The sequence below is a fragment of the Pinus tabuliformis genome, chromosome 4_2 (genome assembly GCF_031772625.1).
Source record: "Pinus tabuliformis cultivar Carrire ecotype Pingquan chromosome 4_2, CPIR1, whole genome shotgun sequence".
NCBI lineage: Eukaryota > Viridiplantae > Streptophyta > Pinopsida > Pinales > Pinaceae > Pinus > Pinus tabuliformis.
The window spans coordinates 468006877-468078965 of NC_142304.1; the positions used below are offsets into that span (position 1 = coordinate 468006877).

Here is a 72089-nt window from a genome sequence, read left to right on the forward strand (position 1 = left end):
AATCTAAGGGACCGGTGACCCTTGGACGATCAATTTTCATAGATGACATCTTAAAGAAAGTCAAATCTTAGCCATCAGTAGGTCCTAGAAACGTTGCTTCCAGACAACCTACTGTCTCCCTTCGAGCCACAGGCTCACCATCTGTAGCCTATGCTGAGGTCCACAACAAAATAGTGGGAACTGAGCAGAGTTTTCAAGAGATTGAAAATTCGCACCCAATTTCCTCACAAGAAGGGAATTCTTGTAATATTCATGAAGGAGGAGGAGAAACAGGGGAAACAAAGGAACCAAGATCCCCTCAGGTAGTAATTAAACAAGGAACACTTAGTATCCCAGATCGACGGAGTGTTGTTAAGATCATTCCCACCCCTTATAATCATCCTAGGAATAACTCTCTAGAGATCCTGGAAGGGCATTGGCACATATTTGATCAAATGGCCAACAACCCACAAACACCGCAAACCTCTACATTGTAGTATCCCATCGTTGACACAGCGGTCAACGCACCCATGAAAGCCATCCCTCTCCAAAATATTCCTACCTTTCATGGATTAACATCAGAGGATCCAAATGCATTTCTGTTTGAATTTGATGTATTATGTTGGGGTTATGATTATACCACCGACCCCCAAAAACTAAAACTATTTCCTTCCACACTGAAAGGAGCAGCCTTGCATTGGTTTATGGGATTAGGTGGTGGCACAATAAATGATTGGGAACAATTGAAAACTGCTTTCATAAAAATATATCAGGACTATTGTAGATCTAGGGAATTGAAAGATGAAATATTCCATATGGTAGCAAGACCCATTGAAACATTAGAAGAATATGTGGAACGATTTCAATATAACCTCGAGCGGTATCCCTATGCAACTCTGCCTTTACCTAATAATGTGCTAAAACTACACTGATTAAAGGGATGAAATAACAATGGATAGAAACATTAAATATTATGGGAAAAGGTGATATATATCAAGAAAAACATGTTGACATTATTAAATTGTGTATCAGGTCCTCAAGAGGCAATACAAGATTGAAAACAAAATAACTCGACATGACCACTAGGGACAACAAAATATCTGGTGGAGGTATAACTTGTGCAGAAATTGGCAACCTGTTAGAGGATTTCAAAACAGATATTTTGGGAACTCTGACAGTGCAATTAGACATTATGCAAGCCAAACAAAAGCAGGTGGAAGCAGAACAAAACTTGGTGATATTCTGTCCTAGATGCAGGAAGAAGCATAGTCACAAAGAATGCCCGCTGGATATGGTGCAAACCTGTGCCATATGTAAGGAAGATCACGCTACAGAAAGCTGCCCATCACTCCTAGGGCTAAAACTAGTCTATAAGGAGGCAGAGGAAGAAACAAAACTAGTCTAACTACTAAATCAGCATCGAAAATGGCAACCACAACAAACAGGTGCACCAACTGATCCATCTTCTTTCTTTCAAACTTTGCAATATAATTCACAACAATACCCAAGAGCCATGTGGCAGAATCAACCACCTTTTTCCAATTAGTCACAACAACCATTCCCTCTGCCACCGTGGCCCATCTAATCAAATCAAAATAACAATTGGCCAAATTCCTCTTACTTCCCACCGTTTTGGCAGAATAATGCATATCAATCCCAATGGCCACCCTCGACTTCACAGAACCAGAACTGGCAATCAAGCTGGCAAATACCTACAAATCAGCTAGCAAGAATAATCCCCCTACCTCAACCCACACTACCATCACCCTACACATTGCAACAGAACCCTCAAACCAACCTACGACTGCATCTCCCAGCCCAACCCAACCCGAACCCCAACAATAGACCGGTTCAATTTGTGCAAATTATTGAAGGACTAGAGCCAAAAACCGAGTTAAGGGAGTGCAATGAGCTTCAATTAAGATCTGGGCGGATAATAGAATTAGAGGGGGATAAAAATAAACAAATTGAAGATCAGTTACCTGTAGAACAAGCACCACAAGTGGAGAACATGGTTAAACAGAAAACTCACGATCAAACGATCACCTCTTCTCCACCATTCCTAGAAAGATTAATCATACCCCACCCAATAGAATACCCCAATTTTGATCTTCTGGGAGAATTGAAAAATTTGTGTATAAAAATACCACTCCTCCAGGCTATTTAGGACATTCTGATTTATGCAAAAACTATTAAGGAATTGTGTATGAAAAAGCCAAAGAGGAAAATAAAAACAACCCCAACTATCCATGTAGTCGGTACCTTATCTAATTTACTATCAGGCAGAGAAACACCTGTAAAATATGAGGACCCAAGAAATCCTATAGTCATTGTGCAAATAAATGGATGCTCCTTCCCCAATGCATTAGTTGATTTAGGAGCAACAATCAATATTCTTACAACCACAACTTGTCAAAAGCTTGGCATTACATCCTTGGACCCAACCACGACCTTGTTGGAACTGGCTGACCAATCGGTAGTCAAACCAGAAGGCACATTACAAGATGTAATGGTGTCAGTAGACTCCTGGGAATACCCTGCAGACTTTCTAATCATCAATCCTAGAAACCGACTCGATGGAAATCCCCTAATTCTAGGTAGACCTTGGCTAGCAACCACGGATGCTTACATAAGCTGTCGAACAGACAACATGACTATAGAAAGAGGAAGAAATGTGAAGAATTTAGCCTTATATCCTCCAACTCAGCCAAGTTTAAAAATAATCAAAAGCAGAAAACAACTTGTATCATATCTAACTGAAAAAATTAGATCACTGCTAACCATAGAAGATGCTCTCGAATTTAAGGATCAAACAGAAGATGACATCATTAACACTTACATTAACCAACCAGATATCGTATCCCATCTAAAATGTCACATGATCGAAGCAGCCCTCGATAACGAAATAGAAGAAGATCCCTTAAAAGATATTAACGATCAATCAATACCAACAACTTATGTTTATAATAGCAAAACCATAGAAATTGAGCCAGGGAAAACTTTGAATATTAACAAAAATCTGACTGCTGACCAAGAGAAGAAGCTTGTTCAACTCCTAAGAAAATATAAAGAGGCCTTTGCATGGGATTACCGGACATGAAAGGAATTGATCCCCAATTATGCATGCACCACATTTATATAGAGAAAGATCTAGAGTAGGCTAGGGTAGGCTGGAGTAAGCTAGAGTAGGTGAGGATAGAGTAGGCTAGGATAGACTAGGTTAGGCTAGAGTAGGCTATAGTAGAGTAGGATAAAGTATGCTAGAGTAGGCTAGGCTAGACTAAGCTAAGCTAGAGTAGAGTAAGCTAAAGTAGGATAGGCTAGAGTAGGGTAGGCAAGAGTAGGATAGAGTATGTTAGGCTAGGTTAGGCTAAGCTAGAGTAGTTTAGGCTAGGATAGGTTAGGCTAGAGTAAGTTAGGCTAGGCTATAGTAGGCTAAAGTAGGCTAGGCTAGAGTACGTTAGGCTAGGCTAGATTAGGTTAGGCTATATTAAGCTAGAGTATGTTAGGCTAGATTAGGCTAGAGTAGAGTAGGGTGGGTTAGGCTACGTTAGGTTAAGCTAGAGTAGGTTGGAGTAGGTTAGAGTAGGCTAGAATAGAGTAGGCTAGGTTAGGCTAGTCTAGAGTAGGTTAGGTTAGAGTAGGCTAGAATAGGTTAGGCTAGAGTAGGCTAGGCTAGGCTAGGATAGAGTAGGCTAGGCTAAAGTAGGTTAGGCTAGAGTAGGTTATGCTAGGGTAGGGTAGGGTAGGGTAGGTTAGGCTAGGTAAGGCTAGGTTAGAGTAGGCTATAGTAGGTTAGGCGAGGCTAGGTTAGGCTAGGTTATGCTAGGCTAGAGTAGGTTAGGCAAGATTTGGTTAGGTTAGGCTAGCTTAGGCTAGGCGAGGCTAGAGTAGGCTAGGCTACGCTAGGTTAGGCCAGAGTAAGCTAGGCTAGGCTAGGAAAGGCTAGTCTAGGTTAAAGTAGGCTAGGCTAGGCTAGGTTAGGCTAGGACAGAATAAGCTGGGCTAGGCTAAGAAGGGCTAGGCTAGGCTAAAGTAAGCTAAGCTAGGCTAGAGTAGGCTAGGCTTGGCTAGAGTAGGCTAGGCTAGGCTAGGCTAAAGTAGGGTAGGTTAGGTTCGGTTAGGGTAGGCTACAACAGGTTAGGGGGGAGTAGGTTAGGCTAGAGTAGGCTAAAGTAGGCTAGGCTAGTGTACGTTAGTCTAGGCCAGATTAAGCTAGGCTAGAGTAGGTTAGACTAAGTTAGGCTAGAGTATGTTAGGCTAAGTTAGGCTAAATTAGGTTAGTCTAGAGTAGATTAGGGTGGGTTAGGCTAGAGTAGGTTGGAGTAGGCTAGAGTAGGCTAGAATGGGGTACATTAGGTTAGAGTGGGATAGAGTAGATTAGGCTAGAATATGATAGGTTAGAGTAGGCTAGGCTAGGCTAGGTTAGGCTAGACTATGATAGGTTAGGCTTGGTTAGGTTATGTTAGAGTAGGCTATGCTAGGCTAGAGTAGGCTAGGCTAGGATATGATAAGGTAGGCTAGGCTAAAGAAGGATAAGCTAGAATAGGCTAGGCTAGGCTAGGATAGTGTAGGCTAGGCTAGGCTAGGTTAGGATAGGTTAGGGTATGTTAGACTAGTCTAGATTAGGTTATGTGAGAGTAGGTTAGGATACATTATTCTACGCTAGAGTAGGCTAGAGTAGGTTAGTCCAGAGTAGGCTAAGCTAGGCTAGATTAGGCTTGGCTTCATTTGGCTAAGCTATGGTAGGTTAGGCTAGGCTAGAGTAGGTTAGGCTAGGTTAGGTTAAAGTAGGTTTGTCTATGTTAGGCTAGGTTAGAGTGGATTAGGGTAGGTTAGAGGAGGTTAGGCTAGGCTTCAGTAGGTTGGAGTAAGAAAAAGTAGGCCAAGCTAGAGTAGGTTAGGTTAGGCTAGAGTGGCTAGGATAGAGTAGGTTAGCTTAGAGTAGGCTATAGTAAGATAGGCTAGAGTGGGCTATGATAGGTTAGGTTAGGTTAGGCTAAGCTAGGCTATGTTAGGCTAGGTTGGGTTAGGCAAGGCTAGGTAAGGTTAGGTTAGGTTAGGCTAGGGTAGGCTAGATTAGGCCAGGTTAGGCTAGGCTAGGTTAGACTAGAGTAGGGTAGGGTAGGGTAGAGTAGACTAGGCTAGCTTAGAATAGGTTGGGCTAGGCTAGAGAAGACAAGGCAAGGTAAGGCTAGAGTAGGTTACACTAGAGTAGTCAAGAATAGAGCAGTCTAGGCTAGAGCAGACTAGGCTAGAGTAAGCTAGACTAGACTAGAGTAGGCTAGGGTAGACTAGACTAGGTTAGGCTCGAATAGGCAAGGGTAGGCTACCTTAGCAAAGAGTAGTATAGTTTAGGTAATAGTAGGCTAGGCTATGATATGTAGGCTAACCTAGAGTAGACTAGGCTAGGGTAGGCTATAATAAAGTAGGCTAATCTACGTTATGCTAGGTTAGGCTAACTGAGAGTAGGCTAAGCTAAGCTAGGATAGAGGAAGCTGAGGTAGAGTAGGCTAAAGTAGGCTAGGTTAGGCTAGGTTAGAGTAGGCTCGACTAGGCTAGGAAATAGTAGGCTAGGTTAGGCAGCAATGGGCTAGGCTAGGCTAAGTAGACTAGTCTGGACTAGGTTAGGCTAGAGCAGGCTAGGGAGTGTAGGAAAGGCTGGAGTAAAACAGGCTAGTCTATGATAGGCTAGGTTAGAGTAGGCTAGGTTAGGATAAGCTAGTCTAGGCTAGCATAGAGTAGGATAATCTACACCATGCTAGGTTAGGCTAACCTAGAGTAGGCTAGGATAAGTTATGTCGTAGTAGTTTAGGCTAGAGGAAGGTAGGCTAGGGTAGGGTGGGTGAGACTAGAGTAGGCTTGACTAGGGTATGGTAGAGTAGGCTAGGCTAGGAAAGATTATGCTAGGTTAGGCAATAGTAGGCTAGGCTAGGCTAGAGCAAGGTAGGGTATGCTAGGGTAGGCTAGGTTAGGCTAAGAGATAGTAGACTAAGCTAGGCTAGAGTAGTTTGATGTAGGATAAGGTAGATAAGGCTAGAGTAGAGTAGTTTATGCTAGAGTTGGATGGGCTAGGGTAGAGTAGGTTAGGTTAGGTTAGAGTAGGTTATCATAGGCTAGATTATGTTAACCTCTAGGTTAGGTTAGAGTCTGCTATGAAAGAGTACTCTAAACTAGAGTAGTCTAGACTAAGGTAGGTTAGGTTAGGATATGATACCACATAGTAGGCTAAGATAGGTTAGGCTAGAGTAGGCTATGCTAGATTAGGGTATGCTAGGGTAATCTAAGATACTAGTTTTGAGTAGGCTAAGTTAGGCTAGACAAAAGTAGGTAAGGCTAGAGAAATTTAATCTAGGCTAGGCCGGGCTAGAGTTGGGAAATTTAGGCTAGGCTAGGCTAGGCTAGGCTAAAGTAGGTTATTTTAGACTACGTTATGTTAGAGTAGGTCAGCATATGCTAGGCTAACCTAGGCTAGGCTAGGCTTGTGTAGGCTAGACTATGTTAGAGTAGGCTAGTGTATGCTCGGCTAACCGAGCCTAGAGTAGGCTAGGCTAGGTTCGAGTAGCTTAAGTTATGCTAAAGTAGGTTAGGCTATTTTTTTCTAGAGTAGGCTATGCTAGAGTAGCCTATGATACTCTAGGCTAAGCCAGGATAGAGTAGACTAGGTTAGGTCATGCTAGGCTATGTCGGGTAAGAGTAGGCTAAGTTAGGCTAGAGTATGTTAGGTAGTGTACAGAAGGCTAGAGTAGGCTAGGCTAGTCTAGGCTAGGCTAGGTTAGAGTAGATTAGGTTAGGATAGGCTAGGCTAGGCTAGGATAGAGTAGGCTAATCTAGTTTCGGCTACAGAAAGCTAGGCTAGGCGAGACTAGATTAGGCTAGGATGGTTAAGAGTAGGCTAGTTTAGGAAATAATAGGCTAGACTAGGCTAGAGTAGGATAGTGGAGGGTAGGGTAAGCTAGGGTATACTAAGCTAGGCTAGAGTAGTCTGATGTATGATAGGGTAGAGAAGGCTAGGCTAGAGTAGTCTAAGCTAAAGTAGGCTAGGCTAGGGTGGAGTAGGTTAGTATAGGATATAGTAGGTTAGGCTAGGATAGAGTAGGCTCTCATGTAGGTTAGGCTAGAGTCTGCTAGGCAAGAGTGCTATAAGCGAGAGTAGTCTAGGCTAAGGTAGTTTAGGTTAGGATAGGATACCATAAATTAGGCTAAGCTAGGCTAGTCTAGAGTATAGGCTATACCAGAGTAAGGTAGGCTAGGGTAGGATAAGCGACTGGGATTGAGTAGGCTAGGCTAGGCTAGGCTAAATTAGGTTAGGCTAGAGTTAGGGAATTTATGCTAGGCTAGGCTAGGATCATCTAGGGTAGATTAGGCTAGGTTGGGCTAGAGTAGGTTATTTTAGAGTATAGACTATGTTAGGGTAGGCTAGCATATGCTAGGCTAACCTAGGCTAGACTAGGCTAGGCTAGGCTTGTGCAGGCTAGAATATGTTTGAGTAGGCTACGGTATGTTAGGCTAACCTAGGCTAGAGTAGGCTAGGCTAGCTTTGAGGAGCCTAAGCTATCCTAAAGTACGTTAGGATATTTTATGCTAAAGAAGGCTATGCTAGAGTAGCCTAGGATATTTTAGGCTAAGCCAGGCTATAGTAGACTAGGTCAGGCAAAGATAGGCTACATTAGGTAAGAGTAGGCTAAGGTAGGCTAGAGTATGCTAGGTAGCCTACTTAAGACTAGAGTAGGCTAGGCTAGTCTAGGCTAGGGTAGGTTAGAGTAGGCTAGGTTAGGATAGGCTAGGTTAGGCTAGGAAAGAGTTTGATAATCTACAACATGATAGGTTAGGCTAACTTAGAGCAGACTAAGATAGCCTAGGTTGGAGTAGTCTAGGCTAGAGAAAGTTAGGTTAGGGTAAGTTAGGCAAGACTAGAGTAGGCTGCGCTAGGGTGGGATAGAGTAGGCTAAGCTAGACTAGGCTAGGGTAGGTTAGGGTAGGCTAGTCTTAAATAGACCAGGCTAGGAAAGAGTAAGCTAGGTTAGGCAATAGTAGGCTATACTTGGCTAGAGAAGGGTAGGCTAGAGTAGGGTAGGCTAGGGTGGGGTAGGCTAGGTTAGGCTAATATAGAGTAGACTAGGTTAGGCTAGAGTAGTCTAATGTAGGATAGAGTAGAGAAGGCTAGGCTAGAGTAGTCTAAGCCAAATTAGGCTAGACTAGGGCAGAGTAGGTTAGGTTTGGCTAGATTAGGTTAAGTTAGACTAGAGTAGGCTAGCCTGTAGGTTAGGATAGAGTACGCTATGAAAGAGTATTCAAAGTTAGAATAGTATAGGGTAAGGCAGGCATTGACAGTTCTGTACCCGCAAACATTTAGGGGATCTCCCTGGTATGAAGTCCCAATTAGACCTCACACCATTTGGTGTAGGTGTCCCATTTGGTATAAAGGCTCAGTTGCCAAATTCTTAAATACATTCCTTGGCTCTAGCTATTAGCAAAAGAGAGGGATGAAATGGTGTCTTCAGAAAGCAAGGGTGTGTTGAAGAATCTAGGGAAGATAACATTAGTAAGATTCTTCTAGACTTGATAACAATTTGTGAAGTGCTTTTTTCAATTTGTCTTAGATTGATCTTCTTATTATTATTAGTGTGTGTGTTTACTTCATCAAACTGCTATCAAAACAAAGGGACGAGAACTCAACAAGTTGGCATTCTGCCAAGGCCAAAACCTCTCCCTCTTGGAGAGGAAAACCTACACGCAATTATTCTTATAGAGATTCCAATTGACGAACACCAAGACCTTGATACTTTAACCTCTCTTCCACTCCAATAACAAGACACCATTCTTCTTCCTTGTCACTACCGATATCATCATTATTGTTGCACTATTGACATCTAACATTCACGAAGGTCTTTGTCATACCACTGAGATATCCATTACTTGATACAATGTCTTCGTTAAGATCATGATTATCATTGTCCAAATGTCGAGACAGAGTGTCATGTGATCTTCATCAAGACTATGATTGTGCACTTCTTGCATGGAGATACTGTTGTTTCTTCAATGATTGTGCACTCCTTGCACCAAGATACTGTAGTGCTTCTTTGATATTGTATTGTACTTTGAGACAGTGATCACCTGAGAAAGACTTGACCATTGTACTCACCTAAGATTTTGAGCCACTGTGTCATCCGAGAAACTACAGGTATCCTTCTTCATTAAAAACTTGAATGACTATGTCACTTTACTTGATCGAGGTTTCAGATAAGAATGTGAGGATGTCTCTGTGATTATCATCGAGATTTCAAAGTATGTTGAGTTCTATTCTCTTCCACAATTACAAAGACTTGCTTGAGTTCCTTAGTTTCTGTGGTGACCCCAACAGGGTATTTATAATGTGTGTCTCTGTAAATAGGTTGACGTCTCACCTTGAATTGTTGTGTCTCCACATATGAGCCGACGTGTCATATAAATATATTCTGAGTCCGACTTAACTAATCTCTTCATCGTTTGGTTTGGAGGCTTCTTCTTTGAAAATAATAAAAATTCAAAAAATATAGGTCACTTTTATGGGGAAACCTAACTTTACAATGAATATAATGTACATTAAAAAATATGATGCTTCTACAAATGAATATCCTTTATTATAAATATGCAAGTGGGATGACATAACATACCACTAGGCCAACATAACCATAACAAATAAACTATTCTTATTGCTTATGTAACAAAAGGGGTCTTAGGGATCTATAAAATAATTTATATCAATATTACTACAAAATTCAATCTCGAGTAAAGACATATCTTGTATCTAACAATGAAATGTGAATCCCACCTTTTGTAAATTCAATGTGGGAGTAAATTGATGAAACTTGTGTTGACCTTAAGTGGGGTAGTGCACAAACCAAGTGAGTATGGTTAGTGACAAACTAAAACTACAAAATCATATGAAAATTGTTAGTGGTAAACCAAAAAGCACAAAAATTTGTGATGAATTTCTTAAGTGTAACTCACATCAAAATCCATCTTGTCACTCCTTTTAGTTGATAAAGTGGTGAATTGATGATGATTTTCAAATTTAAAATTTCAAAAACATGAACAGATTTTCCAAATGGGAAATAAAATTCTATAAATAGTAGACTTCAATAAAAAAAATCACCTAATGGATCATGATAATCTATAGATGGAATGACTCAACAAATAATATGACAAGTGGACATCAATAGTCCATAGAGGACATGCATATATCTCATAACTTGTGATAGATTGGAATTTGGGAACTTTATTTTTCTTCCACATACCATATTTTGTGCAACATCGATTGATTTTGCATTTGAGTAGCACGAATGAGACACCTAGTTTGCTATTCACTTATTATTTGGTACCATTATGGTTTAATGTCTTGTATTTGAATCACACACATGATACATGATTGGGATGTTGATTAACACTATTTGTGTCATATTGTTGAATTTTTTTATGGGAAAATTGTTTACTTGGATGGTCATTTGCCCTAGAAAGGGATATATACATCCTTCTATATTGCAACTTGGAATTTGATTGGGTTCTTAGGAATTTCTAGTGATGTGTTACACTTGTAGCTAATTTCCTTCTCTTCATTAACTCTAATCATATTGGTGTATATATGAGTGAGAAAATTGTAGGAATTCTAGCTTGCATGTTTACATAGTGGGGTTTTTCCACATTCTATGAGTTCTCAATATGTAGAATTGGCAAGTTTTCGAATACTTATTCGTTGAGTCTCAACTTAAGAGTTTCAACATAAATACTTGAATACGATATCAACTTATACACCATTTTTTTTTTTTGTTATGGTTGTCCAAACTTATGATTAAGGAGGTGATGAAGGAGAAGTTAACATCAAGACTTAGGAGGTCTTATGGCATTTACTAAAGGGAGTGGGTTCGCTTAATTTTATTTAAAGTAATGTAATTAAAAATAAGAATTTGGTTTTCTAATATAATATTTTTTTATTAGAGATATAGGGGATTAATTCCCCATTGAAAAGTAATATATTATTTAATGATAGTTGTTGAGAGAGTTAGAAGTTTTGAGATTAGAATAGATGCTTAAATTTTCCTAGATGACTTGATCCAACTTTACAGAATGTCAACAAGCCATCCTTATTGTATATACACATAAGGAAATACATCATCCACATAATTATTCAATGATGTATTAGCCTCAACATGAAGAAGTATATGAGCATGGAGAGCATGAGGAGTCGGAGGAAGAAGAAAATAGATCAAATCATAAGACTCCTTCATTGTATGTTCAAAAATATTATCCTAAATGTAAAATTCTAGGAAATAATAAGGTAGGTGTTCAAACAAGAAGAAATTTTATAGGCACTTCTAAAAAAGCCAATTTTCTTTGTTGCCAACAATAGAACCAAGTAATTTTGATAAATCTAGTCAAGATCGATATTGGATTAAGGATATAAATGAATAATTATGACAAATTGACCATAATTAAACTTGGGAGTTGTTTCCAATGCTTAAGGAAAATCATTTGATTGGAACCAAGTGGGTTCTCATAAATAAGTTGAGTGGATATGGTTAAGTTATCAACAAAAAAAGGATTAGTTTGCAAAGGTTATCCTCAAGTGGTAGGTGTGGACCTTCAAGAGACTTTTGCACCAGTTCCTACACTCGATGAAATCATAATGTTATTGTATTTTTCATGCTATAAATACTTTGGGGTATATGAAATGGATGTCAAATACATGTTTCCATATGCATAGATTAAATAAGAAGTATATGTTGAGCAACATCATGGATACCAATTGAATAATAAATGAAATCAAGTATGTGAGTTGAAGAAGGAACTTTATGTGTTGAAAGACTCTTGTAGTACATGGTATTACTATGAAATCCATCTAGAAATAGAATATTGAAATGGAAAAAATTGATTGTAATCTTTATACTAAATACGATCTTGATATATTTATACTCCGTATAGTGTATGTAGATGATATCGTGTTTGGGAGTAATGTTGATAATCTATGTCAACAATTTACAATTGTTATGCAAACGAAATTTGAAATGTTCATGCTTAGGGAACTATTTTCCTTCATTGTGTTACAATTTGAACAAACAGGGGAAAGGATCGTTATCTCTAAAACTAAATATCTCAAAGAGTGCATTTTTAATATAAAAAGTCATGGCCACTATGTGGTATGACTTGGAAGGTATGACAGGGTATAGATTACTTGGAAAAAGGTCCACATGGCAAGCTGTGATTGGTCCATCATGGATTGGCATGGTTGTTCCTAAGGACTTAGGACTTGTTTCAATAATGTGTTTGGTGAGGTTTTCATATGTATTTTGATTTCACTAAAATTTCCAAAAGCCATGTTTTGCACAAAACTTAACATATGTAAAGGACATCCTTATGTGGGCCCTATGTCAAGCTACCCGAGTAAAGAGACATAAAAATGAATAAGGATTATAATAGTCATTTATGCAGAGTATGGTGTGATGGGAAATTTTCTAACAATGTAGGAAAGCTAGATATTTTTTTCATTTGTAGTTATGTATACTAGATATTTATAAATAAATTACACAGTACTGATATGGAGAGAAAACCAAGGTTGTAACATACAATGATGGGTCCAATTAGTTGGAGAAAAATAATTAAATAAATATATGGTATGGAGAATAGGAGATGGTGACTTCTCGTGATCATAAGTTCTTACTCATCTAGCACTCAGAGCTAACGAAGTTGAATGGTATATGGCATGGAGATAGGGACAATGTCATATTACTTAGTCATGGATGCACATTTGTGTGGAACTTGGAGCCAAGGGTTTATAATGATCATGTATATTCTTTATGTGAAGGAGATGGTCACAAGCCTCGATCACGAGGAGTTAAGGAATAACCTATGAGGGTTAATAATTAGTGTACTGGGAAATGGAAAGGGAAACACGTTACGGTATAGAGTGCTCCAGGTATGACAAGTATTTGGCTATGAACAGAGTCTCATGTGACATTTGTGAAATGGAAAGGGAAACAGGTTATGGTATAGATTGCTCCAGGTATGACAATATTTGGCTATGAACATAGTCTCATGCAACATTTGTAAAGAAATAGGGTTGGATTGAAAGGAGATAACAATTTTGCACCTTTAGGAATATGAAATGCATTGTAAACGGTTTAGAGTTGTGTGTAATATTTAGAGCATTCAAGGAAGAGTTGAGAACACATAGGGACATTTAACAGAGTGACTTATTCAACCCATAATACCATGAGATAATATTATGGATCGATACCCATGGTAAAAGTGGCATTAATATATGAATACAAAGTTAAATAACTGAATTGGTTGTTAAGGCTATGCACATGTGAGGGTGAGTGAATTATCAAAGGGGTTTATAAAATTTGGTGACAAGAAGAGAATAGTAATGGGCCAGGTTAAGAGTAAGCCAAATTGAGTAGAAACAACCTAAATAGATTGAACTATCCCACTAACTATTATACATTCTAATATGGTATGTAAGTTTATGTACTTACTATCCCCAAATTAACGGGAAGTTGAAAATATATACTATTTTTTTTAATGTTATCCCATATAAGACCCTTTCTTGAACCTCAACGTCTTCTATCCATTCAATCAATATTCCTAGATGAATACTTGCCACTATTGAAAACATAATAGTTCCCTATTTGGCTTCACTCAGTACATTCAGTCAATTTTGTTGAGGAAAGAACAAGTGTCCATTTCCCTCCATGTATGTGCTCAAAAAATTATATATATTGTCAACCTTGGGTTCCATTAAATAAAATTACTCTACCATTCTCACGTACTTCACTTCCTATGACCAGATATGAATTTTTATGCTCTTCCTGACTTTTGTCAAATATCAAATTTGGACCACCATCTCAACTATGTTTGCCGTCTATTCTTGTTCTTGTAATTGTAGGTTGTTCTCACACATTTCATGCTAGTTACTCCAATGTTGGGTCATTATGGTCACATCGCATTAGTGTTCTACAAGACTCTTCTTATACTATGACCTACATGTGCTATGTAGTCTCTACTGGCATGTACATAACACATTATTGGTTTCCACATCTATCCATTGAAAAATATTGATACAGGTTCCCCTTCATATTCTTGATCGAATTCAACCCATTTTTTGATGTCTAGGTTCACCCAAACATGAACTAGTGTAAAGATATGAAAACTTGAAAGAGAAAGGAAAGGGACAATAATGAATAGAGAATCTCACACTAAATTGGGGTACCTCATATCCACTACCTTAAAAACTCCTCCATCATCATGACCATGAGATATGAACATTAGAATGAATATCCCAAAAATTTAAGGGTGTACTCTAATAAATGGTGTGACCCCTTTCTGTGAATTTTTCATGGTCAATGTTTCCTAAATGGAGTGTATATTTTTAGAATCACAAGTCTGAGTTATGTAATATATATAGTTTGAGTACCCTCTCGATCTTTTAATGCATTAAATATATTTAGACATTAAAAATTCACCTTAAACAACAAGAAATTGCAATTTCACCCAAATTTTTATTATCAACTTTTGGTGAAATAGGCCCAAATGCTTATGGTTCGGTAGATTTAACTTCTTATCTTTCCTCCTATGTGCGTAAATAAACTTGTGAATCATTATAGTGGCACACTAATTAATCATTAATTTCAAGGGAGAGGCACTAGGATAGGTGCCTTCTCCATTTTATATATATCAAATTTTCCTTCGTGTGTGCTGCTACATTGGTCAAATAATGGACCACCAACTTATGTGTCCTTCAAACATGAAAAAAGAGTGGTGCATACAAATTGTGTTACCAAATCCATGAGTATTTGAATTAGTATTTTTTAATGCCACTTTAAGAGTATATTGTGAAAAGAGATATCAAATAATGATGGACACTCGACAACTACTATATGATGTCGTATTAAAAAAATTCTACAAATATGCAATTTTTGTGATATTCAAAATAATAGAAAGGGATATTCTACAAATATGACATTTTTGGGATATTCAAAATAATAGAAAGGGACACCAAAATTTTGCTTCAAATGTACGAATAATCATTTGTGATTCATGGATTTGCATACATCGAATGTTGCAATTAGGCAATTTGGTTTTAGTAGCTAGATTTGCAATTAGAATTAAAAAAACAACTTCAACAAGTCAATATTACATTCTTGGTCGAAATTGTTTGACAAATGGAAAACTAAAAATTTTGAATTTATTAGAATGTTTATCCATGTTTTTATATGATTTATCATTATTTTTGTTTCACTTTCACTACCATGATACACCACGACTGAAATTTCAAAATTATTAGTGGTAATGGTTCCTAACCATTGCATAACATTTATAGAAGTCTTCATTGCAATTAAATTAGATGCTCCATACATTTACTAACTTTTATTTTTATTTATATTAATTGTAAGTATCAAAATAAATTTAAAAGTTCCATTTATATCATATTTAATTATGAATATATTTTAAATAGTATCTAATATATTTGCATATTTCATTCATAAAATTTATTAATTCCTAATTTAATAAACATTAACAAGAAAAATCACATATACTATAAGAATGAGAAATTCAAATTAAAAAGTCTTTGAAACCACAAAAAAGTTTTCTAATTAAATGCCTTTATACCCTAACCAATTAGTAATATTTATGGAAGTTTTCTTTGGAATTAAACTATCTCTATACATTTGCTACCTTTTATCGGTTTAAAAAAAATTTATAATTACGGCAATAAATTTAATATTTCCATTTATATCATATTAATTACGCCGTAAGGCGTTCCCTCTGAGATCAATTTCCCTCTCGTCTTACTTGTCTTGCTATCATCCATCCGATCTAATGTTAGACGATTAAACTATTTGAGACCGTCGATAAAAATAGAGTTATAACTTAAAAAAAATACAGTTGCAGCGAACCCTCGAAACTTAATATATGTCGCTGGCTATTCCAAGGGTTAGCGAAGTGGAGGGGCTGGGGGTTGAACCGTAGTTGCCCTCTGTTTCACTCCTCCCTTCATTTCCCTCAAGTCTGTTTCGTTGGGTGCCTATCATTCCAACAGAGCAAATCTTTCTCGAATGGACAATCAAAAAGAGAGCCCTGTGTATAATGACGACTAGGATCAACAATATTAGGAACGCCACTCATCCAGATAATATGGACTTCTCCTTTAGTGCAATTGAGAAGATCTTCCAGGACGTGGACAGTATCGGGAACAGCAAGCCAGAGCGCCTCACTGTGCCAGAGTATCTGATCCTCTGCATCAATGGTGAGGCGGTTTCTTGGTTTTTAAAATTAAATCCTCTGAATCCACATTTTTTGGTTTTTTTAATTAAATCCTTTAAATCCATGTTGAGGCGGTTTCCTTGATTTTTAAATTAGATCATCTGCATCCATGATGAGGCGGCAACATAGATCCATCGTTCCACAGAAAACGAGAGAACCCAGCCTTCCAAATTCACTGTTGAATATGGATGGCCGACGTCGAAGGGCTTTTGAGGAGAAATTCCTGAGATCCTGCTGTAAAGTGAAGATGTTAAAAGATTGAGTTGGAGGGCGTATACGGTGCATAGTGTTGGTGCTTGCTCCAGAATGGGTTTCTCCGTTGTGGTATTCGGTAGTGGAATCACGGTTGGGCGACCATTTTCTCCCAATAAAGCGGCCATTCTCTCAGATTATTCCTGTAACGTAGACATTGAATCTAAGGGCAAAGAAGAAGGGATTGAGCAACGCCTTAAGCCTTGCAAATATGATGTCTCCCTCAGAGGTAAGAATTTACTTGACGGACTATGGTAATTTTGTTGGGTGCCATTGTCGATTGCACTGAGGAGAATAGGGGATTTTATCAGAAACGCATACATACATGTGTGATAAAGAGAATGTTCAGATTTCACTGTACTTCCTTGTAAGATAATTCATTCATTTATAATTTATAGTCATCGCTTTCATGATGTCATGATTCTGATAATAAATTTATGCATTGCTGTGAAAGAAACATTGGTTTTCCTCTCCAGGATTCCAAAATGGTCAAACTCCATTTTGCACTGGGAATGATATTTGCATTTAATTGATTATATCTTTTAACGATGTTTTCATTTAATTGATTATATCTTCTAATTTGATAAATATTGCCAATGAGTATATTCCGGAGTACGATGACTTAGGTTCTGTCTCAAAACATCCTTGAAACTCATCTCTTGCTCTGAGGTTTCTCAGAATCCTCATAACCATGATCTGCTGTTGGCCAGCAGTGTTTTCTTTGTCCAGATTTGCAGTTATTGATTTATTTGGGAGAACTTGGAGAAATTGGATTAGACTGGTTTTGGTTTTGGTTTTGGCACTTGCAATGTGGGGGCAGCAGTGTTTTCTATTTGTCCAGATTTACAGTTTTAAGAATTTTATTTGTGTTTATTATTATTATATTCATATAAAATTCAACTGCTCTCACACATTGGTTGATATCTTTCCAGTATAATTTCAGTGTTTAGCATTATCCTATAGTTTAACGAGGCGGAGGAGTTGTTCGGAACCTTTTGGAAATTCTGGTCATATTTAGAGAAAATCTGGCCAATATTTTTGTAAATCCAAGTTATGGTTTTTAAACTTCAAAATTTTAGGTGTCCTATACGTTTTTGATGAGCTGAATCCATTTCGACCATCAAAAACATAATTCAAACACTGCTTTTACAAGATTTTTTGAATTTTTTTGCCCAAATTCCAATCACTTTTGGCCGTCTAAGCAATTCCTCTACCTTGTTAGACAACTCCTTATTGTATTCATATAAAATTCAATTTCTCCCTACGTATTTGGTGGAATTTCATAACAATTTGTACTCCCTTAAACATTATGTGGTGTAGACCCTGCCAAATAGATTATATATTATATATGCTATGTGATAGTATCGATGGCTTTTCAAATAATAATTACGCCGTAAGGCGTTCCCTCTGAGAAAGACATCCCTAAAATGTGACGTGTGCAATCCTGAGCCATTGATTTTGTGTGTTAGATGATTGGGGTGTTTTCTGCCGCTCGTTTAATCTGTTTTTTCATAGAAAAATAGTTTTTTTCCCATGGTAATGGGCCATGAAAGGCCAGGCCTGCTCTGCTGGCGATGAGACTCTTCCGCTGGCGATGAAACTCTTCGCAGAGACTGCCTGCTGGCGATGAGACTCTTCGCATAGACTCTTCATGTCTTTTGCGACCAAGGATCCAAAGTTGTTCGATAGAGTGGATGAGTTTGTGCCCCGTCGGTTCATGGGTTCGGAAGGGGAGAAGATGCTCAAGTACGTTCTCTGGTCCAACGGCCGCGAAACGGATGAAACGTCTGCCGATAACAAGTAGTGTGGGGGCAAAGACATTGTTGTGATGGTGGCGCGGTTGTTTGTGGCGCAATTCTTCCTGCAATATGATTCGTATAGCATAGACCAGTCGTCCTCCGTCACGTTTACGGCGCTGAACAAGGCCACTTTCTAAGATCAGAATACGCGAATGCTGGGTTTGCAAAAAATAGTATTTGACTTCGTTTTAGATATTGCAGGTTCCATATGGATTTTAAATAAATTGCCTAAACTCTCACTCTGTGTGAAACACATCATTGTATTGCATATATATATATAGAAGTTTCTTCTTTCTACTGTCTTCGTGTGTGTTTGCATTTGTGATCTGTTACAGGTGTTTACATCCAGGAGGACGCACAACCCTAACCTGCTTTGAAAGCTGAGAAATTGGAGGTTGTGCCTCAAGAGTTTGAGTTCCTTTTTCGGTGACTTCAGGTATTCTAGAATTTTAGAAAAATTGATATTGCCAATGGCTTTATTGGAAGGGATTTTAGTGGATTTCAGGAATATTCTGGATTTTAATATACAGAGTCGTAGTGACAAGGCAGAATGACAAAAGCAGGTCAAGTAATACACTAATATTTTTAATTGATAGATTTCTAATTTCAAAAATATTTTAGATTTTAATATCCTAAATGACAAAAGGCAGGTCAAGCAATTCACTTTTTATTTTTAAATCAACAAAATATAGTTTTAAACCAGCAATTTAATTAAGTTCAATAAACATTAAATATTAAAATATTCTTAAACCGACATTCTAATTAAATTCAACTCGTTAAAAAATGGCATTGCTTACCTACATGCAGGATTCTTGAGGTTTAGAAGTGTTTAAAACTTGGCGTAATCAATGCGTCGCTAATTTCTCAAGGAGAGGAAATCTTGATTTTCTTTTAAAAGAAATAATAATGATATGATTCTTCTTTCATTTTTACGCCGTAAGGTGTTCCTTCTGAGAAAGACATCCCTAAAATGTGACGTGTGCGATACTGAGCCATTGATTTTGTGTGTTAGATGATTGGGGTGTTTTCTGCCCTTCGTTTAATCTATTTTTTCATAGAAAAATAGTTTTTTTCCCATGATAATGGGCCATGAAAGGCCAGGCCTGCTCTGCTGGCGATGAGACTCTTCTGCTGGCGATGAAACTCTTCGCAGAGACTGCCTGCTGGCAATGAGACTCTTCTGTTGGCGATGAGACTCTTCGCAGAGACTCTTCATGTCTTCCTTCCCTGCATGTGTAGCCTTGTGCAGATAATGGTAAGGTGTATATACTATGTTTTTATGACATTTTCATCGTCTTATGATAATGTGAAAAGGAATTACTATTTCTTTCCTTCTGTTATCAGCAGTTCAGATCCTATCTAATTAGGAGGAACGTATCGTTACTCTTTTCCGATGGTTGGGTTTACAAATTGTTTCAGGGCTTTAAACGGTTGTTCTATGATCTCTGAGCTCTCCTCAGGATTATTAGGTACGACAAGATCAATAGCCTGTATACTTCAGAATTAATTAGAGAAATTTGTCATTATCAATGCCAGTTTCAGGATCCTGAGTTCTGACCAGCCACATCCATATTCATTAAGTCAAGGTGGTGTTTAGGAGAATTGAGTATTTCATTTACATCGAGGGATTGATTTAGGAAACGTACAAAATCGCTAGCATGTCCCTAAGAATTATACTAAAATTGATGCAGCAAGAGGCCTTCTGGTTACTGATATCAAAGGAGAAAACATCCTATCCCACAAGGGCATCTGTCATATCCCCCTCTATTTGTTGGTGTTGGTGTTTTTCTTCTTGGACAAGAACTCGCTTTTTCCTTTCACCATATTCTATAGGAAATATTTTCTCCAAGATATGGTCCAACTTTAAACAAACAGATGGTCAATCTCCAGGGTGTATCCATTGAAAAACTTGGCAGTTAAGAGTTCTCTCTTCAGTGATATTAATGCATGATTGAAGTACCACATGACCATAATTCAGGACCATAAGATGATACAGTAACCTTTTGCAGCAACAATACAAAACATCATCCAGTGTAACTTTATTACATGAAATAAGACGGTGTATTTGGATGATCTTTTATTGTATTGGAAGACACACCTCCTGGACCATCATTTCCTTTAAGAATGTTAACGATCACTTATGTTTCAACATCAACTGATTCACTCTGATGACAAGAAGATTTATGCATTGACTCAGTTCCCTTCCTAATAGCACCGATGAGTAAATACTATCTGTGCTTTTTGTTGTAGTGCTCAATTCTAAAAGTGATTTTTCTTGGAAAGATTCCCTAAAATTTGTAGTAGTTTCTGAGCCATTCAACTTTGAACCATACATGATTTTAGTAGTTTCAGGATCATCAAGTTCGGGAGAGAATATCTTCATTTTTCACTCTTCTTCTTGTATGTGTTCTGCTTTTTGTTTATAATCCTTTAGAAATTATTTCAAGAGAATAAAGTCAAGAAATTCACACTCTTGGAAAATGATTGTATGGACTCCTACAGAGTGAACAATATGACTCTGTGATAGTTCATGGCACAGTGAACACACCAGAAGCAGAAGACATGATCGCAAGGTTGAACTCGATGATCATGACGAGGTGGAGGTGACCTGCTAATACTTCGTCCCCATATAGGTTTGAAACATCAACGTCTTAGAGAACGACGACCATAACTTGAACTACACCTGTATCGAGGACTGAGACCCCGAACCACTTCCTAACCCTCCATTCTCGTACAAAATGACCAGGCTCACCATATTCATAAATTTTCAAATCATTAACAAGATCATACGGAATAGGTGTGTTGGTCTCCAAAACAACATTATCTATTATATTTGAAGTTAAGTCAGACCACATATGGCATCATCTTGCACGCCATTGCTGTGAATTATTTCCCATTCTCTCCAGTTCTCAATTCAAATTGAAGTTTAAATGTGTTGTTCACGCAATTTGTTTTGAAATTTAGGCTCCAATTTCAAACAAATGTTAAACAATTATGCCTTTCACTCCAAAATAACTAATGCACCATACCAAATGCCAATGAATAAAGCAGCAACGCACAAGGGGACATCTCTCAGGGTCGTGTTATTATTATTATTATTAATTTTCTTTTTTACCCTCCTTATGATGTAACACATACATTGAAAATGGCATCTATAGGGTGGAGGAAACTAACACGACAGAGATCTGTAACGTTCCAATAATAATTGTTCAGTCTCTCTATCATCTACAATAATAATAATGCATTAACGTTGTAATAACATTGCACCTTATTCACATGTTTGAATATTCACTTGCTCAGATATGCACTGTCATTTCATGCCACTGCGCGATCATATTTACGCCGTCAGGCATTCCCTCTGAGAAAGACATCCCTAAAATGTGATGTGTGCGATCCTGAGCCATTGATTCTATGTGTTAGATGATTGGGGTGTTTTCTGCCGTTCATTTAATCTGTTTTTTCATAGAAAAATAGTTTTTTTCCCATGGTAATGGGCCATGAAAGGCCAGGCCTGCCCTGCTCGTGATGAGACTCTTCTGCTAGTGATGAAACTCTTCGCAGAGACTACCTGCTGGTGATGAGACTCTTCTGCTGGCGATGAGACTCTTCGCAAAGACTCTTCATGTCTTTCTTCCCTGCATGCGTAGCCTTGTGCAGATAATAATAAGGTGTATGTACTCTGTTTTATGACATTTTCATCGTCTTATGATAATGTGAAAAGGAATTACTATTTCTTTCCTTCTGTTATCAGCAGTTCAGATCCTGTCTAATTAGGAGGAACATATCGTTACTCTTTTCCGATGGTTGAGTTTACAAATTGTTTCACGGCTTTAAACGACTGTTCTATGATCTCTGAGCTCTCCTCAAGATTATTAGGTACGACAAGATTAATAGCCTATATACTTCAGAATTAATTAGAGAAATTTTTCATTATCAATGCCAGTTTCGTTTTCCGGAGTTCTGACCAGCCACAGCCATATTCATTAAGTCAAGGTGGTGTTTAGGAGAATTGAGTATTTCATTTACATCGAGGGATCGTGTTCCGTGAATGCTTTTAGCATATGCTATAGAGGACGTGGTTCAATTGGGGAAGTTTAGTCTTTACTGGTGTTACCCTTAAAAGTGGCTGAGGACGCGATTTCTTTTCTTGGGGAAACAACATCCTGTATTTCTTCTTCAGTAACCGGCATCGTCAGTAGAGGTTGAAGTAGATTTCCTTGCAGATTTGAGTTACTACTGTGTTGTCTGGTATTCTATTACAGAAATTTTATTGTAAACCCTTCTATTCTGAGTGGTTTTAAGGAAACGAGCACCGCTTCTTCCACCATCTTTAAGCCATTGAATTATTGAGTTCTGTCTACAGAATACCTCCTTTTTCTTATCTTTTTGAATTTGAACCCTATCAAACTCATGAAATTTTTAATAACGCAGGGCTTTATGCCTTCCAGTATTTGAACGAGGGTGATTAATGTGGTTAAGCACTGTATCAACCACTAAGTTAGGCATGTCTGACTTCTTTTCTTTTATAGATTCTCATGAGTCTCATTCAAGGTTTTTGATAATATGCCCTCATTTAAAAGTTCATGACTCGGTAATATTTCCTCTATTCATTTGAAGACTAGCCATGAGAGACAAGATGGGTAGGTGAAAGTGGCTTGCTGCTACAGTTTCCACCAAGTTTTAATTTTCTTACATAGTGGTTTGCCCAAAAGTGGGCTGGTGTGACCCCACAAGGAGCCACTGATTAGTTGATGCTGTTATCGCTGTTAAGTTGGGCTGGTGTGGCCTCGCAAGGGGCCACTGATCTGCTGATGTTGTCATGGCTGTTAAGTTGGGCTGGTTGGTCACATGATCAGATAGAGTCTATGGAAGCACCTACCTTATGAATGTTGGTTAATGCTTGACAATTGAAGTATAAAGGAAGCATCTGTGGTCTTCCTTGTACTTACTGTTATCCTTCCTTAGATTGGAAGGTGGTTTATGCTTGGCACTTAAAAAGTATAAAGGAAGCATCTGTCATTTTCAAGCCACAATATCAATTCCTTTTCTTTTACAACACTAACCATCTCTATCTCCAGTTCATGTTTCTTTTGAATATGTTTACAAAAACCTAGTTGTTCCGCTTTTTTCTTTACATTTTGAAGCTTCTTAGAAAGGATTCACATTTTTGTTCATGTAATGTCAGTGTCTTCATTTCACTAATACTGGATTTTATTTTCTATGTCTGGGTTGCCAAACTACAGCTGTTCAAATGAAAATGGTATGTTTTTAGGCCTCTTCGTTTGAGAGGTCTAGATTCCAGATAGATAGGCAAGTGATCTGAAAGAATTACTTTGAAACTTCACATTTTTGTTCATGTAATGTGAGTGTCTTCATTTCACTAATACTGGATTTTATTTTCTATGTCTAGGTTGCCAAACTGCAGCTGTTCAAATGAAAATGGTATGTTTTTAGGCCTCTTCGTTTGAGAGGTCTAGACTCCAGATAGATAGGCAAGTGATCTGAAAGAATTACTTTGAAACTAAAGGATTCACAAGGCTTTTCTAATCTTACAGAAAATGGTCCGTCCATATTAAGCCATAAGGATGAAAACCAAGCGAGATAATAATCAATTGATGCAAGTGACTATTGTTGAAAAATATTTCTAACTCTCGTTTGACTTTGACATTATTTTATAATCAAGAAAATGTGGGAAAGAAGGCTATATTACAAGCCCATTAGATGAAGTTGGGGTATATTTTATGGTTTGAAACTAACTCAACTAAAATTTTCTACATTGTTTTTATCAATATGAAAGCCTGAGAAGATAGGTGCAGGTGAAGCAATGGAGTTTTGAAATGGGTAGATTTTATAGTCTAACACTAACAACCAAAATTTTCTACATTGCTTTTATCAATATGAGATTCTAAGAAGATAGGTGCAGGTGAAGCAATGGAGTTTTGAAATGGGTAGATTTTATAATCTAAAACTAACTCAAGCAAAATTTTGTACATTGTTTTTATGAATATGAGAGCCTGAGACTATAGGTGTTGGTGAAGTAATGGAGTTTTGAAATGGAAATCACAACAATAAAATTCTAAAATGAAACAACAAATGGATTTGGTACAAATTTGTTTTTGCTTGTTCCATTATTGTTGTATCTATGAATGGGTTTTTTTGCTTCTTGGCTTCGATCATGACCATTTGGGGTGGCCTTCTGCACTGATTTCCATCTACTTTCATCATCATGAGCTAGAGAGTCTATGATGTGTTTTGTCTTATAAGTCAGTTCTATACAATGTTCAGATTTCAAAAGATTTCATTCATGGCATTTCTTCTCCTGTAATTTCAATCAGGGTGGTCTCTGAATATTGCGTTTCCTTGTGCAGTAAATTCACTCTACATCATGGGGGAAGCTTACACACAGCTGGAGCTTAACATCATATCAGCTCAAGATCTGAAGGAGATGCATCTTGTTGGCATGATGTAGACCTACTGTGTTGTATGGATCAATTTCGAGAAAAAATTGACGACGCAATTGACAGAACAGGGGGCGCAAACCCGACTTGGAATGACAAGGCCATATTCAGAGTGGAAGAGAGTTTGCTCCGCTGTGAAACCTCTGCTGTGATGATGGAGATATACTGCGTGGGTTGCCTCAGGGATACCCTGCTAGGCACTGTGAGGGTCTTGCTTTCCACTCTCCTCAAGGGCTACGGGAGCACAGATTTCAGTGGGATGAGTTTCTTGGCACTGCAGGTCCGTCGTCCTTCTGGTCACCCACAGGGCATTCTCAACCTTGGCACCATGATTCTTGATGGAGTAGATCTTCACAGAATGAACAGATTCATCCCTGCAACTGGGGGTTATGGGTTTCAGAGATTTGATGGGGAATCTTGTCAAACCCAGGCCTTCATTTGTGAGAAAATTACTGTCCATTAAACCTAATAATGTTGTTGATGCCCAAGAACAACAATCCCGCTGTCAAGACTTCAACAGTAATGCATGCAAGGAACAGGGAAAAGATCAAGAAAAGCAGAAAGATGGTGGTGAGATGGTTGAGAAGGAGAAGAAGAAACTTGTTGGCTACTATCAGATTCTCATGGCCCCAAAATTGAAAAGGAATAAAGTTGGATTGAAGAATGGGGCTGCAAAAATTCATCTCAGTCCATCTGACAGTAACATCTGTGCCAAGGAAGATCAAGATCCTGCTGTGGCTTACAACAAAGCAATAGCAATTTATGCATAGTGTTATCATCAATAATATTATTGTGTAAGAACACGTTGGTTTTATGTTATTATATTCTTTGTGCAAGTGCCTTCAATTCCTAGTTGATTCGTGAAGTGCTTATTATGGCATACATAAAAATTTTGAAAATCACGAGCCACTGTGGATGAAAGACTGGTTTATGTAAAAGTTTGAATAGGTATATGAATCTGAAAAGGGAAAGTTCAGTGCCTTCAATCTGCTACTTCGATATATATTCTTAGCCTATGTGGATGAACATTGGTTTGTGTAAAAGTTTGAATAGATATGAGTCTGAATTTTGCAATGGGCATGTTCAGTGCCTTCAGTCTGCTACTTTGATAGATACTCTTAGCCACTGTGGATCACACATTGGTTTGTTTAAAAATTTGAATAGATATATAAGTCTCAAATGGGCAAGTTCAGTGCCTTCAGTCTGCTACTTTGATATATACTCTTAGCCACTGTGAATGAAATATTGGTTTGTGTAGAAATTTGAGAACATATATATGAGTGAATTGGGCAATTTCAGTGCCCTCAGTCTTTGATATATACTACTCTTAGCCACTGTGGATGAAATATTGGTTTATGTAAACATTTGAATAGATATATCATATATGAGTCTGAAATGGGCAAATTTAGTGCCTTCAGTCTGTTACTTTGATATATATAGAGTATATATATTTGTTTACAGGATGATCACTGCATTTTTAGCTTATGTCCATTAATCAAATCGATCTTTCAAAGACACAATAGGCTTTCCTAATCTTGCAGAAAATGGTCCGTCCATATTAAGCCATAAGGATGAAAACCAAGCGAGATAATAATTATCTGATGCAAGTGACTATTGTTGAAAAATATTTCTAACTCTTGTTTTACTTTGACATTATTTTATAATCAAGAAAATGTGGGAAAGAAGGCTATATTACAAGTCCATTAGATGAAGTTGGGGTAGATTTTATGGTTTGAAACTAACTCAACCAAAATTTTCTACATTGTTTTTATCAATATGAAAGCCTGAGAAGATAGGTGCAAGTGAAGCAATGGAGTTTTGAAATCAATGAAGGAGATATTGCATTTTCTAGGGAAAATGCCATCATCCACAACGGATTAACCAATTCTTTCTTCCTATGTAGCATCCTTGCTTTGACATAAGTTGGACAGAGATGAGGACTTACACCGACATTCCATATTCAACAGCTCTACTTAGACATTGACATAACTCATATAGACATCTCTATGATTGGGACTCAGCAACAGACAAACTCTGTTGTCAAGTCAGCTGCTTATGAAATGGCCAGAGTCTTCTTAAAAATTTCAATATCTCTACAGTTGAGGATTGTAGCAAAGCTCAGGGATCAAACTTAACTCCATGCTTATGAGGCATCTGCGTTCTCACAGTTATTTGCAGCTCATTCTCAGTTTTAGTGGGAAGGTGATATATGGTGTATTATTGTTGCAGTGGCAAGGGGTGGATTTTAATTGCTGTTTGGACCAAAAGAAATTGATGCAAATCAATATTAACTAGTTATTGATAATTTTTCCCACTGAGTTCCCTGAGGTCGAGTATAATTCTTTCCCTGCTTATCAAAGAATATTTCTTATCAAAGAGTATTGATTCCTTTTCAATAGGAGTAGCATGTGAGTGTCAGTTTTATAAAGAAGATTCTTTTTATTATTAATAAAAATATAGATAGTTAGTTTCATTTTAAAGGCTTATAAATATGAGTTATAAATACAAGACTTAAAAGGTTGTAAATATTTCAAGGGTTGTAAATATGAGTTATTAATTGTTTTTACTCAAAACATGATAAATAGAAATTTAGCAATTTCCTTTTAGTTGAGTGACTCAAATTCATGTTTCTTTAGGTTGACGGTAAACCCACTAAAGTGGAAAAAATTGTGATTCCAATAATTAGAGGGATTGTCATCATGGGGTGATAAGAAATTTAATATTCCAAGAAGAGGAGGTAGTAGTAGATTCTAAATAAATTAGCAATGCAATAACATAAATGTTTGCAACAAATTTAAAGAGATCCACCTTGTTGAATAATGCACACACTACATGGATAATGGATTTCCGCACTTTATGCCTTACGGCGTTTTCTTTGCAACATCTGGTGCAAATGCTAGTTTATAAATATATTTTCAATAGTATTTGATATGTTTTTATACCTCATTCATAAAATTTATTAATTCACTATTTAATAAACATCTTTAATTATTTGGACAATCAATATTATTATAAAAAATATTGATCACTATCCACTCTTGTGACTATATTTTCTAAAATAATTTAGAAAATAAAAATTTTATATATGTGTTTGAAAATAATAAGTTATTTACATTTATAAAATTATTAAAAAAAAATTAAAATATTAATAAGTAAATAAATATTTAATTAAAAAATGATTTATTTTTAATTCATTAAATATTATTTATAATTTTTCATGTGAAATTTAACTATCAAAATTTCTATCACATAATTAAAACTATGAATTCTATATAATATATGAATCCTAGAAAATATATTCCTTAATATATGAATTCTATATAATGCTATGGATGGAAACAATTAGAATTTTAGGGCTTTTTTTTTTTTATCGTTAAAAGACTATCTAGACTATTATATTATATTTACAAGTAAACTTTACAAACAGTGAGACAGGCTTTCCAGGGCCAGCAGTTGCACCTTGGATAGCTTAACTTTGAAACAAAAAGCTCCCTCGCAGGGGCAGCACCTACAGACCTTCCAAAAACACCTTCCAGACTAACAGAGTCCCTCCAAAATCTAATTGCTGCTGGAGGCCCAAAAGACGTGAGAATCAGCGTGCTAAGGGGCCTCATTGCGCTAAACAGACCCGTGACTGCCCACGCAGGGGCTTTCGACATAAACTGACTGAACCCAACAGTATAGAAAATTGACAATAGACCCGACATACATAAACCAGACAGACAGACGCATACATTGCCAGACAACAAACATGGTGAAATCCGGAACCGACATACCCGCAGAAGCTTTAATCCTGGTTTCGGGCTGAGAGAGGAGGTCATTTGTTGAGCCGGGGTTCAGTGTCCTGGTCCTCGCAGAGGCTTTTGTCTTCCACCACATAGCACCACCCCCGTCCTTCAGGGACTCCTTCCCACATCGCCTTCCACTTGTCCTCATCAATGCCCTGAGGTGCCGGCCCCAATGGGTATGAGGTGCCTTGCACAGTCTCCTTCCCCGAGTTGCCTGCCTCGGTCGGTGGAAACACCTCAGGGCCTTCCTTATCAGGGCTGTCCTTTCCAGAATTTCCTGGAGGCTTCTCCAGCGCGTCCGCACCAGAGCCTTCCGGAGGTTTCTCCGACGTACCCAGAGGATTTCCGGCTTCAAATTCTTCAGGGATTTTGGTAAAAAGAACTGAAATGTGGGCATTGACTCCCGCATTGTCCATTGAGCTACCCAGAGTGAACACCACGGAGCCGAATGCTGGAAGCAATGGCCCTCCCTCGCTAGAGCTACCAACCTCCAAGAATTGCCCGACTGGGAGTTGTGTGGCTCTTGCCCGCCTGTGACAGTAACAGCAACAACAATGGTGGTGTTCATCTGCTGCAGGGGTTCTAGAAGAGGATCCTCTCCCTGGTCCTCTTCTGCTAGGCTGTCGCTCCCGTAATTTGACCATGTCTTCTTCGCTGCCACCCTCGTATGCTTGAGAGAATAGGTGGGAATAGGCACTGTGCAAATTTCGCCCCAATCCCCACACTGATGAGATGATTTAACCCTTCTCGCCTCCAATTGAACCAGAAATCCCTCGAATTGCCCTCTCTCCCTACAGCCACGGCTTGAATTACAGTAGCCAGAGGCCTCAGCATCCACCGACTCGCAGTTTCTTTACTGCCGCACCCTTCGAACCTCAACATGCCAATGCACCCACATCCTTCGTTGATATCGTATTCCATTCCTTCTCTGCAGTCGAGCATTAACTGCATTCTGTGCCACCATCGAGAACCTCTACCCTGCATTGAATACCCATCGCTTCGCTGCTGGGCCATTATACCTTGACGGCGTATTAACCAGGCGTATTAAGTTTACCACGGGGCGGCACATGCTGGGCATGTGGCACGCCCCCCCTTGACAAGTCATCACCCGCATCTGGGGGAATTTTAGGGCTTTTTAGAGTAGCTATATTTAATCTTTAATGACATGGATGAAAATTGTTGGAATTTTAAGGTTTTTGGGGTGCCATTATTTTATCTTTAATGCCATTGTTAAAACATGTTGAAATTGCACCCCCCAAAAATTTGTTATTCTAGCGTCAACGCATTTGGTTTTCAAGTGTTTTTTAATTCCTTTTGCATAAAAAATTGGTTTTTACTGCCATTTTAAGTTTATAGACGTTTGAAAGTTTACATTGTTAAATTTTTGAAATTAAAATTGTTTAACAATTTTATAGCCAAAAATCCTTTATTAACCTTTGGCCAACATTCCTTAAAAATGGGGCGAAAATAATTTATATTTGAATGTTTATCTCCATATGAAACCAACTTGCCATTCCTTTAGAATTTAATAGCTTATGCTTAAGTAATTAAATTTAATTTTCTTTTGACCTTTTACAAAGGATAAATTTGTTCATCCTTAGGCCACCCTATTATGTCATGTCACCTCATCTCCCTATGGGACTTTTTCCAAAATTAATGGGCTTGGAGTTTTTGACCATGCATATATATCCAATGGTGAGGCCTCTAGTGACAACCCACTCGTTTTAATTGGCATGATGGGGGAATCCAATGATATAGGTCTTGAGCCCAATATCCTTGATCTTCATCCCCAAAAACTTCAGGAAGTGTGGGGCTTCCAAGGCTTTGAACATTGTAGCTTCCAAATGACGACGAGTATTATGAGAATTCAATAACTATCTTTCGCATCATTGACAACACCACTCATGTAATTGATAAGAAATACTTATTTACAGGGAAACTTTTAGGGGCTAATATTCGTAAGTGGGCTAATTTTCCATTTTTTTTCCAAAAAAATATTCGTTAATTTCCATTTTTTCTAAAACATATTCACCAAAATTTTATAGTATAAAATTGTTTTACCTTAAAAATTTCCAAAATTCTATATAGATACCATATAAAATTACTAGAAATTTGAATACTTTTACAAAAACATTTCCAAACATTTTACAAATTGCATATTATGTACTAGTGAGATTCACCAAGGTTTCTAAACATTAAAATAAATTTCCATCCTTAAAATTTTCCATGCTTATTTACCCCTTCTCAGTATTTTCAATAAGTTCCATTGGATATATTTCTTTCTATTGATGAAAGTTATTGTGACATATTTCCTTGTAATGAACAAAGCTTTCTATGGCACCTGTCTCTGTGATGTGGCATATTGATTGACTACCTTGTGGATAGATCATGACAAATTTTTGAGGGTTTAATTGGCATTTGGATCACTGGTTAACTTGACTTGGATTTCTCTTATAGATGAATAATCTATAAGGAAAGGATTGATGGGTTTTCCCTTTGTGGGTTTTCCCCTAGCGTTTGGCCTAATTTTTGTTTTCTCTTCTTCTTTTGTGAATTTTAGTTGTACAATTGCTTGATGACATAATGAATGAAGTAAATATTAAATGATTTTCAATATTTCCCATTAAGTCAAATTCACATTATAGTGATATGCCATATATAGGTACTATCAAATGTGTTACCACTCGAAAAGGTATCGAAGGGGCTATAGAAGTTTCGAACCATGTGGAACCATGTGCAATTCCAGTGTGTATCCTTTCCTTACCATAATTTTTCTCATTAAATGACATATTGCTATTTTATATAAATACACTGAATCATGTCTCTAAAAAAAAAATTGTTTCCTAACCCTAGAAAATGTTCTTTAAGTCAGTAAAAATTAACTAGTCAAAACACTAAATTCCACATGATATATATCATAAAATATAGTGAGTCAAAATTTGGAAAATATTCAACATGTAATTAACTATGCTATCTCAATATTTTCAAACTTTTAGAAATTGACACTTCACCGAAAATAATTCATACTAAAAATTCCAAGATGACTCTTTTAAAGTTTATCTTAAGATCAATAAAAAACCTATCTTACATAGCATACCTCTGAAACTGTAGTGAACCAAAGGCTAATTTTTTTTACGACTTGTAACATGATATTTTCCCTCAATATCTACAAATTTTACTATCTAAAACATTATATAAGAGGAATTATAGCAAAAGTTCCAATATCACTAATTTTGACCACCCGTTCCTTGAAATTTATCCTTACAGCCCTCAAAATTTCATTGTTTGAAACTTCCCTCATAGAAAGTTATGCAAATAATTCCAGGATATATTAATTGAAGAGCGAAAACCCTAGAATCATAGATCTAGTACTACATGTTAAGAACTAAATTTCTTGAAAATGATAAAAAATGAATAAATATAGTCCATTTTGGTGGTCAAATCTCATTTATAGTGAATCCAATGTACATGACAAGATTTGATGCCTATAGAGATGAATCTAATTTATCACAAATATGAGATAAAGTGGGATGATGTAAAGTACCATTATGCCAACTTAAGCATAACTAATAAACTTATAAGGAATGGTTATTAGCTATGTAACAAAGGGGTCGTAGGGCCTTAACAAAATAATTTATATTAGTGTTACTGTAAATTCAATCTAGAGGAAAAAAATATTGTGGCAAACAATGAAATTAAAATGTCACTTCTTGTAACTCAAATGTGGGAGCACAATGATGAAAATTGTCTGCACTTTACATGGGGTAGGGCATAGATCAAGTGAATATGGTTAGTGATAATATAAAATTACAAAATCAAATGAATATGGCTAGTGGTAAACTAAAACACACCAAAAATAGTGATGATTTCCTTAATGGTAACCCACATCAAAATCGATGTTATCTCTCTTTTCAGTTGACAAAGTGGGGAATTGATGATGATTGTCAAATTTAAAGCTTGAATAACGTGAACAAATTTTCCAAATGGACAATAATATTCAACAGATTGTATAGTTCAATAAAAAAAATTATTAAAATTGGTAACACTAATCCGTAGATGGAATACTTCAACAAACAATATGCCAAATGGACACCAATAGTCCATAGATTACAACCTTAGATCTGATCACTTGGGATAAATTTCAACTTGGTAATTTTAGTTATTTTTCCACTTCCCATAATTTTTGCAACATCATTTGATTTTTGACTTGAGTAGCACCATTGGGTCAACTAGTTTACTATTCACTTGCTATTTGGTACAATTATTGATCAATATCATGTTTTTGAATCACACATGATAGATGATTGGGATGTTGATTGACACTATTTATATCATTTTTTTGAATTGTTTTATGGGAAAATTTTTTACTTGGATGGACATTTGACCTAGCAAAGGACAAATATATATTTCTGCATTACAACTTGGCATTTAAATGGGTTCTTAGGAATTTCTAGCAACATGTTACACTTGCAACTAATTCACTTCTCTTGGTTCACTGTCATGATATTGAAGTACACATTAGTGAAAAAATGGTGAAGAGGTTGGCAGTGATTTCATAAACTCATCAAGGTAATCATGCAAATAGAGGGCACATCTTGTTGATGTTAACAACAGTTATAGAAGACTGATGTTAGGGGAAGCAATTCTAAAATGAAGAAGTAGCCATTTGTATCTAGATTCTGTCCTTTTCCATTTATGTTGAAGGAGAAGAAAAAAGAATACATTATGAGCATTGAGATCAAACAAGAATCCTTAATGAGCATCAGGATCAAATAGTCATTTTTAAGGTGAAACAAGAAAACAAAAGAATAGTTCAATGAAAATACATCAATAACTATATTATGTCTAGTGGTGTTTCCATCAATTCTAAAGCATGAGATTATTGCACATATGTAGTTGATGTCAAGTTAGGAACTGTTATTTATTTCAAGCTTATGGGGATCCAAGCCAAGGTTGTGCAATAGATGGGAAAGAAGGGTAATTTGAGTAGGGAGCCAACTAAGATTGTGGAGAAAAAGGTAAAGCGGGGTGTTGGAAGTGTTTTCATGCAATGCTCATGTGAGAATTCTATGTGAAATAGAGTTTCATATACCAAAACATGGTGTTTCCATGAAAATAACCCTTTCCATATATCGATGTCCCAAATCAATATCATGCTCACAACGTGTGTGGTGGTTCTAATGCATATGTGTATGTGATGGATCCAATCACTAAGAACACCTTAATATAATTATCTAGATCCACATTGGCCTCACACATGCATGGAAGTTAAAGTAGGGAATGCACCTAATCTGGTATCTAGTATGATATGGAAGCTTTATGACATCACCCCATATGGAAAAATAGGTGGTAGATTCGAGGATGTGGTAACATAGGGGAATGACACATGGGATTAATTTTTGTCTGATTTGGCCAACTAATTTGATGATTGGAAAGTGACAAACACATGGTAGGTACATGTAACACTCAAACATAAGGCATAATCTGATTTTTTGAAGCATTCGACTTGGCAAGTGAAGTAGCACTAGTGGGCCTTGCATTAGGGTATCAGGGCATGGGGCACTATGTTGGAAAATCAAAGATATTATATCAGGGTTTGATTCTCATTTCTTGATAATTACTTATGCTGTGTCCGCTTCTTTTACTTCTTTATTATCTTATCTTTCATCAAGAAATTATACATGTATGAATATCACAAAACAAGACACACAAGATATAGGCACATGCCAGGGAAATACCCCCCTTGAGGGGAAACCCAATCAAGATAATTCTTCCTTTCAATAATATTCTTTCAGACTCTTTACCCTAGACCAAGAGGGATTAATGTGAATATCTCATTAATGTGTATATTAATGAGGGATTCCCAATTTTAAAGCAATGCTTTTCTTGAAAAAGATAATTTTATGGTAATATTTATTTATTTTGTTATAGTAATTATATTTAAAATATTTTATATTATTATAATATTTAATTATTTTATTTCTAGGATTCATATTTTATATAGAATTCAGTTTTAATTATGTGAGAGAAATTTTGATGGTTTAATTTCACTTGAAAATTTATGAATAATATTTAAAGAATTAACAATAAATGTTTTTTAATTATATATATATATATATATATATATATATATATATATATATATATATATATATATATATATATATATATATATATATATATATATAACTTATTATTTTCAAACACATATAATTTTTTTATTTTCTAAATCATTTTAGAAAATATAATCGCAATTTATTTTTAAAATAGATATTTTTAAATATTTTTAATTGTCGTCTAAATAATTAAAAAAATTATTAAATACTGAATTTATAAATTTTATGGATGAACTATAAAAATATATCAAATATTATTCAAAATATATTTATAATTCAATATAATATAAATGGAAATATTAAATATATTTTCATAATCGTAATTTTTTTTAAAAGGAGTAAAAGGTAGCAAAAGTATAGAGATAGTTTAATTCCAAAGAAAACTTCCATAAATATTACTAATTCGCTTGGTATAAAGGCATTTATTTACCAAATTTCTTTGTGGTTTCAAAGAATTTTTTATTTGGATTTCTCATTCTTATAGTAAATGTGATTTTTATTGTTAATGTTTATTTTCCAAATAATTAAAGGTGTTTATTAAATTTGGAATTAATAAATTTTATGAATGAAATATGCAAATATATTAGATACTGTTTAAAATATATTCATAATTAAATATCATATAATTGGAAGTTTTAAATTTATTTTGATACTTACAATTAAGAAAAAATAAATAAAAGTTAGCAAATGTATGAAGCATCTAATTTAACTCCAATGAAGTCTTCCATAAATGTATGAAGCATCTAATTTAACTCCAATGAAGTCTTCCATAAATGTTATGCAATGGTTGGGAACCATTATCATTAATAATTTTGAAATCTCAGTGGTGGTGTATCATGGTATTGAAAGTGCAACAAAAATAATGATAAATCATATAAAACCATGGATAAACATTCTAATATATTCAAGATTTTTAGTTTTCCATTTGTCAAACAATTTTGACCAAGAATGTAAATTGGACTTGATGAAGTTGTTCTTTCAATCGTAATTGTAAATCTAGCTTTCAAAACCAAATTTTCCTATTGCAACATTCGATGTATGCAACTCCATGAATCTCAAATGATTCTTCCTACATTTGAAGCAAAATTTTTGTGTCCCTTTCGATTACTTTGAATATCCCAAAAATGTCAAAGTTGTAGATTTTTTTAATACAACATCACATAGTAGTTGCTAAGGAGTGTCCATCATTATTTGATATCTCTTTTCATGATATACTCCTAAAATGGCATTCAAAAATACTAATTCATGTATTCAGGGATTTGGCAACACAATTTGTATGCACCACTCTTTTTTCATGTTTGAAGGACACATAAGTTGGTGGTCCATTATTTGACCAATCTAGGAGCACACATGAAGGAAAATTTGATAAATATAAAATGGGGGAGGCACCTATCTTAGTAATAATAATTTGGGTGAAATTGCAATTTCTTGTTGTTTAAAGTGAAATTTTGAATGTGTAAATAGATTTAATGCATTAAGATATGGACACGCTACTCAAACTATATACACTCCATTCAGGGCATATTGACCATGAAAGTGAATTGAATTTGATCAAGAATATGAAGGGGAACCTATATCTAGATGTGGAAATCAATAATGTGTTATGTACAAGTAGGTAGAGACTACATAGCACATGCAAGTGATAGTATAAGAAGAGTCTTGTAGAACACTAATGAGAGGTGACCATACTGGCCCTACATTGGGGTAACTAGCATGAAATGTGGGAGAACAACCTACAATTAGAAGAATAAGGATAGACAAGAAATATAGTCTGGAAGAGCATAAAAATTCATCTGTAGTCGTAGGAAGTGAAGTACGTGAGAATGGTAGAATAATTTAATTGCCTGAGAGGCCCTCATATAGGGTAGATCTCACATAAAAAGTAAACATGTAAGCTTAAATGTAAACGTAATGTTTAACATTTTTAACATAATGTCAGCCCTATTTAAAAATCAATTTAATTATTATTATGTATAAACACAATATAAATTTAAATATAAAGGGTTTACAAACATTCAAAAAAATGTATAGTAAATTAAAAAATATATATAAATAAGAGTATGGTAAATAAATATAACTTTTGTTTTTATATTTACTCCAAAAGTATGGTAAATAAATATAAATATAAATAAACTAGAGGTATGGTAAATAAATAAAACCTCTTTTTATATTTACTCCATAAACCTCTTTATATTTACCAAAACTCAAAAAAGAGGTTTTATTTAGATAAAGCCTATGGGCCAAATACCATGGGACAAATAATTATTAATACCATGGGCCAAATACCATATTTATAAAAGTGGCATGGTAAATAAATAAAAATATATCAAATAAGATTAATATAATTATATACCAAGTCTATGGGCCAAATACCATGGTAAATAAAATAGAAATGATAATTAAATATAAATATAAATAAACCAGAGGTATGGTAAATAAATAAAACCCTTTTTATATTTACTCCATAAACCTCTTTATACTTACTCACACTCAAAAATGAGGTTTTATTTTGGTAAAAGCTATGGGTCAAATACCATGGGCCAAATTATTATTAATACCATGCAAAAAACTATTATTAACCCCGATATTAATATTAAAGGATTAATAATAATCTTATTGTGATTAAATCTCGTATTGATATTAATATATTATAATATTAATATTATTATATTTAATAACTTTGGTTTAATACAATATTAAATTTATTATATTATAATATATATTAATATATCATGATATATATTAACTCTAGCTATATATGGGAGGGAAGAACAAAGACATAGATTGATAGAGATGGAGAGATAGGGGGAGTGATAAGAGAGAGATGGAGATAAACTAAAGGAGAGGGGAGAGGAGGAATGAAGAGCGAGGGGGAGGGAGAGGAGTGAGACAGGTAGAGAAGGGTAAGAGAGGGAGAGGAGACACAAAGATGGAGGGGGAGAGAGAAAAGGAGAAAGGGAGGGAAATAGTGAGAGGATTGGAGGGCAGAGAGAGAGGGGGGAAGAGAGAGGAGGGTAGGAGAGAAAGGGAGAGAGAGGAGGAGAGATGAAGGGATAGAGAGATGGAGTTGGAGGGGGAGAGAGGAAGGGAAGAAGAACGACATAGAGAGTGAGAAGTTGGGAGAGAGAGGGAGTGACAAGGGAGAGATGGAGAGAGAGAGAGAGTATTTTTAGGGATGAGATAAAGAGACAAAAAAGGAGAGATAGAGAGAAGGATAGAGGAAGGGTTATAGTAACATAGTTGGAGAGAGAGAAAGAGGGTGATGGGGGAAGAGAGAGGATTGGATAGAGAGAGAGGGAGAGAGAGAGTGATGGGGTAATAGAGAGAGAAAGAGAGAGAGAGATAGTGATGGGGGAAGAGAGAGGGAGGTAGGAGAGAAAGGGAGAGAGAAGAAGAACGAGATGCAGGACTTTAGAGAGAGGAGTCAACTGATGGGGGAAGAGAGAGAGAGAGAGAGAGAGAGAGAGAGAGAGAGAGAGAGAGAGAGAGTGATGGGGGAAGAGAGAGGGAGAGGGAGAAAGGAGAAAAGGGAGAGAGAGTAAGTACGAGAGAGTAGACTTGAGAGAGATGAGGAGTGAAGGAGCGAGAGAGGAGGAGGGAGGGAGGCATAGGGAGATCAAGTTAGAGGGGGAGAGGCGGAGGACAGAAGAAATACATAGAGAGTGAGAAGTGGAGAGAGAGGGAGTGATAAGGGAGATATAGAGAGAGTTTGTATGTTTTGGGTGAGATAAAGAGACAAATAAGGAGAGATAGAGAGAATGGGCAAGAGAAGGAGAGAGGAGAGAGGGAGGGATATAGTAATAGAGTTGGAAGGTGAAGAGAGAGAGAGAGAGGAAGGACTAGATTAACCTAAGACATATCTAGCATATTATAAATGATTATATTAATATTAGATGAATTTACATGTTATTGGTTGTGAATGGAGAGACTGGGGAGCGGGAAGAGCGGAAGATCGGAAAAACAGGGTTGAGGGTTTCTGCACATGTTTTTCTCCATGGACGGTGGTCGAGGAGGGAGCTCCACTCCCTCCTTCAAAGAGGTAGTGGTTAACAAGGGCAAGACTCCCCCAGAATCAGGCAGAGGTAGCAAGATGGAAGGAGGAAAAAATAGGGAAGAGGATATAGAATGTAACAAGAAGAAGGAGAATGAAGGCACAAAAGACAAGGAGGAAAATGACAAAAAACAGGAAACAAAAGGGACTGTGCAAAACTAAAGCTGAAATCACTCCCAGAGTAATCTTAAATAATCCACAGCTGCAGGCCCACAAGGAGCACATGCAGACTTATGAAATCATATGCAAATTCATGGGACTATGGTCCACCGAAAAGGCTTTACAAACATGGATCAGATACCACTGGAAGCCTAAAGGAAGCATCGATCTTCATCTAGAATCCAAGGGTTTTTTCACTGTGGTGTTTGCAAACATTGAGGACAAAGACAGAGTGTTTGAAGGTGGGCCCTACTTCTATACAACAACAGGGCTCTACATGCGGCCGTGGATGATGAACTTTGTGCCGGAGCGGGAAACCTTTACCCCAGTCCTAGTTTAGGTAAGACTCTATTCGCTACCTCTGGATTACTAGCAAATAGAATCACTGACAGCCATAGGCAATAAACTAGGGAGGTATGTCAAAACTTCTGAAGCTACAAGAAGGGGTAAATACACCTCCTTTGCCAGGATTTGTGTAGAGATGGACCTATCTAGAGCACTTCCGAACGAGGTCATACTGGAGGTTCATGATGAGGAATGGGTGCAGACTGTTGACTACAAGCATATTCCATTTAGATGCCGAAAATGTCACAAACATGGACACCTTCTTAGAGACTTCCCCCTCAATAAGGTAGAGAACAAAAGAAAACCTAACATAATGAAAGAAATAGATGGATTCACAAGGTAGCTCACAAAGGAAAAATGGAAAAAAAGGGCCAAATCATCACCCAAGAGATGACCAAAAAGGGAGGTTGAATCAGTTCCATGTTCTTGAAGAGGAGGAAGATACAGCAGGTGAAAATCAAGTAATGAAGGAGGGATATGATAAGCAAGAAAAGGAAGAAGAACAGGATCAGGAACAGGTAAAGGAAAAACAAAAAGGGATATGAATGAATCAGAGATGGACATGGATTAGGAAATGACTCAGAGCGAGATGGAACTGGAAGACAATGAGTTACAAGAGATTTTGGACAAAGAAAACCTAGATCTAGAAGGGTTCTTGAGTAAGGGAACAACGGGTGGGGTAGAATCTCTACCACAAGAAGAATGCAATCGAATAAAGCAATTATTCTTATGGAAAGCACATGCAAAGAGCTTGGTAGAAAATAACAACGTTGAAAGACCGGGTAATCATGGAAGGAAAGCAGTAAAATCAACCCTAGAATTAGCTCCAAGAAACCCGGGGAAAAAAGGGGCAGAAAAAAGCAGAACGAGATTTTAATGGAATGTGGAAAGCTCATGATAGACTCAGGTAAGATGAAAGATCTAACCAGTTACTCCTTTACCAATCTGTAATTATGAATTTTACAACTTGGAACGTAAGAGGTCTAGGAAGCAAAAGAAATTAGGGAATGTTGAATAATAGAATGAAACAGGTAGCTTCGGATATAATTTTTGTCCAAGAAACAAAATGCTCTATTCAAAAGATAAGACAAATCCATAGTAGGTGGCTCAACAAATATGAGTTTATAGAAGTCAAAACAGAAAATACAGCAGGGGGTATCCTCATCCTCTGGAACCCCCAAAAAATAGGTATTATTGATGCGGAGGCATCAAGAAATTATTTATCAGTTGTTATACAGCTTGTAGGAGATAGGGACACATATCTTGTAACAAATGTTTATGGCCCTCGAAGGTTAGATGACAAAATCAAGTTTATTGATTCCTTAGTGGACCTTCGGAGTAGATTCGCAGGGTTAACATGGGTTATAAGAGGAGATTTCAACATGATCAGATCTCTCTCGGAGAAAAAAGGAGGGACAAGAGCACTAAACAAAGATTCCTCAACTTTCCATTGTTTTTTCAGAAAACATGAATCTAGTGGACATTGAGACAAAAAATGGTCTGTGCACATGGAACAACAAAAGAGGAGGGGATTCCAGGTAGTTTCCAAGCTAGACAAATTCATGATCTCTAAAGAGCTCCTACTTCTAGACAAGAAAATAATAGCTAATATTCTTCCTTTTGGAGGCTCAGATCACTGGCCTATTCAAATGGAGATCAAGGGCATTGACACCCCAAGAAACAAACCGTTTAGGTTTGAAAATATGTGGCTTTTACGCCCGGATTTCATCGACAACATTGGAAAATGGTCGGCTGAAGACCTGCAAATTCAGGGATCATCTATGTTCTTGCTACATAAAAGATTAAAACACATAAAGCAAAATCTAAAGGAATGAAACCAGAAGGAATTTGGCAATATTTTCACAAGTAAAAAAATCATGGAAATCAAAATCCTAGAGCTCAATCAAGCTTTGATAAAAAATGACTTTGACAAAGACAAAAATGATCAAGCAGAGAAATACCACCAAGAATGGGAAAGGTTGTGCAAACAAGAAGAAATTTTTTGGCTTTTTTAGTAAAGCATTTTGGCATTTTGAGGAGATAGAAACAGTGTTAGTAAATCATTTTCGGGACATTGCCAAGGAAAAATTTTCAGGAAGAGAACCTTTCATTAAGAATTTAATTAAACACATACCTATAATGGTAACCTCAACAGACCTGTAACTGAAAAGGAGATGAATGAGGTCCTCAAGGAAATGCAAAATGGCAAGGCACCAGGCCCAGATGGATTTAATGTGGATTTCTTCAAAGCCTGCTGGAATATTGTTAAAAAGGATATTGTAGAGATAGTAGAAGACTCCAGGCGGAACAAGACCATTTTGAAAGCTTTCAATACTTCCTTTATTGCCCTTATTCCAAAACATGATAATGCTCAAACACCAAAGAAATTTGGGCCCATCGCCTTATGCAATGTTGTCTACAAAATAATCTCCAAGGTGGTGGCCAATAGACTCAAACCCCTGCTGCCCACGCTTATCTCCGGGGAACAAACAGGGTATGTTGAAGGAAGACAAATTCTAGACAACATAATTCAAGCTCACGAGGTGGTTCACTCATTAACTCGCAACAAGAGAGAGGGAATGATCATGCAACTGGATATAGCCAAAGCATATGAAAAAGTGAATTGGATATACATCAAAAAAGTGCTCACAACGTTTGGTTTTGATCATAATTGGGTCAGATGGGTCATGGCCCTTGTAACTTCGTCCAGCTTTTCAATTTTAGTGAATGGCTCTCCTTCTGAGATTTTTCTCCCTTCCAGGGGTCTAAGACAGGGAGATCCGCTCTCTCCCTTTCTCTTCATCCTCATGATGGAAGGTCTGGGGCAGTCCATCAAGCATGCAAGAGTAACGGGAAGATATCGAGGTCTCCAACTTACAGAGAATGGGAAAGTTCTAACTCATCAACAGTTTGTAGATGATACCATGTTATAGGGAATTCCTACAGTCAAAGAATCACTTGCTTACAAATAGATTTTGGATGACTTCGCGGAAGCCACAGGTATGGAAGTTAACCTTACCAAATCAAAAGACTTTTTCTTTAACACTCATATTGCCATCCAAAGAAATGTCTTGATGAAATGAGATCTTGGCCCAAAATCCATTTTGTTATAAAAGTCTCGAACCTGGGCCTGTGGGTTATGGCCCACTAAGTCCCGTTAAAAGCGTTTTTAACAACTTCAAACCATTTAAATTTTAAACCGTGGATCTCTTTAAATATCGTGCCAACCACAATGTAATTTTTCTCAGATGTCCAGTGTGACCTTGAAGTGTTCTACAGCAAACTAGATCCATGAATATGAAGCTGATTGGGGTCCTTCCATTATTGCTGGCATACGTTGTAACGTCTATATCCAATAGCTCGAGGCACAAATCCTTTATCCGTTCTTTGAGAGCATTAACCTTTGCCGTTGCCGCTGCATGACGTTCCCTAAGCTCTGCCACTCCATACGATGGTACTCATAATGCTCGCCTGCAGTATTACCACGCCACGACAATGCTTTGGTGCCGACACACTTTATTAAAACATTCAGTCGACTTCATTCCGATGCTATCCAATCTATTCTCGCCTGCAACTATGAAACATTTGAACACAGTCTAAGAATTAATAACGCTGGCTATTCAGCAAAACAACTCTAAAGTGACAACCATCCTTCCTCAGCAGATCGATTTTAATACTGTCCTATGTAAATTATGCCAACAATTTACACTCGAGCCACTGTAAATTAACTTAAACAGCTTTCAATTTAACACTTCAAACTACACATTCACTGAACAGAAATAAGCCCTCACATGGATTTTAACTGTAAACTTAAACTGTAAAAACTCATAATGCAATAGATAGAAAATTGACATAATCCATAGTTTTGATTATATACAAAAGACTACTGATCTAAGGCGTTGCAACCTTAGCCAATAAATCCACACAGGCTACATTGTATCCTCACTAGCGCGCCCACTCATCTCATGCATACAAACATGCTTATAAAGATTTACAAAAGCGTAAATTTGTTATGATCCACAAAAATATCTCCCGAAATCACTCAACAAACCCTATTAATTTACAAAAATATGGTTTTTTGTGGCCACGTCCTCCTCGTTCCTCTTTGGATTCTTCTTTGATTCAGGAGGGGGTTATATGCTCCTGCATCAGACTCCCGAGGCACAAAAAATTTATGACCTCTTGGTCATATGCTTCTGGTCTTCGTAACAGCTTAACTTGTGAGCTGCAATCTGCCTCTGCAATCTGCCTCTGCAGTAACAGTCTCCTCTGTTACACAATACCTCACCAAGGCCTCCGCACTCGGTCTTTTGGCATCCTTCTGGTTCTCTCCTCTGGAACCAATTGAGCATTCCATGCTCTAGGCTATTGCAATCTTCTCACCTTCCTCTGCTTCTACCTGCACAAAAATATAAAGACCATACCTCTTTAAACTTGTACCTCCTTCCGCAGAATCTTCTTCCTTCTCTCTGGAATCCTTCTCCTCGCAGGAAACTTTCCCTGCTCTGATACCACTTGATGAAATGAGATCTTGGGTAAGCCCAAAATCCATTTTCTTATAAAAGTCTCGAACCTGGGCCTGTGGGTTATGGCCCACTAAGTCCCGTCAAAAGCGTTTTTAACAACTTCAAACCATTTAAATTTTAAACCGTGGATCTCTTTAAATATCGTACCAACCACAATGCAATTTTTCTCAGATGTCCAGTGTGACCTTGAAGTGTTCTACAGCAAACCAGATCCATGAATATCAAGCTGATTGGGGTCCTTCCATTATTGCTGGCATACATTGTAACGTCTATATCCAATAGCTCGAGGCACAAAGCCTTTATCTGTTCTTTCAGAGCGTTAACCTTTGTCGTTGCTGCTGCATGACGTTCCCTAAGCTCTGCCACTCCATACGATGGTACTCATAATGCTCGCCTGCAGTATTACCACGCCACGGAAATGCTTTGGTGCCGACACACTTTATTAAAACATTCAGACTTCATTCCGATGCTATCCAATCTATTCTCGCCTGCAACTATGAAACATTTGAACGCAGTCTAAGAATTAATAACGTTGGCTATTCAGCAAAACAACTCTAAAGTGACAACCATCCTTCCTCAGCAGATCGATTTTAATACTGTCCTATGTAAATTATGCCAACAATTTACACTCGAGCCATGTAAATTAACTTAAACAGCGTTCAATTTAACACTTCAAATTACACATTCACTGAACAGAAATAAGTCCTCACATGGATTTTAACCGTAAACTTAAACTGTAAAAATTCATAACGCAATAGACAAAAAATTGACATAATCCATAGTTTTGATTATATACAAAAGACTACTGATCTAAGACGTTGCAGCCTTAGCCAATAAATCCACACAGGCTACATTGTATCCTCACTAGCACGCCCACTCATCTCATGCATACAAACATGCTTATAAAGATTTACAAAAGCGTAAATCTGTTATGATCCACAAAAATATCTCCCGAAATCACTCAACAAACTCTATTAATTTACGAAAATATGGTTTTTTGTGGCCGCGTCCTCCTCGTTCCTCTTTGGATTCTTCTTTGATTCAGGAGGGGGTTAGATGCTCCCGCATCATGTCTCTATAATTTTAGGCTTTCAAGGAGAATATCTTCCCTCCAAGTATTTGGGAGTTCCACTTACAGCTAAACCCCGACATAAGAGTATATGGGATCCATTAATAACTAAAATGCAAGACAAGGTCAGGAAATGAACAAACAGATCTTTAAATTTAGCTGGTAGACTGGTTCTTACTAAAGCAGTTCTCCAAGCTATCCCAATCTTCATGCTATCATCCCTCCTAGCTCCAATAGGAGTCTTGCAACAATTTTGGAATATTCAACAAGACTTTCTGTGGGGCAAAGAGGATTCTAGGAAATAATGGGCTTTAGTCCCTTGGGAAAAGGTTTGCAAACCCAAGAACCAAGGAGGCCTGGGTTTAGACAACACAGCGATTCTCAACAAGGCTCTAGGAGCCAAACTTTGGTGGAGGTGGGTTAAGGATCCTAAAGCTCAATGGGAAAGCATATGGAAGGAAAAATATGCCAATGCCTCATCGGATTCGGATATCATACGTATGACAGGAACAGTGAAAGGCTCCCCCATATGGAACAAGGCCTAGGAGAACAGAGAAGTGGTGCAAAAAAATAGTTTATGGGAAATCAGAGAGGGAGATCAAGCACTTTTCTGGGAAGAAAAATGGCAACAGGAACCAAATCTACTAAAGGAAGAATTTTTAGGCCTCAAGCAAGAGACTAACAATCAAGGATTAGTAAAAGTGAAAGACTTTTGGGAGAACTCACATAATGCAGGAAAGTGGAGAATCTGGAAAAAAATTGAGGGCAGAGAGGACAAAACCCTCAACAGTAAAGAAGAATCCCTTAAGAGACTGCTGGATCAGAGAATAATTTTAGTAATGGAAGAGCAGGACCAACTGAGATGGGGAAACAACAAAGAGGGCAACTTTAATATCAAGGAAGCCAAAGGTTTTCTCCTTGATTTCGAACCCCAAGCTCCTAATAAAACTTGGCAAAAGCTTTGGAAGCACAAAGGTTGGATGAAAATCAAACTTTTCATGTGGTTAGTTCACCACAGAAAAATTTTAACCTGGACAACCTTAAAAAAAGGGGCATGCTGGGACCCTCTAGATGTCAAATTTGTGAGACCCAAGAGGAGACTATAGAGCATCTTCTCAACAACTGCATTTTCACCTATAGGATATGGGAATTTTTTACCAAAATCTTCAAACAGTCTAATAGAGACAAAGAAAGTATTGCTAACACTCTAAACAACTGGAGGAATAATTTTTCAGATAATGAAATTCTCAACTGTGTCTGGAATCTTCTGCCGAGTTTCATCATTTGCAATGTGTGGAAGGAAAGGAACAAAAGAATATCCAAGGAGGAAAAGTCTGCCTCTCTTAGCATGGTGGAGCTAATCGTAAAATAACTAAAGGAGACAGTGGGCACCATGGTTAGGAATCTCCCCAAAAATCCTCCCTCAGTTGGAGAGTTGAGAATCCTCCAGCTGTTAGACTTGCAGGGGCTTATTCCTCAAGGTCTAGACAGGATAGCAAGCATGAGAGAAAAGGTGGAGGAATTCTGGCATCCCCCCTAAAGGTTTTTTAAAGTACAACATTGATGGAGCTTCCAAAGGCAACCCGGAAGATGCTGGTTTTGGGGGAGTTATGAGGGATAATACAGGTAGCATTATCTCCCTCTTCCATGGTCACTTAGGAAAATCCACTAACAACATGGCAGAACTAATGGAATTGGAACAATGCTTAGAATTTTTTATACAGAGCAATTGCCAAAATGTCATAATAGAAGCAGATTCAATGTTAGTCATAAATGATGCCAGGAGAATCAATAATGGAACACGGCCGGAAAAGGTCACAAAACACTGGAGGTTAACTAGAGTCCTTCAAAGAATTCAAGTGCATCTACAGGAACTTCGTACTCTCAGATTTATTCATGTGAGGAGAAAGGCCAACAAATTGGATGACATTCTAGCCAACCAAGGTGTTAGCAGCAAGGACAACGCAATCTTAAGGAGGAGGAATACAATGGTGCATAGTAACCTGTAAAAACTCTGCCATAACCAGGTGGAGGAGGACAAAGAAGAGTACAGATGCAAAATGACAGATCCCAATTAGTAATGGTCAGCGGTCAGAGGGCTACACCAAGTGGGACAAAAAGGTGCATAATGACAGGTAAGACAAGGTTAGAGGTAAAGTGGACCACGTTCAGGAAAATTCTAAGTGACAGGCGTCAGAGCTACCCGTACCATAGAAAGCAGCATCAAAAACTTCTGCATCATCCTAATTTTTCAGTGATGGAAATCAAAACAGCCTTTGGGCGGTTTTGCAGAGATCGCACTGCTTTCAGAATAAAAGTGGTTTCAGATTTTTGGCAGCGATGCCATAGAAATCATGCCACTTGGGGGAGATCCCGGTACAAAAACCACTTTCCCCGTGCCATAAAGATCAATTACATCGAGCGTGAAATTTTCTGCTCTGTCGTTCGATGGCACAAGGTAAATCAACGCTTAGGATCCATCGAGCAGTTTGGTAGGGCCCGAGGGTTTGGTGGGGTAGGCGGTTTCGTAGCAATCACACCGCTGTTTTGTTGAGAGTGGTTTTTTGTTTATTGGTAGCGATGCCATAGATATATTAACATGTGGAGAAGGGCCCAGTCCTTAAACCACTCTCCCCACGCCCTAAAGATCGATGACTTCGGGCGCGTGATTTCCTGCTCAGCCATCCGATCGCACTTGGTAATTCAACGCTCTAGATTCATCATGCAGTTTGGTGGGGCCATGGGTTTGGTGGGGTTTGCAGTTTCTTTGAGCAGTTTTGGTGGTGCAATACTTCAGGGTTTCATTCGTATGTGCGGGATTGTGTTTACCGTTAGATCGGTTGGTGCTTTTGAATGGGGCCACGTGTCCTGGTGGGCTTTTCACCTGAGTTACTTGGATGTTTGTTTGCCGGAGATCAGGCCTTTGTTTTGATTGGTTCAGCCAAAAGTATGTAATGAAAGTTTTTGTTGTTTGTTGTAGCGGGGTGATGCTTTACTTTGGCTTCATGCCCTTTATTTCCTTGTCACCTCTTGGAGTTCAAGGTTCTTGTATATTCTGTAAATTTATTCTCGATATTATGAAATAGAAGGAACTACTCTTGCTTTAGCAAAAAAGAATTTACATATTATTAACAAAATTAATCATATATTCGTTAGATTTTCTTTGGCCATACATAACTGAAACTAGCCTAGATCCATCTTAACTCTGGATCTATCAAGCGCCAAGAGGGATAAAATCTCTCAAGATGCAAAACTTTCCTCAAGTTTTGCACTCAAAAAAGAGGTTTGCACCTCGAAAGATTTGATCCCTCTCATTGCTTGATAGATCCAAAGTTAAGATGGATCTAGACTGGTTTAATGGAAGCCAAGGTTAACAATATATAGAATTTTTTTAGTACATACATGGAGGGAAATGGACACTTGGTCTTTCCTCAACAAAATTGACCAAATATACCAAGTGAAGCCAAATGGGGAACTATTAATTTTGCAATAGTAGCAAGTATTCATCTAGGAATATTAATTGAATGGATAGAAGACTTTGAGGTTCAAGAAAGGGTCTTATATGTGATAACATAAAAAAAAAATTAGTATATATTTTCCACTTCTAGTTAATTTCGAGATAGTAAGTACATAAACTTACATACCATATCAAAATGTATAATAGTTAGTGGGATAATTCAATCTATTTAGGTTGTTTCTACTCCAAGTGTTATACGAATCAAAATCCATGACAGAGTGATATGACCTTTTCCAAATATCTATACCATATACCATTCAAATTCCTTACCTCCATGTGCTAGATGATTAAGAACACATGATCGTGGGTACTCACAACATCCTATTATCTATACCATATATTGATTTTCTTCTTTTTCTCCAAGTTATAGCAATTGTAGGCTATAAACTCGATTTTATATCCATATTACTTAGGTGTTCTTCGTTCACAGATATTTGGTATACATAATGATAAATGAAAAAAAATCCAACTTTCCAGCAATGGTTAAAAAATTTCTCATCACATTAGACTCCTCATACAAGACTATTCTCAGGTAGCCCAACATAGGGCCCACACTAGGCTAGCCATTAGATATGCTAACTATGGTGCAAATAATTGGTTTTTTAGAATTTTGGCCAAATAAAAAGTACACAGGAAAACCTCGGCAAGCAGGGTCTTGACACAAGTCCCGAGACCTCATGGATTTCCATGTTAATCCATGGTTGAACCTATCACAACCTACTATGTGTTCTTTTTCTGAGTAATCTTTTCCCCATCATACCTGCCAATAAATATTAGATATTGGCCATGACTTTTAATATAAGAATTGCACTCCAATGTGTTATAAAATGTAACTATGTTCAGACTTCAATAATGTACTTGATTCATTATGTAATGTACTTGTCAAAAGAATAACGAAAATAATTTTATTATTGAAATAATGAATTATTAATTTAAGCATGGGTTTCATGCTTGGGTCATCATTATATTAGTTGAAGTCCCCATTTAGGACTCTTAGGACTAATATTGAGTTTATATATTAACTGTATATTCGAAGATACCCTTCTTGGGCTTTCAAACCATTTAAAAAGGTTTTGTATCAAGTCAAATATGAATTATGTACCCTCCATATCATGTTAGCCTAAGGGAGATCAAGTCGGCTTAAGGACCCCCATTTGACCCACAAGAATCCTATATATTGAAGGAGGTCAAAGTCATTTGAACCAAATCACTCTCAAGTAAGTTCGCTATCTCAAGAGGAGTTGGAGAAGTGCGAAGTTTGTTTCCGGGAGAAGGAAATAAATGTGTGTTTGGGGAAGTCTTTAGAGAAGAAGAAAATTGAACTTTTGGTGCCTTTCTACCTCTGTTTTCTGGTCTGTGTTGGGAGATCGAAGTCTCCTAAGATTTTGTTATTGTCGGAAGCTGCATGTTGCCAAAAGCCGATGCCTAGTCGAAGTTGTTGGAAGGGGTCGAAGGTCTGGGAGGCTAACATGGTGTGGAGGGAAAGTCTGGTCTTGGTCTAGGGTAAAGGGTCTCAAATAATACTCTTGAAAGGAAGAATTATCTTGACTGTGTTTTCCACTCAAGGGGGTTTTTTCCTTTGCATGTGCCTATATATTGTGTCTCTTGTTTTGTAATCTTCATACACCTATAATTTCTTGATGAAAGATTAGATAATAAATAAGTAAAAGAAGCCAACACACTCTCAAGTAATTATCAAGAAAGGAGAATCAAACCCTAATATACTATCTTTAATTTTCCAACATGGTATCAAAGCTAGGGTCAAGAGAATTTGAAGATCACTTTGTTGGCATAGGTTCTCCCTCTATGGTGAACTACATAAGATTTGGTTACAACACTACTGCAAGATGGATTAGGAACGCTGTATATTACTTATTCCACAAAGTCATGGCTCAAGGATTCTTGGTTGCCCTTACATGATTTCTTACTGATGATAATGCATGGATAATTGATAGTGGAGCATCGAGACACATGACAGGTGAAAGAAAGAAACCTTACATGCTATCAATGGAATCATCCTCTTATGCGGTGGAATTGGGTGAAAACAAAAGCTATGTTATTAGAGGCCTCATATCTACATCATTAAAGCTAGATAATGGTTCGAACTTGCATCTCAACAACATTCTCTATGTTTCAGGTTTGAAAAAGACTTTACTTTAGATTTCTTTTTTAGAAGATAAATGGGAAAGGATTTATTTTGTTGATGTAAAAGTATTGGTTTAGGGAAAGAACTCTAGTATGGAAAAAGCTAGGGTTATTGGCATTCGTGAAGGAAGCTTTCACTGGGTTATCACTCCATCTCCTCAATCTTTGGTTCATATGGAAATAAGTCCCATTGAACTATGGCATCGAAGGTATGGTCATCTTCATTATAGGGTAATCCATGCTCTTAGTCAATTGGTTCATGGTGTTCCTGATATGAGGTTGGATCATGAAGGTCTATGCAAGGGATGCTCTTTGGGGAAGCATAGAAGAAAGCCATTTCATAATAGTGAAACTAGGTCTAAACAAATATTAGACCTCATCCATTCTGATGTATGTGGGCCCATGTTTGACAAATCACTTGGAGGTCATCTCTACTATGTAACATTCATTCATGAACACTTGAGGAAGACATGGCTTTACCTACTCAAAATTAAAGACGAAGTATTTGATAATTTCAAGGAGTTCAGGGCTGAAGTGGAAATCCTAACTAAAAGGAAGATAAAGACTCTAAGGTATGACAATGTGGGGAAGACACTTCTAAAGAGTTAATTTCATATTGTAAGGATGGAGGTATTAATAGGGATCTCATTGTTCCCTACTATCCCGAATAAAATGGATTGGCTGAAAGGAATAATAGGAAAATTGACGAAGGCATTTAAACAATGCTCCTTGATCAAGATCTACCAAATTTCTTATGGGGTGAAGCAATGATGATTTATGTGTACATTAAAAATAAAAGTCCTCATAATAGGCTTGATAATACTACACCTTATGATGTATGCACGTGAAAGAAGCCAATTGTTGATCATCTTCATATATTTTGAATTCCAACATATATCCATGTTCCGATGGACAAGCGCAAGAGGTTGGAATTGACAAGCATCAAGGGAATATTCATTGGTTATAGTCTTTCCTCAAAAGCATATAGAATTTACATAAATGAAGGAAGACAGATTGAAGTAACAAGGGATGTCATATTCGATGAGAATCAAGCTTACAAGAAATCAAAGGATATTCCTATTGATTCTGATGATAAAGAAGTTGCCATATTTGAAGAAGAAGAGGTTCATCATGAGAACTCTACTGCAAATGATGAAGAAGAAGGACAAAGTGAACCTATTCAATCGGTGGTTATCCCAACCACAAGGAAGAGGCCAAATTGTTTGAAATCTACATTAGAGTATGTTGAAGGACATGAATCTGTGAAAGGGTCCTCCAAGGAAAGTAAGAAACCGAAAAGGTATTATGGTTATGCTGCATATATAACAAAGTTTATTGTAGTCGAACCATTTACATTCCAGGAAGTTGAGCATGAAGAGGTTTGGAAGAAAGCTATTCAGGGAGAATATCAATTCGTCAAAAAGAATGGAGTTTGGGAAATCATTCCTGGACCTAGTGACAAATTGGTTGTCACATCAAAGTGGATCTATAAGATCAAATATGTTATTGCTGGAAGTATAAACAAGTACAAAGCAAGGTTCATCGCTAGGGGTTTCTCCCAAAAGGAAGGCAATGAATATGAAGAAACCTTTGCACCTACAACAAGATACACTACCATTACATCGTTGGTTTCATTGGCTGCTACAATGGAGTGGAATATCCATCAAATGGATGTTAAGACCACATTTATAAATGGAGCCATTGATGAGGAAGTGTACATTGAACAACCTGAAGGATTTGAAGAGAATAGAAGGGGCTCTCATTTTTGCAGACTCAATAAGTCCCTATATGTCTTGAAACAAGAACCAAGCGCATGGTATGAAAGAATGGATTCATATCAACTCCGAATTGGGTTCATGAAGAGTATTGCTAACCTGAATCTATATATCAATGTCGTGAATAATGAGCCCATAATTATTCTACTATATGTGGATGATATATTCATTACTAGTGTAGAACAAAGAATTCAAGAATGCAAGAAGATGTTGGAAGATGAATTTGAGATGAAGGATCTAGTACTGATGCATTACTGCGAAGTCTAGAAGTCTAGCAGAAATCTGGGGAGATAAATTTGGGGCAAGGAAAGTACAACATCAATTTATTGCATAAATTTGGGATGATGGACTCTAACTCGACGACTAATCTTATGATCATCAACCTCAAAAAATTGAAGAGCTCCAAATCTAGTCTCGTGGATCCTACCTCATATCGACAGTTGGGGGGTACCCTTATGTATCCGGTAAATACTAGGCTAGATATATGTTTTGCAATGAAAATTCTTAGTCAGTTTCAGCTGGAGCCTCGTCATGATCACTGGATAGCTTCCAAACATATATTGAGGTATCTTCATGGAAGTATACATCACTTCCTAAAGTATGATAGTAAGGAAGTCAAGCTAATTGACTTCACAGACTCTGATTCTAGTGGCAGTGAGGCCGATGGAAGGAGAACTACTAGAGGATGCTTTAGTCTACGAGATGCTATGATATCATAGATGAGTAGGAATAAATATCTCATTGCATTGAGTAGTGTCGAGGAAGAATATGTGGCTTCATGTGAAGTACGGATAGGGGTTGTTTGGTTAAGGAATCTTCTAACATATTTGTTTGAGAAGGCTTTAGGTCCTACTATGATTAATTGTGACAATCAAAGTTATGTCAATATGTTTGGAGATCTCATGTTTCATTCAAGGATGAAACATATCAATAATAATTTCCACTTTATTAGGAACTTGGTGCAGGATGGGATCGTGAAGTTAGAGTATGTTTCGATAGATGAACATGTAGCAAACATTCTGACAAAGGCTCTTTCTAATAAGAAGTTCCAATATCTAAGGAATCTGTTGGGTTTGGTAGATATTTGTGATTGTATTGATGATAAGAAAATGGAAGAGATTTGTTGAGGATATATGAGTGAAGCATTGCCTGGGAGACATTTGGCTGACACTCTGTGTTGATGTATGGAATCCCGAGATTGAAAAGGTGGTGTTGTTTATTGAGCTTTTTGTTGCACACACACCTTTATGTTTGGTTTGGTGGTTAGCAAGTAAGCCTGATGGTACCTAGAGGGGTTGAGAGCATGAGTTTGCCTTAGTCCCACTTGGATAGATTTCCCTGGTGAGGAATCTAGTCTATGGCATTGCAGTGCCTAGACTGCTGAGTGTCTGGTTCGATAGATTGCCCTGGTTAAGAATCTAGTCCATGTCATTATGATGCCTAAAAGTTCTTCATGTTTTCATATAGTTTGGGATCTCCATTCTATATGTACATTATGAATACCTCCCTAGTTAAGAGGGAGTGTTAAAAAATGTAACTATGTTCAGTATTCAATAATGTAATTAAGTCATTATGTAATGTAATTGTCAAAATAATATAGAAAATATTTTTTATTATTGTAAAATTGACTTATTAAAGCACCAGTTTGGGTCATCATTTTATTAGTCAAAGTCCCCATTGAGGATTCCTAGGAATATTGAGTTTATAGAGTCATTGTATATTTGAAGAGACCCTTCTTGGGCTTTAAAACCATGTAAAAAGGTTTTCTATCAAGTCAAATATGAACTATGTACACTCCACATCATGTCGGCCTAAAGGAGATCAAGTCGGCCTAAGGAAACCCTGTTCGACCCACAAGAAGCCTATATATTTGAGGTTGAATTCATTTGAACCACTCACTATCAAGTAACTTCGATATCTCAAGAGGAGATGGAGAATTGTGAAGTCTATTGCCAGGAGAAGGAAATAAGTGTGAGTTTGGGAAAGTCTTTAGAGAAGAAGAAAATCAAACTTTTGGTCCCTCTCTCTCTGTTTCATGGTTTGGGTTGGGAGATCAAAGTCTCCTGATATTTTTTTGTTGCCGAAAGTTGTTGCCTAGTCGAAGTTGCTTGAAGGGGTCGAAGATCTAGAAGGCTGACATGGTGTGGAGGGAAAATCTTCTCTTGGTCTAGGGTAAAGAGTCTGAAAGAATATTATTGAAAGGAAGAATTATCTTGACTGGGTTTTCCCCTCGATGGGGGTATTTCCCTAGCATGTGCCTATATCTTGTGTGTCTTGTTTTTTGATATTCATACATGTATAATTTCTTGATGAAAGATAAGATAATAAAGAAGTAAAAGAAGCAGACACACGCGCAAGTAATTATCAAGTAATGAGAATCAAACCCTGATATAATATCTTTGATTGTCCAACACAATGCCCCATGCCCTGGTACCCTAATGCAAGGCCCACTAATGCTACTTCACTTGCCAAGTCAGATGCTTCAAAAAATTAGATTATGCCTTATGTTTGAGTGTTGACATGTACCTACCATGTGTCACTTTCCAATCATCAAATGAGTTGGCCAAATTAGCCAAAAATTAATCCCATGTGTCACTCCCCTATGCTACCACATCCTCGAATCCACCACCTGTTTTTCATATGGGGCGATGTCATAAAGCTTCCATATCACACTAGTTACTAGATTAGGTGCATTCCCTACTTCAACTTCCATGCATGTGTGAGGCCAATATGGATCTATATCATTAGATTAAGGTGTGCTTAGTGATTGGATCCATCACATACACATATGCATTAGAACCACCACACATGTTGTGAGCATGATATTGATCTAGGACATTGATATATGGCAAGGGTTATTTTCATGGAAACACTATGTTTTGGTCTATGAAACTCTGATTCACATAGAAATCCCACATGATCATTGCATGAAAACACTTCCAACACCTTGCTTTGGCTTTTGCTCCACAATCTTAGTTGGCTCCCTACTCAAATTACCCTTCTTTCCCATCTGTTGCACGACCTTGGCTTGGCTCCCCATAAGCTTGAAATCAATAACATTTCCTAACTTGACATCAATTACATATGTGCAACAATCTCCTCCTTTAGAATTGATGGAAACACCACTAGACATAATATAGTTATTGATGTATTTTCGTTGAACTATTCTTTTGTTTTCTTGTTTCGCCTTAAAAATGACTATTTGATCCTGATGCTAATTAAGGATTCTTGTTTGATCTCAATGCTCATAATGTATTCTTTTTTCTTCTCCTTCGACATAAATGGAAAAGGATGGAATCTAGCTACAAATGGCTACTTCTTCATTTTGGAATTGCTTCCCCTAAAATCACTCTTCTATAACTATTGTTAACATACACAAGATGTGCCCTCTATGTGCATGATTACTTTGATGAGTTGATGAAATCACTGCCAATCTCTTCACCATTTTTTCACTAATGTGTACTTCAATATGATAAAATTCCCATAAATGTTATGCAATTGTTAGGAACCATTACCACTAATAATTTTGAAATTTCAGTGGTGGTGTATCATGGTAGTGAAAGTGCAACAAAAATAATGATAAATCATATAAAACCATGGCTAAACATTCTAATAAATTCAAGATTTTTAGTTTTCCATTTGTCAAACAATTTCCACCAAGAATGTAAAATTGATTTGTTGAAGTTGTTGTTTTAACTCTAATTGTAAATCTTGCAACATTCGATGTATGCAAATCCATGAATCACAAATGATTCTTCCTACATTTGAAGCAAAATTTTGGTGTTCCTTTCTATTATTTTGAATATCCCAAAAATATCATATTTGTAGAATATCCCTTTCTATTATTTTGAATATCCCAAAAATGTCATATTTGTAGAAATAGTAGTTGTCAAGGATTGTCCATCATTATTTGATATCTCTTTTCACAATATACTCCTAAAGTGGCATTAAAAAATACTAATTCAAATATTCATGGATTTGGTAACACAATTTGTATGCAACACTCTTTTTTCATGTTTCAAGGACACATAAGTTGGTGGTCCATTATTTGACCAACGTAGTCACAAGAATGGATATTGATCAATATTTTTTTAACTAATACTTATTGTCCAAATAATTAAAGATGTTTATTGAATATTGAATTAATAAATTTTATGAATGAAATATGCAAATATATTAGATACTATTTAAAATATATTCATAATAAAATATGATATAAATGGAACTTTTGAATTTTTTTTGATACTTACAATTAAGAAAAAAAAAAGAAGTAAAAGTTAGTAGATGTATGGAGCATCTAATTTAATTCCAATGAAGACTTCCATAAATGTTATGCAATGGTTAGGAACCAGTACCAGTAATAATTTTGAAAATTCAGTGGTGGTGTATCATGGTGTATCATGGTAGTGAAAGTGCAGCAAAAATAATGATAAATCATATAAAACCATGGATAAACATTCTGATAAATTCAAGATTTTTAGTTTTCCATTTGTCAAACAATTTTCACCAAGAATGTAAAATTGGCTTGTTGAAGTTGTTGTTTTGATTCTAATTGTAAATCTAGCTTCTAAAACCAAATTGTCTTATTGCAACATTCGATGTATGCAAATCCATGAATCACAAATGATTCTTCCTACATTTGAAGCAAAAGTTTGGTGTCTCTTTCTATTATTTTGAATATCCCAAAAATGTCATATTTGTAGAATATGACATCATATAGTGGTTTTCAAGGAGTGTCCATCATTATTTGATATCTCTTTTCACAATATACTCCTAAAGTGGCATTAAGAAATACTCATTCAAATATTCATGGATTTGGTAACACAATTTGTATGCACCACCCTTTTTTCATGTTTGAAGGACACATAAGTTGGTGGTCCATTATTTGACCAATGTAGCAGCAGGCATGAAGGAAAATTTGATATATATAAAATGGGGGAGGCACCTATCCTAGTTCCTCTCCCTTGAAATTAATGATTAATTACTGTGCCACTATAGTGATTCACAAGTTGATTTACGTGCATAGGAGGAAAGACAAGAAGTTAAATCTACTGAACCATAAGCATTTTGGCCTATTTCACCAAAATTTGATAGTAAAAATTTGGGTGAAATTGCAATTTCTTGTTGTTTAACGTGAATTTATGTCTAAATATATTTAATGCATTAAAAGATCAAGAGGGTACTCAAACTATATATATTACACAAATCAGACTTGTGATTCTAAAAATATACACTCCATTTAGGAAAAATTGACCATGAAAAATTCACAGAGAGGCGTCACACCATTTATTAGAGTACACCCTTAAATTTTTGGGCTATTCATTCTAATTTTCATATCTCATGGTCATGAGGATGGAGGAGTTTTTAAGGTAGTGGATATGAGGTATCACAATTTAGTGTGATATTCTTTATTCATTATTGTCCCTTTCCTTTCTCTTTCAAGTTTTCATATCTTTACACTAGTTCATGTTTGGGTGAACCTAGACATCAAAAAATCGATTGAATTTGATCAAGAATATGAAGGGGAACCTGTATCAATATTTTTCAATGGATAGATGTGGAAACCAATAATGTGTTATGTACAAGCCGGTAGAGACTACATAGCACATGTAGGTGATAATATAAGAAGAGTCTTGTAGAACACTAATGAGATGTGACCATAGTGACCCAACATTGGAGTAACTAGCATGAAATGTGTGAGAACAACCTACAATTGCGAGAAAAAGAATAGACAACAAAGTTGAGATGGTGGTCCAAATTTGATATTTGACAAAAGTCAGGAAGAGCATAAAAATTCATATGTGGCCATAGAAAGTGAAGTACGTGAGAATGGTAGAGTAATTTGATTTAATGGAACCCAAGGTTGACAATATATATAATTTTTTGAGCACATACATGGAGGGAAATGGACACGTGGTCTTTCCTCAACAAAATTGACCGAATGTACCGAGGGAAGCCAAATAGGGAACTATTATGTTTTCAATAGTGGCAAGTATTCATCTAGGAATATTGATTGAATGGATAGAAGACTTTGAGGTTCAAGAAAGGGTCTTATATGGGATAAAATTAAAAAAATAGAATATATTTTCAACTTCTAGTTAATTTCGGGATGGTAAGTACATAAAATTACATACCATATTAGAATGTATAATAGTTAGTGGGATAGTTCAATCTATTTAGGTTGTTTCTACTCAATTTAGGTTAGCATAGCATATGCTAGCCTACTCTAACATAGCCTTCTCTAGAAAACCTACTCGGGCCTCGCCTAGCCTAATCTAGCATAGAACGATCCTAGCCTAGCCTAGCCTAAATTTCCCAATTCTAGCCTAATAAGTATATTTAAGATTCAATACCATAGAAAAATTTTGGAAGCTCATATCATTGAAAGATGGAATAAGCTGAAGAAAAGGGACAAGGAAAGAGGGAGTAACAATTCTCTCATATGAGTAAGATAGTATCCCTCACAAAAAGGTCCTATCTTAAGCTCCTAAATCTTGTGTTATAGATATTATCATGATAATAAGATGCATCATGGCATCATGGAAGCATTAGGAACAAGAGCTCATGACATCACCATGGGAATCATGAAGGACAAAATCCATGGCAATCAAACTTGAAGGATATATCTCTTGGGAACCTCATTGGACATTGCAGGAAAGGATAAAGACATCCAGGACAAGGCTCATCATACATCAAGAAGGAAACATTTTCTAGATGGGGATATACAAGATCCTCAAGGTTCTTCGATGGAATCCTCATAGGAGGGTTCACTAATCTATAGAAGAAGCAAGTGTTTCATCAAAAACTCCAACTTATGGAATTCATGGGATGATGATATGATGACATGAGAAATGACGCAGATCAAGGGATTAAAAATATTTTCAATCAAGGAAGTTTCTTGAAGAAGCCTAGATGACCTAAAGTTAAAATTAGGTATGTAGGCTTGTGTTTAATATTACAATGTCATGTCATATGGTTGCATGTAACATGGATCATTACTTCTATCTTGAGAAGCATGATCATGAGAAAAAAGGATCTCCTCCTCTAAAAGGATGCAGGAAGGAATAAAGTCACACTAAGATGAAGTCAACATAATATGTCCTCATATGAAGTATGAGGTGGTTGACTATATTTAAGAAACTCTAATTAAAATATTCTGGAATGGAATGAGTAAGGAAGGAAGAGATTGTGAGATATGCAACCATGATGAAGGCAATCAACATCCAATCGACTAGGAAATCCCCTCGAAGGATATGAAGGCTCTGATGAGAGTCTGAAAAAGAAGGAGACCCTTGACAATGGATAACTTTGGGAGATGTGTCAACATGTATGCAGGATGTTGATACCGACAGGAAGATGTCAAGATGAAGAGTCATCCTGTAAGGTACTATTTGAGCTAATGTTATGCTTTGATTTCATGAATAATATATGGATGAGTTCATGCAGGGCTACTGGAACAAGAGTTGTAAGTACAAGTACAACTAGCATTCATCTGGTGGATGGAAATCCTTGAAACAAACAATGATGACAAAGTAGTCATATGACGAAGGTTCTAGATATGTATCAAGAAGGCCACTTTCCATGAAGAAAGGAATGGCGTGACGAACCAAGAAGGAAAGTGATGGATGGCCTATGCCCTACAAGAAAGAAGCTCAACTGAATTTTGTGACATCAAGGGGAGAAGTTGATAAAGAAACTAAAGGACCCACGAAGAAGAAGATGTTGATGAAAAATAGAATCATTTGGTAAGAGGGAGCTCTAATAAGTCCTTGATCAAGAGGGAGTTTGAATTAAGATCACCCCTGATTACAAAGGAGTGACAATTATGTTTTTCCATATCATGTGTCATGCACTAGACCATGAATAACAATCGTAAGTCTATATGAAGGCCATGAATGGAAGTGTAGATACATGGTAGAAAAACATTGTTATCTTCACTTGGGAAGAAATAATGGGAGGATTGGATAATCATCTCGCATTCAATACTCTTTGAGGATGTGTAGGGCATCCAAGACAAGAGTAGAAAGGAGGACCAATATTCTTTGAGGGTTGGAAACCCAAGATAAGAATAGTCCTAGAAGGTCATACTCAGTGAACACCCAGGTGAGTATGTACCTTGAGAGACAATGAGGAAGGTGTCTATAAATTATTGGTCTTGCCAACATTGTTGCTCACGGTCTCATGGAGAGATGGAGCTCTTAGTCAAGGACCTGTACTATGACAATGCTGATTGATATGATGCTATACAAATGGGATTACCAGTCTGATTCTTCTTATGAGAAATTCTTCAAATTGAGAATGACAAAGTACCATTGGAAATACCTCCCTAGTTAAGAGGGAGTGTTGAAAAAAAGGGTAACTAGGTTCAGTATTTTTCAATGTAATTTTGACCTTTGTACTTGTCAAGAAAAATAATTATTATTTTTATAAATTATATGGACGAGTTTCTAGTTTATTCTATAGGTCTAGGAAACTCAAAGAGTCAAAATTATATTGAAGAACTCTTATTGAGCATTTATGTAATAAACTTGATTCAACCTAGTGTGAAGAAATCCTCCAAGACAGGCACCATCCTTCAAAGAAGAAGCCTGCAAACCAAACGATGAAGAGATCAGTTAAGTGGGACTCAGAATATGTTTACATGATGTGTCAGCTCATATTTGGAGACACGACAATTCAAGGTGACACATCGACCTATTTACAGAGACACAAACATTATAAATACCTTACTGAGGTCACCACAGAAACAAAGGAATTCAAACAAGTCATTATAACTGTGGAAGAGAATAGAACCTCGACATACTCTGAAATCATGATGATAATCACAAAGACATCCTCACATTCTTATATGAAACCTCGATCAAGTAAAGTGACACAAATTTCAGATGGAGACACAGTCATTCAAGTTTTCAATGAAGAAGGGTACCTGTAGTTTCTTAGATGACACAGTGGCTCAGAATCTTAGGTGAGTACAATGGTCAAGTGTTTCTCAGGTGATCACTATCTTGAACTACAATACAGTATCAAAGCAGCATTACAGTATCTTGGTGCAAGGAGTGCACAGTCATTGAAGAAAAAATTGTATCTCCGTGCAAGAAGTGCACGATCATAGTCTTGATGAAGATAACATGACACTCTGTCTCGACATTTGGACAATGATAATCATGATCTTGATGAAGACATTGTATCAAGTAATGGAGATCTCAGTGGTACGACGAAGACCTTAGTGAATGTTAGATCTCAATAGTGCAACAATAATGATGATATCATTAGTGACAAGGAAGAAGAATGGTGTCTTGTTCTTGGAGTGGAAGAGAGGGTCAAGTATTAAGGTCTTGGTATTCATAAATTGGAATCCCTATAAGAAGAATTGCGTGCAGTTTTTCCTCTCCTAGAGGGAGAGGCTTTGGCCCTGGCAGAATGTCAACTTCTTGAGTTCTCGTCCCTTTGTTTTGATAGTAGTTTGATGAAGTAAACACACACACTAATAATAAGAAGAAGATCAAGCTAGGACAAATTGAAAAAAGAACTTCACAAATTGTTATCAAGTCTAGAAGAATCTTACGAATGTTATCTGCCCTAGATTCTTCAACAAACCCTTACTTTTTGAAGACACCATTTCATCCCTCTCTTTTGCTAATAGCTAGAGCCAAGGAAAGTATTTAAGAATTTTGAAACTGAGCCTTTATACCGAATGGGACTCCTACACCAAACTGTGTGAGGTCTAATTGGGACTTCATACCAGGTGGTGGGTCCCAGTATTGCAGCAATAATGTTGCAACTCCTGGAACTCCCTTCTTTAATTTTATCAACCCGATAGTTCGTAACAAACTTGGAAGCGACAGTGCTGTATGCACAAGTACTAGCTCTTGTCGTAGATATCACTTGGGCAGCTCGCACAAGTCCGCTAGGGGATCAAGCCAACTTCTATGAGCTCTGAGAAGAATATTTTTAACCGATGGATGGAAGCTAACTCGAAGGAAGCTAATCTGCTTGCAGAAAGAAACTGAAAAGCTGAAAGAAAACGCAAACCCCAGTAAACCCTAATTTTACCAGCTAGCCCTACTGATGCAAGAAAGAGTATGCAAGCTACTGAAAGAGATGCCATTGACTTCTAGGAAGGTAAAATGCATGTGTCTAAGCTACTTCTACAGTAACATCTAATAAAACATCTTTTTGTATTTTTGAATAAGTTGCCAGAATTATCATGCATGCAATTTGACTGTTTTTTACTATGCAGAGGTGGATTGGTGAGAGGAAATTCTTGGAGGAGGTTGAGAAGGTTCAGAGAGGGCCTAAGGGGTCCCTAACACCCTTCCAGAGAGTTTCACAGAGTTGGCCTATCAAGAAACCTCATTCGTGAGCTTCTACTGGAAGTCTGCAGGAGTTCTACAGGATGTTCTGGAATTTCTACAGGATGTCTGTAATTTTTCTACAGGATGTTCAGAAATGGGATTTTGGAGGATGGATGGAGGAAGAAAGATGAAGGAGTGGGTATGGAGGTGAGATAAGGGTGTGAGGAGGTCCAAGACTTGGGGAATGGAGCTGAGAAGTGGCGAGGATGGTTGGATTTGTTCAAGGAGAGGTAGAGCAATGTTGCACAACAATATGGCAATTTAGGGCAGAGTGAGCAAATGGAAAACGTAAGGCAAGGATTCTAAGTAGAGGATGAAGCAGGTGGGATTGATGGAGAATGGGTAGATAAAGAAGGATAACAAGTGCTCTGCAAGTTGTTTCTCAAACAAAACAAACAAGGATTTGGAAAATCAAAGACCTAGTTACGTTAGTCTATTATGACCTAGATAACAGCAAAGAAATGGAACATAAGTTTATTTGTACTGAAATCAAATGAAATAACTATGCAACAAAGCAAACATGAGTCTTAACATGTAACCAACTTCTTCAAATAAGAATCGAACACTAATGATTGCATGGTGAAGCAAAGACAGTGTTTTTGTTGGCAACAAGGTCACCTTGATCCCAGCTCCTGATCCCACTAAGGGAGAGGTGAAATCAGAGGTGCTTGATGGCCTTTTTTTGAAGATCTTCCCTGTTATTAACCTATCAACTCAATCTGAACATGAAAATCATTTTTAATCATCAAAAGTAACCTAAACAACAAAACAAGATTTAAATCTAAATAGTAGATTTTATTCTAAGAATGCAGCAAGAACACATAAAGGTAAACAAAGGAAGAACTGGGCACTTGAGATGGGCCCAACCCCAAGAGCTACAACCTCCTAAGAGAGATTTAGAGCTGGTGCAAAGCTGGATTCATGTTTATTGATCAAAAGAATAATTACATTCCAAAAACTATCCACAAGGAAAACTTGAAAATGTGCTGAAATGCAGAGCTAACCTACTGCCTAAAAAATGACTAAAATCGAACTACAAACTAGCTAACTTCTGCATACAAAGTGACTAACTGAAATGAGGCCCTAAGCCCTCTTATTTATACAAATTGAGGACCCCAACAGCCCTCCTAAACTTTAGGAACTCGGTTGCCAAAACTTGTAGTTAACAGCACTTTTACTAGCACTTGCTCGGTTGCCCTTGTGATAATTGATTTGGTGGCCCTTGAACTCCGAGCTGATGGTGGAGAATTCAAAGCAAGGGCCCATAAATGAAGGGGACACCTTCCTACAAATCCTATCCCTTGTTCTTCCACGAATTTGGTTGCCAAGTGCTCATTAAAATGTTTGATTTTGTCTCAAAATTGACTAAAAATCTAGACAAAGCACCCATTAGACTTGTTGGCGTAATGACTAGCCCAATTCACTCTATTAGCATAAATATAATCAAAAACATGCAATAAACTAATGAGAATGATGGGTTAATTTGAATTACGAGGTTGAATGAGCCCATATAATTATCCATTTTTGGGGCTCATCATCACCCCCTATTGAAAGTGTTGCTCATCCTTTGAGCAACTAATCTATATCCTCATCTTTGATGGCCCAGGTGGCCTCCCTATCATGCCAAGCTTCTGAAGTGATGTCCTCTTCTCGATCATGAAACCATGCTTTTCTCTCTACTTCTTCCCAGTGCCTATCCTCCTTTTCTTGTAGTAGTTTTGTTAGCGCCTCAACCTCAGCCTGCTGCTTGTCCTCTCTTTGTTGTTCATCAGATGTTTCCTTGTCTTTCCTTCTTCCTGTGATTGTTTGGCCGCCTTTTCCTCCAATTTCTCGGTCTCTCTTAGCTTAGCCAGCGTTTCCTGTAGAACAGTCTCAGCATCCTGTAGAGAGGTTGTTGTGTCCAACATTTTCATTCTTTCTCTCCAGGTGGATGTCTTCGGGCTTCCCCATTCATAGGTGATGGATGCCTTTGAGGGAGACTTTTCCTTTTGTGTAGCTGGGGTGTCTACAATTGTAATTGGCTCTTTTGACTGTGGTTGGGGTCTGCTAGTTTTTATCTGCATGCTCCTTCTTGCCTTAAAATACATGGAAGGCTCCCTCTTTCGCTGCCCTTTTTGCTTTGGAGATGTGCTAAGGGTAGCCAGCACAGCTGCTGCCTCCCTGGCTAAAATATCAGGCGATTTCTCACTATGTCCATACTTCCTGTAGAAAGACCTGTGTCGACTATTTTCTGTCTTCCTATAGAAACTGTCTTTTGGCTTTCTGTAGAACCTGTTTTCACTGTTTCGGTCTGCTTGGTTGGAGGTGTCTTGCCTTTTAATTGTGGTGTGGTTGCCTTGGTTGTTCCCTCACTTGTTTGAACTTTTGCAGTCCTCACCGGCATCAAATTCTGATATGGCACATTACTCTGTTTTAACAATTATGTTCATGCCTGCAAAAGACCCTAACCAAGTTTGTTCTTCAGTTCTCTTTTCCATAAAACCTCCTTAATACCTGCAAAAGTCCATGTCCAAGTTTGTTCTTTTGTTCTTTCTTTTTTTGGTAGAAAGAGATCTCAAGGACATTAAAAATTCTTCAGCTATCTGGTTATGAGAGGAAGAGTTTTGCTTCTACAGACAGAGGACAGAGACTAAGTTTTCTTCTCAGGACACATTCAGATATGCAAATTTTAAAATTTTCATCCACAGGCTGGCTCTCATAGCTGCATATGCCTTCCTTCTAAGAGAATTTTAGACCAGAAATGTGGAGAGGAATTTTGATGTAGAAAAACTAAGAAATTCCATGCAACACACAAGAACACTGCTATTTTTGACTTACAGGTAGACTTGTCTCTAATTCTCCTACTCCAAACAGTTCAATTCACCACCTTTCAAAATATATCATGCATGGAAGAGTGTTTTCGAGCCTATCTATCTCAGAACTCCAAATTTGACGAAGGAAAGCTCAGGTTTCTCTGTTCCAGGAGGTTGTGCCGTACTTCCTGTACAAGACCCCCCCCCCCCCCCTCGTTTCCTGTAGAACGCCCTTGCACCTCTGATTGAGCCCGAAACACTGGAGAATTTTGAACCAGGCTGAAAATCTCAGTGGAGGACAACGGGTTCATCACTTGGTGTATACTTGAGTTAAGGATGTTGCAAGTGCAAATGAACAGCAGTTTGTGAGTTTCAGCCGAGCATTTTTTAATTGCTCCGTGATTCGTGGTGAGGTGGTAAAAATGTGCGTTGGCCCATGCAAATGGCAGTGCTGTCATGAAACATCATGTTTCCTACCTGTGATCACTCCCATCAATTACGTTGAAGGCTAAACAGTCACCACTACCCATTTCTAGATTTCCTCCTGAGATGGCTGAACACACGTGTCACTTTGACCCACCGAGCACTATTTGAACTGGATGACGATGGCAAGTTAGCTAGCCACCAATTTTTTTAATCCCAACCATCTCATTGCTCATGCAGTTTTCAAATTACATTCATGTAATCAGAGGAACGAGTTTTACTCACGTACCTAGAAGTCGAATGTGGTTGTCGTGAGGTGTTGTGGCCTTTCATTTGTTGCATGCATTGGTTTCTGTGGTTGCATGATGGCTTGGTTGCTGATTCATGGTTGTTTTCCTTGTGCAGGTGTCCTCCGGTCAGATCCATGCTGCAGGAATTTGTTTCCACGTTCAGATCTGCACCCTCAAGCTGCTGATGTTGAATTTCCATAAGACAAAAACTTGTTTTTGTCGTTGCTCCCGAACGATAGACCGGATCGATCTGAAACTTTCTGAGCATGTTCCTATCATCATTATGCACCTCCCATAGCAAAATTGCGATCAATGGATGCACAGATTTCGAGAAAAATGGAAAATGGCTGAAGATTACAGAGATCAATTTCTCAAAAACCATGCATCGGAATCAGCTGAAACTGCTTGGGTAGGCTACTATCACCCATGTGCATCTCCCCATGAAACAAGTTTTGAAACGGATGCACGGATATGGAGAAAATGCAAAAATGGCTGAAGGTGATGGAGGCTGATTTCTTGGAAACCGTGCACCAAAATTGGCTGAAATTGCTCGGGCATGTTGCCATCATCCCTATACAACTCCCCCTGTAACAGTTTTGCAAATGGATGCATGGTTTTCAAGCTAGGGAAAAAACAAATTCTGTTCTATGTATTTTTTCTTCAAAGCATTCTGCAAGTTTTTGCATGGTAAAAAAAAATGAGCTTGGGCTGTGATGCAGGCATGGAGATGATGGAGGAGGAGTTTGAAGATTGCAGGAGGACTTCTGAACCCTTGAGGAAGCTATCATGTTCGCCAAACTACCTTTTTGAAATCCATTTCTAGCTTCCTGTAGAAATCCTGTAATTTCTACAGGAACTTCCTGTAGAACACACAGTTTTGAGGAGAGAAGCACAATGAGATGGAAAAAATGATGGAGAAGGGTGAGGGATGGAAACATGGATGCTTGCAGGCCTCATGGACATATTCCTAGCCTTCTGGTCCTCTTCGGAGATCGATTTTTGCTTGTTTGTAGGCTTCCTGTAGAGGACACATAACTTCCTGTAGAAAACATAGAACTTCCTGTAGAAGGCACATAACTTCCTCTGTCTTTGTTTTGAGCGATCCTCCTGACCTACAATGTCCTTGCTGCAGTCTGCAATTATTCAATGGAAATTAGGTTTATTTTTCTTTTTCTTTTTCTCTTTTTTTGAAAAGCAACTAGGGCGCCTCATGGAGGTTTTCACCCTAATTTCCTACCCTGGGCGCCTCCAAGGGAGGATTTCACCCAGGGATCTTATTCCCTTTTTATTTTCTCTTCTTTCCAACCCATTGACCGCCTCATGGAGGTTTTCAATCAATGAGCCAATCTAAGGCGCCTCCGAGGATGTTTTCACCTTAGATTTTTATTTTCTTCTTATTTTCATTTTTTCTCTTTTTTCTCTTTTTTTTTTTTTCTACCCTACCCTACTTGAAAAAAAAAATCATTTTCAAGTGTAAGGCTTTGACAGCTCTCCGGATTTTAGAGACCAAATGATCTAACTTTGAAGGGATCAAACATAGCTGAGGAAGAGAGTACCGCTGCAACTTAGTAACCGTCTGAAACCATATCTCAATATAGCTCTGATATCCTTGGTCCTTTTGCTGATCTGGATCATGTTTCATGTCACCTTCTACCATGACTTTCTCATCTTCCTCTTTTTGCTGATCTTTCTCTTGAATACATGGAAGATTTGATGGTAACCATGAGGGAACTCTCTCGATCTCCGATTTTGATGCCTTCTCTTCATCAAGTGCAGCCCATCGTTCTTTGATCTTTTCTTTTGAATCTTCTTTTGCTGGATGTGGTCCTTCAATGCCTTCAAGATAATCTCTTTTTTGCAATACTCTTCCTGAGCTATGGTGAAGATCATTGAGCTCAAGAGGAGTCATTTGGACATGTTGTGCCTCAGCTTTGCAATTGGGTTGAGCTATTCCAATGTGCGGGTTTGGAAATGGTGGTATGGGTAGTTGAGTGGGGGTGTATATTCGAGATGGATGTGGATGGGGTTGTCGTTGGGCAGGTGGTGGAGGCAAAGGAGCGGGATGAGAGTTGTACTGGAGCCTCCACCCCTGGTGAGGTGCATTCCACTGAGGCTATGGCTGAACATAAGAGTGAAATGAATGAGCAACTGGAGAAGCATGGTATTGAGGAGGATACGACCAAGGAGGGGGTGTGGACCAGGAAGGATGATGAGGGGGGCCCAAGAAGGCATGGAAGTGGCTTGATAGGGGTTGTAATAGGTCTGGAATGTCCCTTGCATTCCCTGCTGGTAAGGTATGGGTCCATTTGGCCTCCTTTGGTTCATATGATAGAGTGATTCAGTGACTCCTTTAGTTCTCTAATATGTAGCTTTAAGTCCAGGCAAGGAAGGGCACTGATTTGTAGGATGGTATCCTTCATAGAAGAAACACACTTCTAGGGAGTGCATTGGAAATTCGTTCCTAGGATGCTTTCTAGTGCACCTGGGACAAAAGATGGCCAAAGCCCTCTTGGCTTCCTCTTGCTTCGTTTAGATCCGCAGGGTATCCAATTGCATGGCAAGAAACTGCCTCATATCACTCTTGAAATCTTCCATCTGATTTTCAAATTCGTTTTTGGACAAGGTACTACTCCCAACATTTCTGCCTGTAGCCATTTGCTCCAGAGGAATGTTTTCTTCTTCTTCTCCCCTATAGGTTCTTCAAATATGTCTTGCTGTCCACCTGAGGGTTCTTTAATCACAACCATCGAAGAAGAGAGAAGGTTGGTTGTGTGAAGCAGTGGGGGTGTTGTGCAATCATTTTTTTGAATTATCTCTACTCCTACAAGGCATGAAAGGAAATCTTTTTGGTTGATTTTTGCTCTTTTTTCTACTTGTACGTACAAAACTAAAATAGATTGAACTGCAACTAACTATCTTGCTGAAATGAAAATGCAGAATTGAAATGAAAGCAGGAAATGACTAATCTATTTTGCTCAAATGAAATTGCAGGAGTGAAATGCTAGGCTACGCTTGCAGAATTGAAATACTAATCTACACTTGCAGAAATGAAATTGCGGAATTGAAATGCTAATCTATGAAAGCAGAAAACGCTAATCTACTTTTGCAGAAACGAAATTGCATAATCGAAATGAAATAAACTACTTAGCAGAAGGTTGTAGTAGAAAATAGAAGAAAAGCAGCAATCACAAATGCTCTGACGCTTCCCCGACAACGGCGCCAAAAATATGGTGGGCTCCAGTATTGCAGCAATAATGTTGCAACTCCTCAAACTCCCTTCTTTAATTTTATCAACCCGGTAGTTCGTAACAAACTTGGAAGCGATGGTGCTGTATGCACAAGTACTAGCTCTTGTCGCAACTGTCACTTGGTCAGCTGGCACAAGTCTGCTAGGGACTCAAGCCAACTTCTATGAGCTCTGAGAAGAAGATTTTTAACCGATGGATAGAAGATAACTCGAAGGAAGCTAATCTGTTTGTGGAAAGAAACTGGAAAGCTGAAAGAAAACGCAAACCCCAGCAAACCCTAATTTTACCAGCTAGCCCTACTGATGCAAGAAAGAGGATGCAAGCTACTGAAAGAGATGCCATTGATTGCTAGGAAGGTAAATTGCATGTGTCTAAGCTACTTCTACAGTAACATCTAAAAAAACATCTTTTTGTATTTTTGAATAAGTTGCCAGAATTATCATGCATGCAATTTGACTGTTTTTTACTGTGCAGAGGTGGATTGGTGAGAGGAAATGCTTGGAGGAGGTCGGGAAGGTTCAGAGAGGGCCTAAGGGGTCCCTAACACCCTTCCAGAGAGTTTCACAGAGTTTGGCTATCAAGAAACCTCATTCGTGAGCTTCTACAGGAAGTCTGTAGGGGTTCTACAGGATGTTTTGGAATTTCTACAAGATGTCTGTAATTTTTCTACAGGATGTTCAGAAATGGGATTTTGGAGGATGGATGGAGGAAGAAAGATGAAGGAGTGGGTATGGAGGTGAGATAAGGGTGTGAGGAGGTCCAGGACTTGGGGAATGGAGGTGAGAAGTGACGAGGATGGTTGGATTTGTTCAAGGAGAGGTAGAGCAATGTTGCACAACAATATGGGAATTTAGGGCAGAGTGAGCAAATGGCAAACGTAAGGCAAGGATTCTAAGTAGAGGATGAATCAAGTGGGATTGATGGAGAATGGGCAGATAAAGAAGGATAACAGGTGCTCTGCAAGTTGTTTCTCAAACGAAACAAACAAGGATTTGGAAAATCAAATATCTAGTTATGTTAGTCTATTCTGACCTAGATAACAGCAGAGAAATGGAACAGAAGTTTATTTGTACTGAAATCAGATGAAATAACTATGCAACGAAGCAATCAAGAATCTGAACATGTAACCAACTTCTGCAAATAAGAATCGAACACTAATGATTGCATGGTGAAGCAAAGACAATGTTTTTGTTGGCAGCAAGGTCACCTTGATCCTAGCTCCTGATCCCACTAAGGGAGAGGTGAAATTAGAGGTGCTTGATGGCCTTTTTCTGAAGATCTTCCATGTTATTAACCTATCAACTCAATCTGAACATGAAAATCCTTTTTAATCATCAAAAGTAACCTAAACAACAAAACACGATTTAAATCTAAATAGAAGATTTTATTCTAAGAATGCAGCAAGAACACATAAAGGTAAACAAAGGAGGTACTGGGCACTTGAGATGGGCCCAACCCCAAGAGCTACAACCTCCTAAGAGAGATTTAGAGCTGGTGCAAAGCTGGATTCATCTTTATTGATCAAAAGAATAGTTAGATTCCAAAAACTGTCCACAAGAAAAACTTGAAAATGTGCTGAAATGCAGAGCTAACCTACTGCCTAAAAATGACTAAAATCGAACTACAAACTAGCTAAATTCTGCCTACAAAGTGACTAACTGAAATGAGGCCCTAAGCCCTCTTATTTATACAAATTGAGGACCCCAACAACCCTCCTAAACTTTAGGAACTCGGCTGCCAAAACTTGTAGTTAACAACACTTTTACTAGCACTTGCTCGGTTGCCCTTGTGATAATTGATTTGGTGGCCTTTGAAATCCAAGCTGATGGTGGAGAATTCGAGGCAAGGGCCCATAATTGAAGGGGACACCTTCCTACAAATCCTCTCCCTTGTTCTTCCACGAATTTGGCTGCCAAGTGCTCATTAAAACCTTTGATTTTGAGTCAAAATTGACTAAAAATCTGCACAAAGCACCCATTAGACTTGTTTGCATAATGACTAACCCAATTCACTCTATTAGCATAAATATAATAAAAAACATGCAATAAACTAATGAGAATGGTGGATTAAGTCGAATTAGGAGGTTGAATGAGCCCATATAATTATCCATTTTTGGGGCTCATCACCAGGGAGATCCCATAAATGTTTGCAGGTACAGAACTGTCAATGCCTACCTTACCCTATACTAATCTAGCTTAGAATACTCTTTCATGGCGTACTCTATCGTAACCTACAAGCTAGCCTACTCTAGTCTAACTTAACCTAATCTAGCCAAACCTAACCTACTCTGCCCTAGTGTAGCCTAATTTGGCTTAGACTACTCTAGCCTAGCCTTCTCTACTCTATCCTACATTAGACTACTCTAGCCTACCCTAGTCTACTCTATATTAGCCTAAACTAGCCTACCTCACCCTACCCTACCCTACTCTAGCCTACCCTTCTCTAGCCAAGCATAGCCTACTATTTCTTAACCTAGCTTACTCTTTCCTAGCATGGTCTATTGTAGACTAGCCTACCCTAACCTACTCTAGCCTAGCCTAGTCTAGCATAGCCTATTCTATCCCACCCTAGCGACGCCTACTTACGCTAGCCTAACTTTCTCTAGCCTAGACGGCTCCAACCTAGCCTATCTTAGTCTGCTCTAGGTTAGCCTAACCTATCATGTTGTAGATTATCCTACTCTTTCCTAGCCCTAGCCTA

The 72089-nt window shown here is 37.5% G+C and overlaps 1 protein-coding gene and 1 pseudogene across 1 annotated transcript; one reads left to right on the forward strand and one right to left on the reverse strand.

The window, feature by feature from the left end:
* Positions 1-20211: 20211 nt before the first annotated feature.
* Positions 20212-21087, reverse strand: LOC149169993 (E3 ubiquitin-protein ligase PRT1-like; annotated as a pseudogene).
* Positions 21088-24815: 3728 nt separating this feature from the next.
* On the forward strand, positions 24816-25253 carry LOC149169994 (protein SRC2-like). The gene has a single exon (XM_089425415.1). It carries the CDS (start codon positions 24816-24818, stop codon positions 25251-25253), a length of 438 nt encoding a protein of 145 aa, XP_089281541.1.
* The last annotated feature ends 46836 nt before the right edge of the window (positions 25254-72089 follow it).

Coding starts and splice junctions, on each gene's coding strand:
- LOC149169994 (XM_089425415.1), top strand. CDS start 24,816: ATGGATCAATTTCGAGAAAAAATTGACGACGCAATTGACAGAACAGGG.